Source organism: Corythoichthys intestinalis, chromosome 13, assembly GCF_030265065.1.
Source record: "Corythoichthys intestinalis isolate RoL2023-P3 chromosome 13, ASM3026506v1, whole genome shotgun sequence".
Taxonomy (NCBI): domain Eukaryota; kingdom Metazoa; phylum Chordata; class Actinopteri; order Syngnathiformes; family Syngnathidae; genus Corythoichthys; species Corythoichthys intestinalis.
In genome coordinates, this window is record NC_080407.1 from 26,676,625 (window position 1) to 26,737,825 (window position 61,201).

Consider the following 61,201-nt stretch of genomic DNA (forward strand, 5'->3'; position numbering starts at 1 on the left):
AACTATGTTTGAAAATAACTGTGATTTAATGCTAAGCCGGAAAAAAAGTCTGAGCGGACCAATCACAGTCCATTAGTGTCACTTCACCACATGTTGACGTGACGCCCAGTCAAGAATCTGTGGAGGTCCACGACAGGCTACGGCGGAGGGTCGTAAATTGAGTTTGCCTTGACAGCGTAGGTCTGCCGCAGAAGCATAACTCGGCCTTAAGTGGGAGAACTTGCAAATAGCAGGGTGTTCAAATACTTTTTTTCTTCACTCTAAGACGGTTTTCCAAGGAAGTGAATATCTATCACTGCTGGTAGTAATAGTGAACAGCCCTTGACTAACAGCAGAAAGTCCAATGTAATTAAGAAACCAACTGCTCCATGTTTGACAAATAAAACCTGGCTTGCACACTAAAGACAATCTCTGTGCACGTCTTACCTTTGTTGTTTTGCGGCCAAAAGTTTCATCCCAGCTCTACAATAATGCTGCTACTTAGCTGCTGCTAGCTAATTAGTCTGAAATGCATTGTGAAGGTCCTGGTGGCTTGTAGGCTTAAGTGTGCACTCTTTTTACCATTATCTGAGGGGTGACTTCCTTCTGCAGTATCAGTTGTTTCTCACTTTACGCGTAGCTGAGTACAGCTTACACAAATATGATCATCATCAGTGGATAGTCATAATAATACACTAATAAGTCACTCCACCACCTTTATTGACCTGTGGGAGTCAGAGCAGAGCGATAGACCGATTTGCCACCCTTAAAAACAGACGACGTTCTTTGATGCTGCCACCTACCAAGTAAATTGCAATTGTAGCCATTTTCTCCCTGCTGTTCTATTGGATTTGAATGGACAATAATGATAATAATGAATAAATTATGAGTTAGCCGTTTGTGAGGTTTTGTGCTTGTATGCTATGTTCACTTAGATTCTTTGTCTCTCTTGGGGGCTAAGCCCCCCCCCCCCGTTCTTAAACCTAGTGACGCCTCTGCTGTATCATATCGTGACCCTGCCATATCGAGGCGAAGGATATCGTGAGTTGTATTGTCCCATCCCTAGTAAATTTTTTGCAAATGTGGTAACATTGAAATTGAAATGGTAAATAACTATTTCACTGACTTAGCCCTGTACCCACTCAAGTACTAGATGATAGTTAGGAGTTTGTTATGACATGCGCCCAGTGCAGTTGAAGAAGCAGAGTATACACAGAGAGTCCATTGGCCTATACTACGAACGGAGTTCAACCTCCCCAGAAGTAATCCTGCTTTCCAGCGGGTAACCGGAGTTGACAAAACCTGGTATCTAGTATGTGGTCAATCGGTGCTACGAGGCTGATTAGGAGGTTGATTAGTCGAACCTGTGTCAACCCAGTCAGAGTTACTGCGTGTTCACATAAAAGGGGGCGGAAACCAGAGTCAAACACTACTTGTGACGATGGCACGGGCACCTTACTTTACGGAGGAGGAATGCACGATAACCATGCGGCGTTATGAGGAATTAAAGGGCAACTGAAGAGCTTTTCGGATTTCGCTCTTGAGTGTTTTACTTAGCTGAATTGTATTAAATGCATCATTGGCTTTCTCAAAAAGTCACATAAAAAAAATAAATAAATAATTGACCGCGTAGTTTTTGAGTTATGGCCATAGCAACACCATAGCAACGAGGGATGCGCCGCCCTGCCGACCGCTACCTGATGACGTAACTTCCAGGAAGCCTTGCCACCACTCTGAACACGGAAATATAGCACCACGCTATCCTCGCCATATACTCCAAACATTTTACTCGCGGGATTCGTCATGCCATCTCGATGTGTAGCGATGAATTGGTCACAGGAAGACTCGAGAATCTATGAGTGGTTCAAAAAAAAAACATATTTTCTGCAAAGGTTTGGACCGTTTTTGTGAGCATGCATACAGGTCCCCAATCGGCTCATTGTTTTCATCATTTCAGCCACGACAGCTTTGAAAACCTACAACAATGCAACCTTAGTTTTACAAAGACGTAAGTAGAGTCCATTAATGGCTTTTATAATTCTAAAATTTGATGCACTTCTGTTGATAAATGAGGGGGACTCCTACTGCCTGTTTGTTGAAGCACGACATTTTTTGTTGTTGTTGCTGTTGCCCTGTCATAAGTAGATAAATTTGCTTACAGGTCTACTGATGTGATTTTATTACTATATCAATAGGTATTATGTAAATTCTTATGTCCCCAGCACCAAATAGGTCCTTGGCTGCTTTGACTGGGGCATTATTATTTGATCACCAAGAAATTATTATTAAATTAAAATTAGGATTCATCCAATATTTTCATGCTGCTGTGATCCCCCCCCTAGGAAGCCAAACATAAAAAATTAAGCGGCGGAAACCCTCAACACGATGAAAACAGCGTTGCAAGTCAGTCGCCACCCAGTTTCCCAAGATCAAGAGAGGGGGTCGAGTCATATGATGACCCAAGTGATGCGGTGGCCAGCAATGACGACTGAAGAGATCCTATGAGGCCTGCCAGATGCTGAATTTCTTCCGTCTGCGACATCAGATGACGATGACTTAGGAGAAATAAATGTAGCAAATTTTGATGACATGAAATCATAAACTAGTCATATATACAGTACACATTTTTTAAAAGAAAAATCTAGTTACCTTCATATTTTAATGATAATGCTTCATCTTTGTATAGAGAACACTTAATGCTACAGAAAAGAGTACAAATTTCCCACTGCCATTATCATTTTTCAATGTTGCGCTAGTCCCTTGCTATCCTAACTTTGTGTTGCTGACTAAATTTATGTTATTTGATGCGTGCCATTGTGTGCTTGGTATAACTTAGCTTATATGTTGTGTCACAATCTGACAGCGAAAGCTAATGCTGATTCAACATAAATCTGGTATCATTTATTATTGTGGCCTATTGAATTTTTTCAGAATGTAATATAATTACAATATATTATATACCAGTAGAATACATTAAACAGTCAACAAAATGTGTCAATGTTGTTTACAATTTATGATTTTAGTTTTTTAATGTAATTCATGCCCCTGTCAGTGCTTCAGCCTCCTCAAGTTTGGCTCTCACGTCTGGGATCTCCTGAAGACACAGGCATACTCTTGGAAGGGTAATTACTTGACGGTTTGCAGCAACACCTGGAAAATAGGGCTGTCAAAATTATCGCGTTAACGCGTGGTAATTAATTTTTTAAATTAATCACGTTAAAATATTTGACGCAATTAACGCACATGTCCCGCTCAGAAAGTATTCTGCCTTTTGGTAAGTTTTACAGCAAGGCTTTTTTTGCTGTCCAACAGCGAACTCTTGTGGTCGCTTTGCGACATGGTTTATTATTTTCTTGCCAGTTCATTATGGCTGCACGACGTCTCGGGCTGATAATGTTGTGCTTATATGATCCTTGGACAAGATTTGTCCGTAAGTATGGTTGTTGTAAAGAATGTACATATTCTGTTAGTAAGCGAAATGTTATATTTTTTGTATGAGACGCTTTTTGTTTATGTTTAGTGAACCTGTATGGCGTGCTAAGCTAACGTTGTTGCTAATGCAATGCTTGTGTACTTTTATTTTGTAGTTTTACGACGGTCTAAAGAGGACAATGGTTTGAGGCCATTTTATTAATAAATCAGATGAAAAAGGAAGAAGTCTGATTAGTAAGGCGTCGTTCACTAGCTGTCTAGCTTTGGAAAAAGTAGACGCTTCGGAGTGAGGACAGCATAGACAGATTTAAATGATTAATTAATTTTTAAGCTGTAATTAACTCGATTAAAAATTGTAATCGTTTGACAGCCCTACTGGAAAATAAAATCGTTTTGTCATTTATTTTGAAAAAGCAATAACATATCATTCATTTAGCCCCATATGGGCTAGCTTTACCATATTTAGATCGGTAGGAGCGGTCCCATTACCTAAAATCCAGTTTTAGCTATGTGGAGGGCATGGAAAAATATACAACCATGTAATCGCATTCTCTGATAAATTATGCTGCATGTAATGAAGCTACTCTCGAAGTTACCCTGCTAAGGCAAAAAAACGGCTTCGTAGTACAGGCCACATTTCTCTTATCCACTAGTTTATTTTGGAGCGAAGGAACAAACAAAATGAGCACATTACTTTCCTGCACAGTGCACTAAGCCACAGTCAAAAACTGCTTTTCCCTCCTAACTACCAACACCTATGTCATAATTAGCTGTCATCTGAAGCCTAGTAGGGCTGACTCAAGGTCAGTGGAAAGACAAGATTGACAGCCTCTAGTGGCAAGGAGTAAAATTAAAAATAATAACAAAAATTGGGGAAATGGCTCATACAACTATATCACATATCAGGATAAAATATGAAAAGTACAAATGTAGTGGACTTAATAAAAACAAGATATTAATTATGAATAAAAAATAAACAAGAGCGGTTAGGTACACTAAAGTTAGATGCAGACAGATTTTTATCAGTGGGGGCTGGTACAGGGATGCTGGAAGCTGAGGATCGGTTTTAGTTTTTCCCATCCAAAACAGCCGTTTCGGTCCAAATGTGTATGTTTTTCTATACAAGGTGCGTACTATGGCAGCACACACACATTCCGGATTGTTTACGTACAAGGCTACTACAAAAACAGTGTTCTATTTCACCTACTGTGTGTGCGTGTTCAGTGGCCTGGACTACGAACAGTGTTCAACCTCCCCAGAAGTAATCCTGTTTACCAGTCGGTAACCTGAGTTGACAAAACCTGGTTAGCTAGTTTGTGGTCAATCGGTGCTACGACGCTGATTATAAGGTTGATTAGTTGAACCTGTGTCAACTAGGGGTGTGGATCTCCATTACTGTGGCGATTAGATATGCATCTCGATACCCTGCATACTGGACTGTCTCAGGAAATTAGAATACACAATATTCTAATTTTTTGAGACAGTCCTGTGTATATATACAGGACTGTCTCAGGAAATTAGAATACAGAATATTCTAATTTCCTGACTGTCTCAGGAAATCTCAAAATCTATCTCAAAAAATTAGAATATTGTGTATTCTAATTTCCTGAGACAGTCCAGTATATATGCATATATCTGCATATCGATATAATTTGCAGATGGCGAAAAAACAAACTCCTAGTTTTTTATGATATCTACAAAGATAGTCTTCGCAAATACAACCAGGAACTGAAAAATGCTAGACAATCATATTTTTCAGAGATCATTAGTAGAAACACCAACAATACTCGCACACTATTTTCTGTTGTTGACAAACTGACAAACCCACAAGCATCAATACCTCAGGAATTGGCATCTGAGGTGTCCTGTAATAATTTCGCAGCATTCTTTACACACAAAGTACTAAAGATTAGACAGACTGTGTGCAACTCCGGATTAACAAATGTTCCACTAAACGCCTCCCAAAATGTCCCCCACGTCAATCTTAGACAGTTTAGCCTCTTGGACTATGCCACTTTAACAGAAATTGTGTCGAAATTAAAGCCCACAACATGCTGCCTTGACATCCTTCCTTCAAACTTTTTCAAAACTGTTTTTCATTGCATAGCCCCAGACATACTTCAGATTATAAATACTTCCCTCCAAACAGGAGAGTTTCCTCAGACTTTAAAAACTGCAGTAATAAAACCTCTCCTAAAAAAAACTAATCTGGATGCCTCAACCATTAGTAATTACAGGCCAATATCAAATCTGACATTCCTGGGGAAAATTATCGAAAGGGTTGTGTTTGAACAGATCCAGACTTTTATGATGCAAAACAATCTTTTTAACTCATTTCAGTCTGGATTTCGGCCACAACACAGCACCGAGACCGTGCTTATCAAAGTCCTAAATGATATTCGTCGGAATACCAATGCAGGCAAATCATCTGTTCTGCTACTATTGGATCTCAGCGCCGCATTTGACACGGTTGATCACAACATACTACTCAGCAGATTGGAACAGTGGGTAGGGCTTACTGACACTATTCTTCAGTGGTTCACATCCTATTTACATGATAGGGATTTCTTTGTGTCAATTGGAAACTATCAGTCAGAACGAACCAAATTCACGTGTGGAGTCCCTCAAGGGTCAATTCTTGGACCACTCTTATTTAACTCTTATTTATATGCTTCCGTTAGCTCAGATAATGGAACAGTATGACATCTCCTATCACGCCTATGCAGATGACACACAACTGTACATTTCTGTGTCCCCACATGATTATAGTCCCTTAGTCTCCCTGAGTAAATGCATTCATCAAATCAATTAATGGATGTGCCAGAATTTTCTCCAGTTAAATGTGGAGAAGACAGAGGTGATCATTTTTGGGCCAAAAAAGGAAAGGTCAAAGATAAGCAGCCAACTTAGCACAATGTCACTTACAGCTACAAATCAAGTCAGAAACCTTGGCGTAATTATTGACTCAGACCTAAAATTTGATAGCCATCTAAAGTCCGTCACTAAATCCGGCTATTACCACCTAAAAAATATAACCAGAATTAAGGGGCTTCTGACTCAACAAGACATGGAAAAACTTATGCATGCATTCATTTTCAGCAGATTGGACTACTGCAACGGTATATATACAGGTCTTGATAAAAAATCAGTCAGGAAGCTGCAGCTAGTACAGAATGCTGCAGCCAGAGTCCTCACAAATACAAGGAAGCTGGACCACATTACACCGGTTTTGAAATCGCTACACTGGCTTCCAGTGAGTCAAAGGATAGACTATAAAATACTACTGCTCGTCTACAAAACACTTAATGGCCTTGGACTAAAATACATGCTTGACTTGTTAGACTCCTATGAAACATCTAGACCCCTAAGGTCGTCTGGAACGGGTCTTCTGCATGTTCCAAGAACAAGAACCAAGCAGGGTGAGGCAGCATTTCGTTATTATGCTCCTCACCTCTGGAACAAGTTACCCGAACGTCTGAAGTATGTTCAAACTGTTAGCTCCTTTAAATCAGGGCTAAAAACGCTTTTGTTTAGCACTGCATATCCATAACTGTCTATATATTTCAATCTACCTGCCTTCTATTCCTCTTGTGCTTATCTCCATTGCTGATTTCAATGATTATTAGTAGTAGTTGTTTTTGCTTTATTTTTATTTTTGTTTTATTTTTATTTATTTATTTTTATTCTGTGATTAAATGCGATCTTTTGTCTTGGTTTTTACGTTGTGTTGATTTAAATGTGATTTTTATAGTCTTCATGTGATGTAAAGCACTTTGAATTGCCTTGTGTTGAATTGTGCTATATAAATAAATTTGCCTTGCCTTTGCGATACACTGAATCCCTGCCCGATACGAAATTTACGATTAATCCATGTTTTCGATACGATGCGATATGATTCACCCTCCAGCCCAATTTGATATGATACAATACCACCTGTTCCCGATACGACGTGATGCACTTCGATAAAGTGCGATACACCTGTTTGTGATGCTTTCTGATAAATTAGTTCAATCAAATGCGATTCAGTGTGAAGCAAAAATGATATACCGTATTTTCTTATTTTCTTCTTCTTCTTATTATTATTCTACTAAGCAAGCAAACAAACAAAAATAAGAAGGCAATTAAGTATGTTACAAAAAGCTTTGGTTTATTAATATAAGAGTAAAACAAAACAAATAGAGATAGCTTAAAGATGCTGTATACGTGTAAACGTTACAGTAACATTAATCACTCTCAATGAGTGACTTAAAGTAACACTTTGAAATGTCTACATCCCTGTCTGCCAGACAAAACCTAATATGAAATACACACAACTGCTTGTGCAAAGAAAACCACAAACAACTTGGAAGTGGCATGAGTGTCTTAAGTGCAATGTCCATCCATATCTCAAATAGTAATATGAAAAACAATAAATAATGACCTTTCACAATTTAAATTTCACAATTTAACAACTCACAACTGCTTGTGAAAAGAAGAATACAAACAACTTAGCAGTGAGTGACATCTGCTGTAAATCTGCTCATCTTGCTTCATCTGCTGTAAACTGAGAACTCTCCTCTGAGTGTTTTGTTTACAATGTCCATATATGTCTGTCAGTGTCAGTCAAATAGTAATATGAAAATAAATAATAATACAAAAACAACACTCCTTATCAATAGACCCTACTAGACATGTGCCGGTTACCGGTTTCACGGTTTACCGTGGTGTGAAAACGTCGCGGTTTCAAAACCACTAAAATTTTCCGTCATACCTTAGTACGGTATTCGCTATTTTTCATGTGCCAAAATGCAGCCGAAGTGGCTTGGTGCGGCACCGCTCACCCCTTCCCGTTTGTTGCCGTGAGTGTCACTAAACAGCCAGCAAACCCAAAAACAAATCCTCCAAACACAAGGCGTACTTTTCTTCAATTTATTGAGCTCTCAAATCGTGGTGAAATATATAAATAAATACATTTAAAACGTTGTACAATTGTATTTTTCCACGTGTGATTAGGTTCAACAGGATAGCAGTAGCACCATTAAAAAGTTCGCCAAAAACAAAACACACATTTTCCTTTCAAATTCAATATACAAACTAACTAAAACTTACAAAGACGAATGTTAGCCTAGGCTAAACTGGGAGAGCAGCTTTTTTTATGTCTCACAGCCGCTGAGTGAGAGAAAAGCTTGAATGAAGGGGGGAAAGAAAAAGAATCGCGTCAAAGATCGCTAATTGAGAAAGGAGGTCTCACTCCTCACTTTTTTTTTTTTTTTTAGATGAAACCTTTCCTCAACAATATTTACATTTTAACTAATTTATAAAACTAACTCATACATTTTTAAATAACTTATTAACTTATGAATTCTTTGTTCTTTTTAACACAAAGGCATGGCATCATGTAGACTAGAGTTGACACAGTGGCTGAAAATGGCGAAACTTCACTTGAGCTTCCCCCCTCAAAAAAAAGTCATACAGTATATATTTTTAATTTTATTTAGAAGTGTTTTTACTTTTTATAGCAATTATTTTGTTCTTACTCTAATATTGAGCAACTTGAGCTGTGGCTGTGGGTATAGTCTAGGTTCTATTTATTTTAATTTTATATAATATTTGTTATTTTTTAATTTATTTATTTTCACATTATATTCATGTTCCAATTTGCAAATATGTTTTGAAAAAATCCTATTCAATGGATTTAATTTTTTTTTTTTTTAAACCCATACGTCTCAAAATTTTGGAGCTATAATTGCAATACCGTGATGCCGCGGTATTTTTGCTCACGGTTATCGTACCGTGAAAATCTCATACCGGCACATACCTAGACCCTACTCACGTGACGTCACAGCCACGCCCCCGCGCCACGTTGTCCGTATACTCGTCATGTTAATGCATTAGCGCTTCGTAAATTCCTCCTATTATGGCGTGTTTTTCTGCTCGTTAACATTAATAATCAAAATGGTGAAGTCGTGTTTGGCGGTCGGTTGCAAAAACAGAGAAGATAGACGGAGAGACTTGGAAGTTTTCCTGTATTCCGAGAGACCCGAAGAGGAGACCGAGATTGACTGCTGCAATTCGACGAGAAAACTGGGCTCCAAACGACTACCACAGATTATGTAGTAGTCATTTTATATCTGGTAAGATGCATTTAATATATATTTAGAGGGTTTTGGGCTGACAACCACAATTAAGATCATTGCTAGGCTAATCGCCGACAACATACACTCAGACGTTGTGAATGAAATACCTGAAAATATATAATTATAAGGGGATAATCAGACAGTTGTCATACAATTAATTTACAATTTCACTATTGAGGTCAAAAGCCAAAAAATAAATTCAACTAGGGACAATCTGGAGTAGTGCTATCGCACTTCATATTTATTACATATTATATATGTATGTAGTGAGAGTGCTATTGCTAAACCATATAAACATTAAAAGCCCTAGCTCCATTGACAAATGACATGAAATACATTAGACTTGACAGTGGATGTTAGCAAGAACAAAAGATTTTGAATTGAAAATTTCGTAACTCACCTTCCGAGCACAAGATTCCTCCCGAATTTTCGTGTACGAGGACCTGTTTCACCCAACCAGCAACGTAGCATTTATAAGCCTCCAAGCTCTTAAAGTTTTTCAAACTTTCGTGAGAATAGGCTGATTTTGTGTGGACAAGATAGTTGTAAATATCAGGGTCAGGCAGAGACGGCGAAGGCAGCCGGTCAAAAAACATCGATTTAGGCATCAAATACGGATCTGGCCAATGGATAAACTGAAGCTTTTCCACGTAACGCCGTTTATGCAACGCATCCAATGAGTTTACAGCGTCAGATAACACCGGGGCTTCCATGAATTGCTCTATAACTTGCTCGACTAATTGAAAACAATGAGAATAGGTCTAAAAAATAGGTACAATATGGCGGCCGGAAACAGCGACACGCCCATTTTGTGACGTAGGTAAGTAGGGTCTATATAGTGTGCTGTCACTGTCATGTATGATTGAGTGGCGCATGACGTCCAGCCATGAGCTGTAATTGCAACTCTGTCAGCATTGCGCAGCGACGCAGTTATTTCCGTTTTTACTTTTTTATACAGAGCAGGGACTATGGCTTCTGTGAAAGTCGACCTATCTGGTATTTTGTATCTGGGTTCTATACCTTCATGAGACATTGAAGCCTTCTCCTTCAACAACATTATAAGACTGGATGTCTTTGCAGATGAAAAATGCACAGGCCTCAGTTATCTCTTTAGCACGGGTAGAGCTCGTAGTAAAAGTAAAAGTAGTAGCTTTACTGTTCTTGCCATAATAATCAGTTATCTTCTCGTCCTTCTCGCCAGTCTTGTTTTTAGCCCCCGCTCTGTCATTTTCGCGACGTCGATACCATGCTGTCAATTCAAGTGAGTTCCCATGTTTGTTGTGCTGGCGTTGTAAGGTATAGAAGCGCGGCATTCTTTACACATGAGTCTTGTCAAGTCTGCAATCTTTCATGTAAAATCCATAGTACTGCCAAATGATGGATTTGAACTTTGAGGGTGCATTTAAAATCTGATCTGCTTCAGCGCCACTGCTGCTCCCCTTCGCCATGTTAACTTGTAGCACTAGCTGATGGTGCATTCAAGACACCTCGGAAAAAAGGAGAGAATGCAGTAAGACGTGGAAAATATCGATACAATGTTGAAGACTACCGATACATCACACAACGAACAAATGAATCTTGATTTTACGCCGTCTTTGCACAGATGTACACTGAATGAATCGATACACTCGCATCGCGCACCTTTTTATCTCGACCACAATCCATATCGATTATTTTCCACACCCCTAGTGTCAACCCAATCAGAGTTACTGCGCGTTCACATGAAAGGGGGCGGAAACCACAGTCAAACACTACTTGTGACAATGGCACGAGCACCTTACTTCACGGAGGAGGAATGCGCAATAACCATGCGGAGTTATGAGGAATTAAAATCCCCCCTCACTGTGAAATCCAACAATGCTTCAGCGAGTAGAGCGCGACTGGTCTGTTGGCAGAATTACAGATCAAGAGATTTGTGAATACGTCAATATGCCTGTTTACTTATGTCCATGAAAATAAATAAAGCCTGCTCTCAGGACAATAAGATTTGGTACGTTTACAGTTAGGAATAATTTATCGTATGTGCATCACCACATGAAGCAGGATGTTTGTATGTTTCAGGCATGCAAACTGGTTAGGGGTGAAAAAGGTGACAAAGTAACATGGACACATGGCATGCGCGGAAAAGTGCATTTCATAGTGCAACCAGAGACATCTCGAATTAAACACAGTACATAATAATTTAACATATACAAGTCTAAAGGCCAGTTTACATGACGACTCTGCGACACAAAGATGCAATGACTGAGTTGCGGACTCGCCTCGCGTGCATATGGTGCCGGCGAAGACGGAAGGCGAAAACGAAAAATTCTGAATCCTGCCTCAAAAGTGAAAGAATCCAATTACGGGGTGTTGAGGGGGGCTTTTTCGGCATGCATATAAACGCGCGAGACCGCGCTGTTAACAGCACTCGTACACGTTAGTGTTGTATCGGTCGCGAACGATTCGTTCTTTTTGAACGAATTGTTTGGGTGAACGAGACCGAACTAATCACCATCTGCACTGATTCGTTCTATGAAGGTGGTGCTTGTTCGCTGCGTGGGAGGGCGTTGAGCAAGCGGCAGCGTCTTCTGACATCGCACACGACCAATCAGACGCCAGCCTCATCGCGGGCAGGGGAGGGAGCGGAAACAGAATCAGGTCGTCTGTCACTCACGTCCATGTGTGGCCAATAAGCAGCCAGCGTGCAGGCAGGGGGGCAAGACTGAGTTTTGTCACTTCCCGTTCAGTGACTCGGTCCTCCGGTTCCTGACCTAGCTTGCTGCTAACTTGATTTTACAGTAATGACTGCGGTGAACGAATCAGAAAATGAAAGGAAATGACTTTGTCACATATTTGTTAACGTGGAGCCTATCAAATGCTGCTCAAACAGACAAAAACACCACACAAATCTAGCGTGGTTTAGAGTAGTACTTTTCTCAACAACTCGTGACTGCCTATGACGACATACTATCAAATTTACAGTAATTTAAAACACGGGTAGCTACGAGGCAAGCAAAAGCTGAGCTGCGGTCGCGTGACGGCAGTGAAGCGGGCAGAGAACTGTCACTATATGGAGGCTTCATGGCAGCGATATTTACCTCATATGTGCACAGAAAAAAAATATTTAGTATGATCACCATAATACTGATTTGCAATGAAACTGTATATACATGTCAATTTTTTTCCAAGTGTTTTATTTATTAATTTTTTTCGTGTCAGAGCGTGTCGGGTGTTGGTTGGTTTGACAAATTATGTCAATCCGTCCATCATGTGCTACTCATGCGCTCAAAAACAACGCACGCGGAGACGGGAGATGTCGCAATATGTCTACATTTTTCTTAACAGACTAATGAGAGTAGAAAGGCGACATCGTAAAGAGCAAACAATTATTTCTCGTCAGCATTTGACGATCTGAGATGCGGGGACGACAGGGGAGCTGACCGTATTATTTTATTCATTAATACCAGTGCAAAAATTCAATACGATCATCTTAATACTAAAAAACAAAAATACAACAGAGCGAGATGTAAATATGATGTGTTGGTCGTTCCATATTTAGAAATTAAACTTTCGATGTATTTTTATTTTCGTGACAGCAAGCATGCTGCGTTGGCTGGTAGCAGCAGCATTGTATATGTGATCAAGAACCTGCTAAAGAAAGTCCGTGCGACCCCGACCCCTACTCCCCTCACAAAAGGAAAATGTTTAACCGTGTCCTAAATCGAAATGCAAGCACGAGCCATGACTTTGAGCCCATAGAACTAGGACAGACGACGCGGAAGTTCTCCCTCGCTTTTGCAGCAGCAGGAGGGAGACGAGGCTGTCTGTGAAAGCAGAATGATACCGCCTGTCACTCATTTCTGAAACTACGACGAGCGGTGCCTGTGTGCAAGACAGGGAGGGGCCAAGCAATGTCACTTCCCGTTCAGTTATACTGCGAAGCGGTCTTTGGTGATTCGTTCGGCAACGTCACTTCCCGTTCAGTAACCGAACGATTCGTTTGGGCGGGGAGGGAGATGGGGGGGGCGAACGATTCGTTGAACGATTTGTTTGAACGAATCTTTTTACTGAACGAACCGGAATGGATTCGTTTACTCAAGTGAACGACAGATCCCGTCACTAGAAGGAGCTTGTTGGGGTCAAAGTGCATCATTATCTGTCGCCCGGTAAATCTGCACTGCCCCCTAGGGCTTGGCATGAATACTACATCGTTTTCATGCTGAATTGCGACATTGTTCAAATGGAGACGCAAATGCAAATGCAAATTTGAAATTGTTCGTATTCTCAGAGAGTCACCATGTAAACGGCCCCTAAATCTCTCATCCTGAAATCAGAACATATAAGACGCATTAAGTAGCAAATTATACAAAATCTAAATTATAAAATATACAGTATGTCCCATATGCTTTAAGCAGAGAACAGTTGTACAGCATAAAATATGAATTTACAGGTACAGTATAATTTCCATTCACTTAACTATTATGTGTTGGATAGATAGATAGATAGAAAAAAATTACAAAAAATTACAAGTCTTCAAAAGCATTAACTGTAGTGATCATAACTTTACTTACATTCAACCAAAGCCATTAGTCCCATGGTCCTTAACTTCGATTGATAGGGCATCAAGTACCTCTGTCGGCTGTTGTAAGAACGGGGACGTGTGCGAACAGCGCGGGAATGGGGGTACTTTTAACTGCGACCTGTAGCGGAGCTCTCCGGTTTGATGAACTCTCAATGGCTAAACAAATGAAACTACCTCCACAACAAGGAAAAACTCTTCCCTTTCTGTAATTATCGGAGAGTATAGAGGGGCCTCAAATAACTCGTTGTCAAAAAATAACTGGTGACCATTCAGAACTTTACAAAGCCCCGAACATGACTTGAATGGAAGGCACTAGTTCATCACTCTAGTTACCTCATTGCTCATGATTATTTATTTTTTTTCGTTAACAAGCGGCCTTAAACAACTCGTCACAACGCCAACTGCCGACAATTCAGATCCCAACTGCCGTTCGCTAACTTTACTAGCAAAGCCCTGTGTGAAAGGCGCTAGTTAGCCCTTCCGCAGTTAGAGCTACCTCAAGTAACTGCATTCTACGAGGCGGTGAAATATCGAGGACTATCTGAAGTCAGTTATCAAGAAATTAAGCGAATATTTGTGTTATAGACACCATTACAAGCGCAGGAATTGATCGAACGATACGATTGAATGATTTATGAAGACTCAAACTTTTAGCTTTAAGAAGTTAACAATTTTACCTTGCCGCAATATCCAACGGGTCCGGGCGAGAAGCTTTTATATTTGTGTGTCTGTTTATCAGTGGATTTGACATTTAATCTCTTCGAGTTGGCGGAAAAAAACGCAAGTTTTCTCAATGTTTAAAGGAAAACTTTGAAGTAAGGTTGGCCAACCATGTTTTTGAATAATATCAATGGCTAAACAATTATAATCATATTTTCATTATTTTTTTTAACGCAACCCTTCCAGATTCTTTGTTTAACCCATAGCAACGCCCTTGACAACGAAAATGCTTTTCTTCGGCAATCTTTTTTTGCGTCACACCTAGACATGCGAGGGAAGTCCACCATAGAACAGTATTGTTTGTTGCATTGCTTCTCGGTAAGATGCCACAGCGGTGTGTGGCGATGTTTTGTTCTCGCTCAAACGAAAAGTTGTATGAGTGGCCAAAGGATAGCAGGGCACGTAAATGGACATCTTTCGTTCGCACGAAGCGAATGAATTTCACGCCATCATCGAGTAGTGTTCTCTGCTGCAAACACTTCAAAGATGCCTGCTTCCTTAACCGATCTGCTTATGATCAAGGATTTGCCAAAAATTAAGAGTGATTTTTGGATAGATGACTGATGACTTTGTCAAAGCATAGCTGCCTACTGTTGTGGAATTGAACAGTATACAGTAAGCTAGCGACATTAGCCAAAAGTTAACTCGTGGAAATCCCCGATCATAGTTGTTGTTGCATTCGCTAGATTAAGCGTGTTCAAATTGTGCGTCATCTACGATCATGTCCGAAAGGGTTAATCCACTGCCAATCGGGAAACGGGGTGGATGTGCATATAAACGGGTCGGCGTCGCGGTAATTCACGGTCACGTTACTGTAAGAGACACACACCACCGGTTAGTTTGTGCACATTTATTTGTATTTGTATAATGTATTTCCACCTTCATGCTTCAAGCATTGCATTGCTTATGGACGGTTCAGCGTTCACGGTGATCGCATGATAGGCTTCTAGTTTGTGTTTTATGAGAGCCGCTGACAGGTGACAGCTGAAAAATAGCGTGTTGGTTTAGCGTAGCCATTGAGTCAATCTCGCAGCGAATCAGCGAGCGCGCAGGTCACGCAGTGAATCATGGGAAATCTCGGGACAACACTGAAGTGGTGCTTTGTAATCTGTTCACTTGCGTGAAAAAACTACATTTCCTCACGCCATTAGACGCCAATTCCTGCCGAGAGCTGTGCCGAGCTGTGTTCTAACTTTTCCATAAGAACTGCTCCATGTGTTAATAAAGAGACAAAGTTGTCAGCGCGTCGTGTGTTCGATACATTTGTAAACAAAAAGCTCATAAGAAGACACTATGCACAATCCGTTTAAGAGACGCTGGAGTGGGAGGCGAGGAGGAGATCGGCGAGAAGCAAAACTTCGCGGTCGAATGTGGCGGCTGTCCGCTATTTTGTTTTCTTATTGTTGCCACAATAAAGTGGAGAAAGCCATCGAAGACTCATCTCCTTTCCCCCCCCCCAACGTTTTTATATTATTATTTTATATGCACGAGAGCTGCCGTATCTGCCAAAATGAACATGAAGTCTGATTATTTATTTTTTGTGACTGCCTTTATTCCGAAAGGACGTTTGACAACTGCCGTCTGACATGCGCAGATTAATCAAAACAAAGCGTCACGTTGCAAAACATGGAGATCGATCATCAGATCAGCTGCTGTTTTAACTGTTCGAGTTGAAACAAAACTTCAGAATGATACGCCGTTCATTTAAAAAGTTCTGTGGGTGCGCTGTGCGTGTGCTTGGAAGCCATGTTGCAAGTGACGTTACTTACGTCACCAAGTGACGTCACCACGTCAGTACGGAGCATGCGCAGAAAGAACGCAACCAGACACCATTCCGCTTCCCTGTTTACATGATATAATTTTACTTCTAATCGGTTTGGGAAAAGGAATATTCCACCCCTGTGAATCGGAATGAAATTCCATTCGGTTTGGGCCTGTTCATTCCGAATGAGGTGTTTATATGGAACACATTTATTCGGTTTGAACAAATATTCCGATTGTAATTGGAATATTTGGCTCCATGTAAACGTGGCAAGTGTTTGCATTCTGATTAGCGTCTGGCTAATACATGTTAGATCCAACATAAAATTCCAAGGTCCTCTTCTTCCTCCAACTCTTCAAAAACTTGGATCTCCTCCCTTGCGCTCGGTCTATTGCTTATATCGCTGTTTGAATCATTGTTTGAAGGGCTTTGTATGGCGGCCGTATGTATGGAGCTGCCAACGCTGTTCCCGGTGTGATGTATCACTTCCGGGTTCGTCCCCTTTCAGGCTCGAACTTCGGAAACGCGATTATTTTGTCAAATATACAACATATAAATTATTTTTTCATGCTTTATTTGGTGGACAATGTTTAATTACTTTACTTGTGACCCTATTTGGCATGTGAAGAAATTAGTTCACACTACAGCTTTAAATAGTCTACATATTTTTATGATTATTATAAATGCAATACACAACGAAATAGCGCTGGAAAAGTTTAAATTTCTTGAATGAGAGCAAAGCTCCATATTTGTTTACATTCAGCGAAGCAGACACCCGTTTCTGTATAGACCCTACTCACCAACGTCACAGAATGACGTGTCGCTGTATCCGGCCGCCATATTGTCCGTCAGTGTTTATCCGTATTCTCAATGGTTTCAATTTGTCGTGCAATTTATAGTGCAATTCATGGAAGCCCCGATGCTTTCTGACGCGGTAAACTCATTGGATGCGTTGCATAAAAGGCGTTATGTGGAAAAGCTTCAGTCTATCCATTCGCCAGATCCATATTTGATGCCTAAATCGATATTTTTCGACCCGCTGTCTTTGCCCTCTCTGCCTGACATCTGCTACCCTGATATCTACAACTTGCGAATGTTTTATTTCATTAGATATTTTTAACAAAAATAATATACCAACATTTTTTTTCTCCCCAACACAATTTTCCCCTTCATACTCAGTTGTGAAATCTCTAAATCATGCGTAGCTAAATTTTTAAAAATTACATATACATTATTCCCCCCCCCACAATAAACTAATTTGTGAGCGAGTATTTTATTTTATTTTTTTTCGCAATAATGAACAATACAGTGGTAACTCGACAATCTTTTTGACACCCGACGTAAAATTTGACTCGCTCTTTGTTTCTACATCCAACGAAATGCCCTAAATACGATGATGTATGACAGCACCGCAGGTTGTTTTCCCGCAGGAAGGACACACGGCAGAATTTCTTGTGCGAGAAATGAACATGGGTTCCAATAATGTCAGTGCAGGTGGTGAAAAAAGGAAAAAGGTGGTGCTTACCATTGAAATGAAGATGGCTGTGATAGAAAAATATGAGCATGGGGTGCGCATCCGTGATATGGCTCAACAATACGGCCATAGACTATGATCTCGGCGGTCCTCCGATGTACGCCAGTCTTTATAAATTCTGGTGACAATTATTATAGTGGTCACATCGCCAAAGAAATCGCCAGCTTTGTCAGGTTTCTAAATTCCAATAAATCCACACAACACAACATGCCTAGTGTCCCCGCAGCAAGTAAACCGACTGAAATTAAAAAGGCTCTTTGTCAAGTCGGCTATGCAATGCGTTCATGTCAATCACGCAAAGACATTCACCACATTAAAACCCAATTTGTTACACTGTTACAGGTATTATTATTACATCTTTTATTCCAATTTGTATTCATAATTTGTTTTTATCTGCATAATTGCTGTTTGGAATAGTACAAGCAGTAATTATGAGGGATTTAGTGTAGGTTTTCCGGCTGTGGAGCGAATTAATGGAATTATAATGTATTCTTATGGGAAAATCCTGCTCGACACACAAGACCATTTCAACTTACAAAAAAGGTCCTGGAATCAATTAACGTCGTATCTAGAGGTACCACTGTATATTCTAATTTTCCATGTTTATTTAATGACATTACTGTAATTTTGACTTTTTGGATATGGGGTGTTCTGACTCAAGTATTAATTGTGAAAAGTGTAATTTCAAAGAAGGAGAGTATTATATAAATGTTTGACTTGAGAGTTCAAATACGTAGTTGAGGTTTTGGCAATATGGTGGATTCACATCATACAACGATTGGACAAAGCAAGGCACCAAAAGTGCCAATCCTTAACAGGATTTAAGGAAGCTCTATAGAATACAATCCTCCTTTGTGCAAAATCTGATGACGCCAGCATGGATGACAGGCAAAACAGTCACTGGCCACTGCTTCTCACACCAACACACACGTGTCTCTTCATCCCCTCCTTTCGAGCGAATCTCTGACCACAAACTGAGCAGGAAAAAGGTTTTTCGCCAGTGTGGGTTCTTTCGTACTTTAAGTATCACTTCTGAGTGAATTCTTGACCACAAACTGAGCAGGAAAAAGGTTTTTCGTTAGTGGGGGTTCTTGTGTGTATTTTTAAGTTCCTCTTGTGTCTGAATCTCTGACGACAAACAGAGCAGGAAAAAGGTTTTTCACCTGTATGGGTACTTTCGTGATTTTTTAAGTGTTGCTTCTGAACGAACCTTTGATCACAAACTGAGCAGGAAAAAGGTTTTTCGCCAGTGTGGGTTCTTGTGTGTCGTTTTAAGTTGCTCTTGTGATTGAATTTTTTACCACAAACTGAGCAGGAAAAAGGTTTTTCGCCAGTGTGGGTTCTTGTGTGTTTTTTTAAGTTGCTCTTGTGTCTGAATCTCTGACCACAAACAGAGCACGGAAAAGGTTTTTCACCAGTATGGGTTCTTTCGTGACTTTTTAAGTGTTGCTTCTGAGCAAACCTTTGATCACAAACTGAGCAGGAAAAAGGTTTTTCACCAATGTGGGTTCCTTCGTGCTTTTTTAAGTTTTGCTTCTGAGTGAATTCTTGACCACAATCTGAGCAGGAAAAAGGTTTTTCGCCAGTGTGGGTTCTTGTGTGTACTTTTAAGTCGCTCTTGTGTCTGAATCTCTGACCACAAACAGTGCAAGGAAAAGGTTTTTCACCAGTATGGGTTCTTTCGTGGCTTTTTAAGTGTTGCTTCTGAGCGAACCTTTGATCACAAACTGAGCAGGAAAAAGGTTTTTCACCAGTGTGGGTTCCTTCGTGCTTTTTTAAGTTTTGCTTGTGAGTGAATTCTTGACCACAAACTGAGCAGGAAAAAAGTTTTTCGCCAGTGTGGGTTCTTGTGTGTATTTTTAATTCGCCCTTGTGTCTGAATCTCTCACCACAAACAGAGCAGGAAGAAGGTTTTTCGCCAGTGTGGGTTCTTGTGTGTCGTTTTAAGGTGAGCTTCTGACAGAATCTTTGACCACAAACTGAGCAGGAAAAAGGTTTTTCACCAGTGTGGCTCCTCATTTCCATACAACAAGTTTTCTCATTAGCAAAGGTTTTCTCACACTGAGAGCATTTGCAGAGTTCTTCGTCACCGTGAGATTTCTTATGACCATCATCATTGTAAGGCGAGTGTGACGTGGCGCCATTTCTGTCTGACCGAGCGATGAAAATGTCTGCTTGCAATCCTTCTGTTGTAGTGCTGTTGCTGCCGCTTGGAGGCTCCAGCGCCCCTGTTCCCGCCGCTCTCAGACCATCTTTACTCTTCATGGACTCACCAGTCGACCTGGCGACACCTTCCTCCTCTTTAACGTAAAGCTCCTCCTCCTCCTCCTGTTTGATTTGAAGTTCACCTTCTCTCCCCTTCTGTTGACAGGGCTCTGGCTCCTCCTCCTCTTTTATTTGGGGGAGCTCAACATCCTCTTTAACGCCATGAGATTCTGGCTCCTGCTGCTCAGCACCAAGATATTTTCTGAAACCTGCAAGACAAGAAAACCATTGAAATATTTATGGACCCCCTCTGCGTCATTGGCCAGTCTTTCCTTTGTGCAAAACTTGGCGAAGACGAGTACAGTGATCCCTCGCAACTTCGCGGATCACGTTTCACGGATTTAGTGCGTCACGCATTTTTAAAAAGTATTCATTAATAAAAATAGTGTGAAAAAAATTTGTTGTTTGATTTTGAGGCAAAAGAGGCATTGCTGCGCATTGAGATGCGACTGAAAATTCGGGGCCGAAAACTATCAGCCAACAATAGCAAAAAAATTCAGTTGAAATGTTTTGAAGACCAAAAGTTTACCATCGAATCGTGTGAAGAACTTCGTCCCTCTTGTGATGACATCATTAACACATGGCGAGAAGCAACGTGCTTGCAAAAAGTCCTTGCTCAAAGCCAACATGTCTGCGGTTTGGAAGTATTTTGAAGCATTAAAGAAAGTCTAGAAAATCTGTTCCGCTGAAGTATCTCGAGAAGGTACAACGCACAAAAAAATTTCCACCTCAGGTTTAACCAGCCACCTGTCCAAGAAACATGCAGAAAAATACAACAGGTTTAAGAAACATCTCGCAGAAATAATAAAAATGTCGCTCCCAGCATACCGAATCTTTCAGTGGTGGAGGCTTTGAAAGGGTGAAAACTCAGCATAGCACCAAGGCGAAGGACATTCATTGGAAAATAATGAAATCAAATATATATATATTTTTTTTAATTATTGTATAAATTTGCATTATTCAGTCTTTCGGACAAGTATTTCCAACATTTGCTTTTTAGATTTGGCCAAGAATTTAGCTTTCACGACACCCTTAGTTGCAGTAAGGCAAACATGACTGAGGGACTTTGTACATATAGTACCCACGCACCTTCATAAAAGGCATGTGATTGGTTCCAGCTGCGAGATTGACACATCAGAGCACCGATGAGCACAATTGCAGCCTTTCCAATTTTGATCTACCGAAGAGGTACATAAGAGCGACTTCATCCTCTGAGCTGATTGGCTGTGTACAATCACAGCCTTTCCTTATATAGTCGATTCTTTCTTTTTACAGGTTCTTCATTTCTTTTAACAAAGAGGAAATGACGATACACAATTCAGGAAAAAGAAATAATCACATAACATATACACATTTATTAAGGGAAAAGTCATTTAAAACCGGCCGGCCGCAAGACATCTCTCCCAAAGCACAACGAGGTGCTTCCCAGAAAGAAGAAGAAGAAGAAAAAAAAAAGTCTCTCGACCTTCAACTTCAAACAGTTTATAGACACCGCCTACACAAACAGTGAAAAAAACAGGCAAATCAAGGAGCACTATCTCGCTCCCCTATTCTTTTAGAGAAGCCTACTCCTTGTCCCGGACTTCAGAAAATAGACAATTTGGGATAACAAATGATTATGAGTGACAATGTGAAATGAACATATATTTGTGTGAATAAATGGAAATATATTAGAGCCAGGCATGCAAACTGGTTAGGGGTGAAAAAGGTGACAAAGTAACATGGACACACGGCATGCGCGGAAAAGTGCATATCATAGTGCAACCAGAGACGTCTCGAATTAAACACAGTACATAATAATTTAACATATACAAGTCTAAATCTCTCATCCTGAAATCAGAACATATAAGACACATTAAGTAGCAAATTATACAAAATCTAAATGATAAAATATACAGTATGTCCCATTTGCATTAAGCAGAGAACAGCTGTACAGCATAAAATATGAATTTACAGGTACAGTATAAATTCCATTCACTTAACTAATGTGGGGTTCCATTCACTTAACTATTGTGATTGGATGGATGGACGGACGGACGGAAAAAAATTACAAGTCTTCAAAAGCATTAACTGTAGTGATCATAACTTTATTTACATTCAACCAAAGCAATTAGTCCTATGGTCCTCCGATTGATAGGGCATCATACTGGATAAACAGAAGTACACCTGTAGGCCGTTTTATGAACGGGGGTGTGTACGAACAGCGCGGGAATGGGGGTAGTTTCAAATGCGACCTGTCGCGGAGCTCTTCGGTTTGATAAACTCTCGATGGCTAAACAAATGAAAGGACCTCCACAACAAGGCAAAACTCTTCCCTTTCTGTAATTATCGGAGAGTATAGAGGGGCCTTAAATAAACTCGTTGTCCAAAATAACTGGTGAACTTTACTAACAAAGCCCTGAACATGACTTGTATGGAAGGCACTGGTTCATCACTCTAGTTACCTCATTGCTCATGATTTATTTATTTATTTTTTTTATCGTTAACAAGCACTTTACAAAGGGGCCTTAAATAACTCGTCACAACGCCCACGGGCGACAATTCAGATCCCAACTGAATTTCGCTAACTAATAGCAAAGCCCTGTGTGAAAGGCGCTAATAAGCCCCTCCGCAGTTAGCGCTACCTCAAGTAACTGCGTTCTACGAGGCGGTGAAATATCGAGGACTATCTGAAGTCAGTTATCAAGAAATTAAGCGAATACTTGTGTTATAGACACCATTACAAGCGCAGGAATTGATCGAACGACACGATTGAATGATTTATGAAGACTATTATAGGCCATCACTCAAACTTTTAGCTTTAAGAAGTTAACCATTTTTGACATTAATCCCTTACCTTGCCGCAATTTCCAACGGGTCCGGGCGAGAAGCTGGGATGGAGAGGGGTTCGGCCTCCTCATTGCTGATTGGTGACAACTGTGCTCTCTCACGCATGTCAGTTATTTGTTGTAAAGAGAAAAGAGTGGCGGTGATAGGTCTAGGTCATAGGACTAGAGTGTAGTTTTGAGGGAGGACTACGGTTTTGAAGTTAACTGTGTCACTCGCTAGTTGACATGTCCCCCCCCCATTTTTTTCTCCTCGGATCTACAGTGGGGAGAACAAGTATTTGATACACTTCCAATGGGTTTTCCCACTGGCAGTGTATCAAATACTTGTTCTCCCCACTGTACGTGATTCAGAAAGAATGACCCATTTTGATTTCAAAACGGTGAAATTTTGCCGAAAGGTGGCAAGTTTGCATGCCTGTAGAGCTCTCCCGACTAGTCAACGTCATCGATGACGTAAACGCGTCGACGAGCACACGTTCCCGTCGATGGTTAATAAAGGGTTAAAAAAATATATGCGTGGAAAGTTACGAGTGGCGGACACTCAGTACGCAAACCGCAAAAAACCCAAAAAAGCCCACCAGAGTGAGAGTGGCCAAAGCATGGGCTTATTTCAACGAAACAAAGGAGGGTCTCCGCAGTGTCAAGCTTGCATACCACGGCAGCATATCGGCCGTGAATGAACACCTGAAGCACCATCACCCTGTTGTAATTTTGGAAGACGACAGGAAACAACAAGCCTGCATATCGCAAGTCCATATAACTAACTAACTGTAGCGTGCAAGGACAGGAGTCTGGGGTGGAACATTAAACCACGGAGCCAATCCGAGCCATTTTAATGACATCGAAAACCACACAAACGAACGACTTACACTCGTATGTAACTCGTGGGAGGAAGCCTCATGCATCCGGCTTTTTCCTAACTGAACCATTTCCCCCTGGTAACTATCTAACTTGATAGCATTAGTTCCGTGGGTGAATTCTGCAAAACTCGCTCCATAATTAATTTTTTATTGAATTTGCCTTTATGTGCATTGTCCTGCCGGGGGTGAAATATTTTATTTCATATTTTAATATGTATATGTATTTTTTTAAGAATTGTTTTGAATCATGTTGGAAACGTGAAGTCAGTGTTCTGAATCTGTTTACATTGGGTTAGGTTAGTTTCCTTTGCACTAGTTAATGCTATCAGCATTTGACCTCATTGTTTATTTGTGATTTTATTGTTATCTGTGTTTATTTGTACTTTAATAAATGATTTAAGTGTTCCAAAATGTTTTAGTGAATTAATAAGCGGCAACAAAAAGTTAATTGCTAGGTTAAAAAAAAAAAATATATAAATATATATATATATATTAGAATAGTCGGTTGTTTGGGACAGGCCTAGATTTAAGCAGGGAAAGCGACACAAAGCCCAAAAAGTACACCAGAGTAACCAAAGCTTGGACCTATTTCAACAAAACAAAGAAGGGTACACTGTACACCAAGCTTGTATACCACGGCAGAACGGATGAACACCTGAAGTGCTGTCACCCAGGTATAATTTTGGAAGACGACAGGAGACAACAAGCTGGCGGATCATAAGTCCATATAATGAGTAAAGTTGCCTTTATGTGGGTCGTACGACAGAGTATTAGCGGCTAATGTAGCTGAATAAGCAGCTACGTACTTTACGTAGCGCTTTGCCGCCTCCGTTAAAATCAACAATATTGAAAGGATTTCCTTATTTTACAATCAGTTTTACAAATAAGGAAATCATTATTTTGCTTCATTTACATCAAATTATAATACTTAGAATAATTTATACCAATACCTCGTAGTACCTCCCAGTGAAGGTACATGTATGTAAAGTGACTAGTGGCTCACAGCTACATCACCCCTACGTAATCATGACTTTTTTTTCTACGTATCAATATTACGACTTTAATCTCGTTCTTTAAAAAAAAAATAATAATAATAATAATTTTGCCCTAATACTCCGTTGTAGCGTCATATAAACATGCATCATTAAATTTTTTTCACGTACTTCAGTGATACGTGACATTTATTTATCTACTCTGCTAAAATATATATGTAGATTGACAAAGAATTGAACAAATGAGAGTGGATTTATCTTGTGAGCCCATTGGCTGCACACATTGCAGCCTCACCTAGCTTCTTCAGTCTTCAGCCTCCAGCCCACCTTATCTCCAGTTTCACGGGGGAATTTCAACAAGAGGACCTCCCGGGTCATTTTCAGCACGGCTTTTCACCTTTTTTACCCACTTTGAGAGCAGCCAAAGCCTGCTAGAAACCTCCAAAACTGCCAGAGGAGTTTTAACCTTTTTTTCCAAAAGTCTGTGCGATCAAGGTATGGGAAAACTGACAAAACGTGTCCAAGGCTGTGTAGAGCATAGAGAAGTTCCAAAAAAATCGATTATTACATGCATCGCAATTCGACACGTGACGATTCGATTACGATTCATAAAGGTTCAAAAACGATTTTCACTCATAACTTTATGACAGCCGCTCGTTGCCAAACGAAATTAAAGACACGTCTGCCGCCCAGACACCGTTAACGGACGCATGCACAACGTTATGATGGATGCTCCCAGTTAGTGGGAGAGAGATTTAAGCCTTTTTAAAAGACTGGAAAATAAATTTGTGTATGAGACAGGCAGGTGCGCAAGTTATTTTTTAGAGCGAGAGGGGAAGAGAGATAATTCGTTGCTCCTTGTCTTTCCTACTGTCCATCAGTAGTTTTAAGGCATTTCAATTGAAAAATGTCCTGAGTGTGTTGCTAAGACCTGTGTGCGTCTATAATAGGTGAGTACACGAACCGTCTTGTACTGTTAAGCCTTTATTGTTGTTTTTTAGATGTTTATAGTTAGCGCCGAGTGCTAAGCTAATTAGCTAATTCGCGAACGTGTATTTCATTTGCGGAACGTGTAAAACCATGATTAAGGACAGCGGTAACACTACAAACATGCAAAATACTACAGAAATCAGTTGTTGCTGAAGAGAGAGGGAGAGAATTAAGTGCGCGCGCTGTAATGAGTGTGTGTGGCAGTGTCAAGAGCAGTTGTGATTTCCACCCGTAACACTGTGAAAACAAAGTATATTGGTTAAAAGAAGTCTTATTTCTAAAGACACTTTGTTTCCAGAAAATGTGGAATTCATTCCACCAGTGTAAATTTTATTGTATTGTTGAGAGAAATAAGTACTCTCTTTAAAATGGTTGATGTTTTTGCACTTTCTTGTAGAAAAAAAAATAAAAAAGTAGCTTAGGGGCAGCTTTTTGTTGTATGGGCATGTTTCCATCTTTCCTGTTGAATATAATAATGGACATGAATTTGTTTGGCTACCTTATTAATCAGTACTGTACGATGCATCGATAATAGTGATAGCCGCGATAATCGCGATCATCGTCAATACCGCGATCATCGTTCAAAAATCGAATCGTAGCACCTTGAATCGTAATTGAATCGAATTGTTGGGTGCCTTAGATGGCACACCCCTAGTAGAGCAACTGCTCAAAATTATATTTTTTGGTTTAAATTCTTTTGGTTTGAATATGACAATATATCGCAAACCCCCTAATTGTCATAATGTCATTTTTTCCCCAAAATCGTTCAAGCATAGTGCCAAGTTCTCCCCACCAATTACGCAAGTACTGTAAATAAATCCAACTTTTGTGTTTTTACTTTTTATCTACTTTTTGCGGGGAGTTCTCGTCCCCATCAACTGCAAAACACAAGGGATTACTTTATTCTTAAATTCATCAACTTCTTGAGAGCATCACATCCTACACTGCAGCATCATATGCCGGACATATTCCTGGCAGAGGTAGATGAAGCTTATAACGATTTACTCCCAGCACAACAACATCAGATGGCTGAAGGAAAGGAGCCGCAAGACTTTCTGTCACAGAGCAAAAAAGCTAAAGAGTCCCTTGCATTTTTTGCAAAATGCTGGGAAAATGGAAACTGGCATATTTAACAGCGGTAACATCTCATCTCAATGGCCTTAACCTGACACTACAGGGGAAGAACAGCACAATGTGTGGGCTAATGACAGAATTATGTGCCTTCCAGAGTTAAGATGGAGCTTTACAACAGTGAGTATATGTGAGGCGAGTTCTTGTTATGAATATTTTCAAACATCACATAGGATATTACATACAGTATATGTATAAATTACCATACAAGTTATCAACAGAAAAACAGGCTTGTTTCCTCCTTCTGCTGTGAATTTAATGTTTAAGTGTAAGTTTATCATTAGTAGACGTCCAATTTGTTTGAATTTGGGAGGGTGGCAGCGAATGAACATTCCACTTCTTAGAAAACGACTGAAAATTGACAGCAAATGACCCCCCCCATTTTAAATGGATTGGACATTTAATAGTGATCATTTCATTCCAAATCACAGAGGAACGAAATGAAAATACATCGTTTTTCTGTTTAGTAGTTATATCATAGAATGATTTCCGAACGGATGTATCTACATCTGTTGTATCACCATATTGTGAGATCTTCGTTATCATGAGTCTTGTACCGCAAATCGTATAGTGAGGTACCCAGAGGTTCCCACTCCTGTTTGGCATCCATTGTGGCCTGGAAGTAGTACCTTCTCGTGTTTTTTTTTTCTTTCATTTTTTAACCCCCAATGTCCCTTTTTTTCATGAATGGACAAAAGAAGGCTCGAGCACGAACGATCATCAAGACTGCAAGCTACATGTTGAAGATACAGTACAAGAACAATTCGAGCAGATGAGCCGATTACAGTCAGCTAGACTGCTCATAGGAGGTGGCAGCTGTTTTGACCAACAAAAAAAAAAAAAAAAAATGAGTGGGGCTAGCTAGCACTGCGCTGCACTCACCGCTTGCCGGCTTACCCCAATCAAACAGAGCAATAGATTTAGTATAAGTAGACTAAAGGCCGAGTTATACTTCCGCGTCAGACCTACGCCGTCAAGGAAGAATCGAGTTACGACCCTACGCCGTAGCCTGACGCGCACCTCTCAATTTTTCTAACCTTCGCGTCACGTAGACGCGTTGACGTAGCGAAAACGGACTGTGATTGGTCCGCTCAGACTGTTGTTTCCGGGCGAAAACACCGCCATTGTAGAATAGAATCAAACATTATTTTCTACACGCAAAAATGCACCAAGCCAACGGGAGCATCATCGAAGAGCAAGTCTCTCAAGAAATTATTATTGTGACTGCCAAATGGCAAGGTCGGCGATCGAAAAAATAAATAAATGGAAGAACCACCGAGACGTGGGTGGTCGGAATCGAGTGGCCACACGAAGCGGTGACACAGTCGGCCAAAAACTGCCAACTTTTTATCACTTTATGTCGTATTTTTGGTTGGTGCACTTCATCATTTACTGTGTACATATGTTTCAAGTATATGAAGAATAAAGCACAGATTTGGTGTCAAAAGAGTTGTTTTGATCTTTAATTTTCAATAACAGACAGTTCACACACACAATACATCATCACTGATTGAGAGTGCCTCGGTGCTTTTTATGATAACCTTAAAATCAAGCCTCCCAACGCAGTTTGGGAAGTTCCCTAGACGCCAGAAATCTGCTATGGCTTCCCACTGGCTGGTTGTAAACAAATCAGGCTGGAGGGCTTTGCAGACCTTGAACGCAGTGCTCGACGCCAGTTTGAAGCTAGCCGCCACAGCTAGCTCTCTCCACCCGAGTCTAAAACTCTCTGTGCGGCATCAAAAGTCGGCCAGACCGCCTCGAAACCGTCTTCTGCGTCGCCTGCCCGTCAACATTTGTATGTTCAATATTTATTCAGTGTTGATGAGCAGAATATTTACTTTCAAGAGTTCCATCTTGCATTGTTTATTTTTTCTCCGACTAGCGGAAGTAGTCAACAATCATGCCCCAAAACCGTACAAACATAACGCCACATCCCTCTAGTGGCTTGGCGGTGAATTACAGAGCAACGCGTTCCCTCACCGCAGAACTATCGAATGTCGAATGACGCCGTAGTCGCTACGCCGTCACCGCAACGCAGGAGTATAACTCAGGCTTAAGGTGTATCACACATGGGTTAATAGGGGTGGGAACCTTTGTGTAGCTCACGATACGATATGCGATACAAGGCTCAAGGTAAATATGAGCTCATGGGTCATTGGGTCATTTCTCGTAGATTTACAGGTCACTTCCTGTTGATTTTGGGGCATTTACGGGTCTCTATCAGTTGATTTTGGGTAACTGAATAGGAAGTGACTTGAGAATGTAACGAAATGAAAAGAAAGTGACACAAAATCAACAAGAAGTAACATGTAAATGTCCTTTAATGAACAGGAAGTGACCTATAAATGCCCCAAAACGACAAATTCTCCGGTTTCAGTGCCACTGACAGTGCTAGACGTCCAACCCAGTCAAAATGAATTGGCTGTCCAGCGCCGCCAATGACCGCATTTGAGCTAACTAAACACCATTTTAATGGAAGATTGTGGGAGCAACCTGGCTCCTTTTTTTTTTCTTTAAACAGTGACACCTTTTTTCAAACAATATATCAATTCTTGGTGAGAGCAAATCAATATTCTTTTGGCCTAAAAAGTATCACTATGCATCGTCTTTTTCGAAATGTTCCACTGGATTCAGTGTGGTCGGAGTGACCAGATGTTTGCCATCAGTGTGTTTGACACAGCGTTACGCTCGTTTGCGCTCCTCAGTGTGTATGCTCTATACTTGTTATTGCGCGTAATATATCTACATCATGTAATTACTTCAAACAAAGCAGATTTGTTTACATAGAAATAAATCTTTCAATCTGCAAACAATATCGATGCCATGGAGCAAACTTTACATCGGTTCACAAGTCCATTGCGCAGCTACTAAGTAGAGCAGGGCGGTAAACCAAAAATTTACCGGCACCGAAATTCTTCACGATGACCAACGTAATTTTGACCATGACGGTAAATTCGGTAATTTAATAAAACAAGTAAATATAGTCTTTTCATCCCGCTTTGACTGTGTTGTTCGGCAATGTTCATTCCCCTTTAAGAAAGCAGAAAGTGTGCATACGTATGGAGTCACGTGGTTATCAGGAAACCAAACAAACAAGAGCCCTGTGGCTAACGCTAGCGGCTAACGCTACAAGCAAACGTGATGGAGTGTGGCTTAAGGGAGGTTCGCCAAACTTTCACCCGACATTTAGTAGACTCTTGGCGGCATCCAGACGGGCTTTCACCCGCTGTCCTCCCTTGTTCTCACAATTTCCAAAGAGGATGCTTTCAATGCTTTCTACTAGTAGCCAAGCCACAGGCTAATGCTAGTGGCTAATGCTAGTGGCTAACGCTAGCGGCTAATGCTACAAATAAACGGGATGGAGTCGGATAGCGGCTCTAACCTTGGCGAAACAGCTTAATTTAATGAGTGGATTGGGCACGGATTGCATCTAGCAATTAGTATGTCACGTTATTGTGTATCTCTGTCTATGTGTGATTTCTGATGGCTGTTGTGATAGTAAAGCATTCAGCATAAAGTACAATCCAACACTGAAAATTTTAATATGACTGTTTAATGGCCCCAGCTATTTTTCTGCATGTGCTTAATTCTGTGTCATTAGATCAATGCAGCTTTAATGTGTGTGTGTCTGTGTGGGGGTTCATGTGTGCTTGCATGTATTAAAAAATGCACTGGGGAAAAAAAACTGAGACCTTGAAGCAAACACTTGTGTTAAGTAAATATGTCACAGCAGCCATTAACAATAAGTTGTCTTTTTGAAGTGCACTGTTCAAGCTGTAAGTCATTTGTATTACAATGACGTTTGCACAGGCATATTGATTTTGACAATGTACAGTGTTCAAGCCATACAAGCTGTTATAAATGTTCATATTTGAATTCTTATTGTTTACAATAAATTTCTATGTACTTAATGTTTAGACTGCATGTACGATTGTTAAACATATTAAATTGAAAGCTGGTAAATAAATCAACAAGAAACGGTTAATCTGTATTTCATGCATTGATTCAGATTTTCAAATTATATAACAGTCCGCTTGGGCGAATTTATCGTCATTTATCGTTATCGAGGTAAATCTGCTCAATTTACCGCGATACGTGCTTAAGGCCATATCGCCCAGCCCTACTACTAAGTAAGCAAAAGCCACTATATTAGACTGAAAGACATTTCCATACTAATGAGAAGGTAGCATATGTGATTTTTGCCTCATCTAAAGAAAGAAGAAATGCTTGGGATCACCTTGAATGTGAACCAACTCTTCCTCCTCCTTGATGTATGGTGACTCTTCCTCATCATCCTTGATGCATGCAGACTTCTGGTGCTCAAGACAATGGGCTTGGCTGACATAGAGATCTGCAAGAAAACAAACACACTTATTCCTTCATTTGCAAACTTGTGTCCCCAAACTTGTTTTATGGTGGAGAAAATTCCTACTTGCCCATTTTTCCCATTCATTCATGTTTTGTTTTCATGCAATCCAATACAAATGGATTCAAAGTGCTTGACATCACATTAAAATCCGGAAGCTTCAACAAAAACAATCTCATAAAATACATGAAAAAGGAATAAAAGCATAAAAGAGGCCAAGCCATATATTGCGTAGGGCAGCTAATGAATGGCTTTTACGTTCTGAAATGAATGCCTAAAACATTGCAAAATGTCAGACTTGACACAGATTCCATTTTGAATGTACTCTGTAATCCACAGAAAGTGAAAATAAATCCAAACAGGGTTCTCAAATCTAACCCACTGACGGCATGACCCAAACAGCATTTGTTCATAGATAAGCCGCAGCTGCCCTCACAGTATTATGGGATATTTACACCAAAAGATATTAACCCAGTGTTTCCCCTAGGATTTTTTGAAGCTGCGGTAGTGGGCTGCATCGGAGTCGAACTGCCTCACCATGTCGTGCCACGGCAAAATTGCGTCATATCATGACTTTTTTTTTTTTTCTTCACATTTTGTTTCCCACAAAGAACCATAACAAAGATCTAGTTGAAATATTTCATGAGCCAGGCTAATGTCGTAGCTCTCAGCTACGGTTCATGTATGTAAAATGCGTAGCTGATTAAAGTTACATTACCCTACGTAATAATACGACTTTTTTCTCGTAGCAATAGTATTACTTACATTTCGTAGTCCTTTTTCTTTCTATTTGGCCCAAATATGTACTACATTAACGCAACAATAATAGTAGTTCTGTTAATAGACAAATGGTGTAGGTTTGTATAGGAACGTTAGGGACATAACACTAGGAACTTTTCAGGATGCTCAAATTGTCCCTACCAAATTTTAAGCAACCTTTTTGCATTTTATAATGAGTTCAGTTATAGAGGTCATTTAGATTTAGAGCTGCCCCGACTAGTCAACATTGTCGACGTCATCGATGACGTAAATCCGTCGACGAGCACAACATCCCGTCGACGGTTAATGAAGGGTTAAAAAATATATGCGTGGAAAGTTCAGAATGTCGGACGCTTGATATGCAAGCGGGAAATCGGCACAAAGCCAAAAAAGCGCACCAGAGAGTCCAAAACATTTACTTATTTTTAAAGAAACAAAGGAGGGTACACTGTTGTGTCCTGTCTTTTCAATGCCAAGTTTGGCTGCACGTCGGCCGTGAACGATAACGACAGGAGATTTTAAGTCCATCTAACTAACTAATGACATGTTTTATTGAAGTTGCTAAGCCTGTCGCGATATGCAATGATTCCATTTATCGTATGGTAAATAAAAATGAGGGTGGTCATTTTCATGGCCGCGTTTTATCGCTGCGCGCGCGTGTGTACGTTTGTGCGTGCGTGCTGATGGCATATGAGACTCCAATTCTTTTCTGTCATCAACACGCTGTAGAATTAAAGTTCAGACACATCTATATTAAACACTATATACGTTAGCATAGTTACATTGAGGTGAATGGGAAAAAAGACGACCTACTTTAGCCGGCTATAAAAAAAGACAGCCTTGTCCAAAACTTGCAGTTAAAAGGTGACACTTCAAACATGAAAAATCACTGGTTAACAGCATTTGCAAAAGGACAAAAAATCTATTACTGACACAACATGCAATGACAAAAAGCGCATTTTTTGTGGAATGTAAAGCATAAGTTTGCGGTTTAGCGAGCGTACTTCCGGTGAACATTTCAAAATAAAAGCATGTCATGTTCGTCATATAAATAACGATTTCTGGAGTTAATCCCACAAACTTCAGATTCTACACTAAGAATACCTTTAAAATGACACCCTTTATGAAAAGTCTGATTGGCAATGAATAATTATTATAATACTATCATATATAGTACTACAGTATACTATAATATTAATGCTAGGTATTTAAGAATTGTTTTGAATCATGTTGGAAAGGTGAAGTCAGTGTTCTAAATCTGTTTACATTCCATTCTTTTGCACAAGCTAGGTATTTTTTTTCAGAATTGTTTTGAATCATGTTGGAAAGGTGAAGTCAGTGTTCTGAATCTGTTTATATTCCATTCTTTTGCACAAGTATATTCCATCAGCATTTGAACTCATTGTTTGTGATTTGTTATTGTTATTTATCTGTTTATTTGTACTTTAATAAAGAATTTAAGTGTTCCAAAATGTTTTTGTGAACTGATAAGCGTCAACAAAAATTTCATTGCTAAATTAGTAAAAAAAAAAAAAAAAAAATTTTAATTAAAAGATTAGTCGACTAATCGTAAAAATAGTCAGCTGATTAATCGGGAGAAAATTAGTCGTTTGGGACAGCCCTATTTAGATTGTCTTCACATATTTTGTAAGGAAAGAATTGACCCTACCATTATTAAGTGAATTACTTTCCTTATGTTCGGACTTTTTTCCCCCTCAAACGCACGTTTGATTGGTAGTTGACTAAATTCCCTTGTTTTCAATCTACTAGAAATAAGTGAAATTATCTGCCAGTGCTTTAAGTGAATTTTACTCAGATTTTTACTCAGACTATTTTCAGATAGTTTTTTTTTTCTTTACACAATTATTTTAAGCAAAAAAATTTTTTTTTTTCGTCAAGAATGTTATTAATTCATCAAGTGATATTGTTCAAAACATTATTTGAAAGCATTTTTCCCCTAGATTTTGGTGAAAAAATGACCAACCTTTAGATGTATGGGCTTAATAAGAACAAATGGTAATACTTACCTAAAGTAAATTGAATAATCTGACCCATTAATCTGTTAACCAGTCTTTAACACTCAAAACAAGATGGAGAAAATTATTCGGATTTCAGAAAAATCATCGTATTAAAACATTCTAAATTTGCAGTGTGAAAGTTGGTACGTCAATACAAGTTTATTTTTGTATTGATCATTTTGCCTATCAATTAATTAGGTTCAAATTGGTGTGGTGAGAAATGTAGCTCTGACCCCCGTTCACCCAGTCTGTTGGGTCTTATTACGGTAATGTCCGTCCCCAGCAAAAAGTGTACATGGAGGTGATGCTTTTATATCGTCCCTCCCAATATTGAGACCAAACCTACGCCTTTGTAATGGATCCATTTCAAGAAGCTTGCTGATTGCTGTGTAGAGATTTACTAGATTTGGCGAGAAGGTGAATTTTTTGTTGTTGTTGTTCATGAACTAACTTTCCACACAAACGCACATTGAGGTACCAATTAGCTCAGCAAGGAGAAGTATGGGAGTCATTTTTCGAGTGTCCCAGAGCTCGCGAAACTTGGATAAAAAGAGCGCATTTATCAAGGTTTCGTCAGCCATGATTGCGTATATCCGTCCGCCGAAACAGCCTGGTACCAGATATAATAAGTACGCCTGCCCCTCTGCTATTGAACGCGTTGTTGATATTAGCGTGGCAGCATTCTCCCCGCCTCTCGGCGCAATTTCATTCAAACTTGCCGTTCCGTCCAAGACGGCCGCCCACTGCTTACTTTCGCCGAAAAGTCCGATCCAAAATACTGTAATGCCCCGGACGGGGGGGGGGGAAGAAGGAGAGGAGTCTGTATTGGCTTACCAACTTTATTGTGGCAACAAGAATAAAGAAAAAAACAAAAACAAAATAACAGCGGGCTTCCGTGACACGAGACCGCTATCTCACTTCCCTCTACGTCACAGCTCCTCCTCCCATCGTCTCTTAAGGGGGCCTCGCAGAGCTACGGACATTACAATACACAATGAATAGGTTACCGCTGAACCCTTCACACTAGGCTGCCGCTAGTTCAAAACGGCCTTAAATTTATATGTATTTATTTGTACTTTTTTAACATCTCTTTTGCACGGCGTGGCGGCTTTTATTTTGGTGCGGCGGTGCACCACAGTAATTAATATGTAGGGGGAAACCCTGTTAACCGGTCACACTTTATTTGAGAGCGGCATCATAAGACCAAATAAAGCACCCTGAAGCTTAGAACCAATTGGCTGCAAAGCTTCATTGATTCAAGAAGCTTTATTTGGCCATCACTGCTCCCTTGGGGGAGACAGTCAACCTCTGCTGTCCACACTGTTGTCGTCCAACATGCCTCCAAGCATGCATTGCAGCACTAGAGATGCAAATAAGAATAAAAATTCATGTTCTGTGCTAATTGTTTCTTCAGTTACTGTTCTAGTTGTTTCATTAATTGTTATGTTTCATTCATTCATTTTCCATGCCGCTTTTCCTCACTAGGGTCACGGAGGTACTGGAGCCTATCCCAGCTAACTATGGGCAGTAGGCAGGGTGCACCCCAAACTGGTTGCCAGCCAATCGCAGGGCACAATGAGACATTACACACAACCAATCACGCACACACTCATACTTACGGACAATTTAGAGTGTTCAATCAGCCTACCATGCATGTTTTTCGGACGAGGGAGGAAACCGGAGTTCCCGGAGAAAACCCACGCAGGCACGGGAGAACATGCAAACTGCACACAGAATTTTCGGCCGGAGCCCGAAATTGAACCCTTGATCTCAGAACTGTGAGGTGGACGTGCTAACCACTCAGCCACCGTGCTGCCTAATTGTTATGTTATAGAATTTGGTAACACTTTATTTGACAGTGGAGCCATAAGAATGTCACAATACCATCATAAGTATACCATGACACTGCCATGAAAATTAATAGTTATGACAGACATTTTGTGTCATCAGGCAAATTATCTCACTTTTGAATGGATGCAAAAGATCCGAACTGGAAATAAATGGAGTTAGTGACATAACTTGCCACTTAATAACATCTGTCATAAGCATTCATTAATGCCCATGATAATGTCATGTCTTAATTATGATGGTCTTATGGCAGTATGACGCCGCTGTCAAAGTGTTACCTATTAACCCAAATAAGTCAACAAATAAGCCGCAATGGACTAAGCCGCAGGACTCTTAATCAGGGAAAAAAGTAGTTTTAAAGTTTTAGTAGTTTTAGCCTGACATGTTTCTGCGAATACTTCTGCCTTCATCAGCGACTCACTGGTGTTGGTGATGAATAAATCTGTTGCAGGGTTCTTGCACCATTTTAAAAGTCAAACTGAATGCTTTTTAATACCTTCAAAATATAATTTAAGACCAAATCATGTTGCAACAATTTGTGAAGAAGTCATTTTATTTCACTCTTAACAGAGTTGGTGGCGTTTTTCTCCTCGCATGTGCGACTCGATGGCTTTGTATGGAGGACCCAAAGTGCAAAAAAAAATAAATAAATAAATGTGTTATTTAAATCAGGGGTCCCCAACCTTTTTTGCACCACGGACCGGTGTTATTTGGGTCTTTTTTTTCACGGACCGGTGTTCTGACAAATTTTGCAACCCATCAAAAATTGCAACGATGCAGTTCTGCGCATGCGCGTAACGTTAAACATAGCCGCAAAATGTGCAAATGCAGCGATTCCAAAGTAAACACTACAAACTTTCTTGAAAGAAAGAAACATTAACTTACGTTTGACCATGGAAGGACTTGTAGAAAAGTTCTCCTCGGATTCATCCTGCCATGTAAGCTTCACACAACAGCTGTACACCGCGCTCACCATTAGCGACTTCGCCTTGTCGTTAAACATTAATTAAGAAGCCCGCTTCACAAAGATACGATGTTGGAAATTGCAGCAAGGTTTTCAACGCTCTTGTCGCGATGTCAGGATATTCCAGGATGACTTTAATCCAGAACCTCGGTAGAGTTGTTGTCTCAAATGTACGTTTAATAAGGTCGCCGTCATTTGCGATCTCTCTGTTTATTCACAAACGGGTCACGTATCCACTCCTTCGCAGTTCGTGGGTCTTCGAGGTTGTAGGCTCGTCAGGTGCCCTTTTCGCCGTAAAAATATCCTTTTCGCCGTAAAAATATTTCCAAAGACGTCTGTTTTCCTGTTATCTTCGCTCGTGTAGGGGCTAATTATTTCCGGGAACAAATGTGCTGCGCTGCGGCCTAGTAATACAAGCGCACATAGGACAAGCGCACATAGATATATTATATACACAAACAAGATGTACTGCTAGCAGTCCAATCAATGGACTTCTATGACAACACTGTAATCTATCCCGTAGTATTATATCTAGAGTAGACAGATATTGGTGTGTTAAGCAGGGGCACAGGGTTAATTCAGCCAGAATGCGGTCGTTATTAAATTATTTTTTTCTTTGCGGCCCGGTCGCAAATGCGCCACGGACAGGTACCGGTCCGCGGCCCGGCAGATGGGGACCCCTGATTTAAATGCTTCGATTTCAATATTTATTCATTGATTTAAATATGTATTAATTTCAACTTTAATGTATTTACAGTGGTACCTCTACATACGATCACTTCGACACACGATCTTTTCGACATCCGACGTAAAATTTGAGCCGCCATTTGTTTCTACATCCGACGAGTTGCTCGAAATACGACGACATGACAGCACTGCAAACGAACGCACGGTGGATTTTCTTGTGTGAGAAATCAACAGTTTTCAAAAAAAGTTGATACAGTTGGAGAAACAAGGAAAAAAGTGATGCTTACCTTTGAAATGAAGATGCAAGTTATAGAAAAATATGAGCTTGGGGTGCGCGTCCCTGAACTGGCTCAACAATACAGCTCCATGGTCCTCTTCCGACCACCGTTCGCCACTATTTATAAGTTAAGGTGACAGTTATTATTGTGGTAACATTGCCAAGGAAATCGCCAGCTTCGTCACGTTTTTATCATCTATTTAAGAACTTATCCAACACAAAACGCCCATTGTCTTAAGCAGTTGACTGCTCTCAAGAAAACGAAAGTATTATCTCTACCGCACCGACCTATCTCACTGAGACGTCAGCTTCGCGGTGCGTTCAGGGACAGTAAAAAGTGTCCGCCATATTAGAATCCGATTCGTTACATTATTTACAGGAATAATTATTAATTATTCTTATTATTATTATATTATTCTGAATTATTTATCACTTATTTGTTTTTCTATGTTTAATTGCCATTTGTAACAGTGCCAGCAGTATTTATTAAGAATTTAGTGTATGTTTTTAGGCTTTGGAACGAATTAATGGAATTATAATGTATTCCTATGGGAAAATCCTGCTCGACATACGACCATTTCGACTTACAAACAAGGTCCTGGAACGAATTAAATTCGTATGTAGAGGTACCACTGTATTTCAATTTTTTATTTATTTCCATTTCTATATCTACAGTGTATCACAAAAGTGAGTATACTCGCATTTCTGCAGATATTTAAGAATATTTTTTCATGGGACAGCACTGACAAAATGACACTTTGACACAATGAAAAGTAGTCTGTGTGCAGCTTATATAATAGAGTTCATTTATTTTCCCCTCAAAATAACTCAAAATGTAGCCATTAGTATCTAAACCCCTGGCAACAAAAGGAAGTACACCACATGCAAACTACGCACATTCCTAAATGTCCAAATTGAGTACTGCTTGTCATTTTCCCTCCAAAATATCATGTGACTCGTTACAGGAGTGCTGTCACCATTGCTGCAGAGATTGAAGAGGTGGGGGGCCAGCCTGTTCGTGATCAGACCATGCATCAAATTGGTGTGCATGGCTGTCACCCCAGGAGGAAGCCTCTTCTGAAGACGGTACACAAGAAAGCCTGCAAACAGTTTGCTGAAGACATGTCAACAAAGCACATGGATTACTGGAACCATGTCCTATGGTCTGATGAGACGGGCGGGGTTATGGATGGCCTTGAATGTGAGGAGGAGAACTTTGAACTGAATTCGAAAATGGACCGGGACATGATATTTTGGAGGGAAAATGACAAGCAGTACTCAATTTGGACATTTAGGGATGTACGTAGTTTCTAAGGGATGTACTCACCTTTGTTGCCAGGGGTTTAGATATGAATGGCTATATTTTGGAAAAATAAATTAACTATTATATAAGCTGCACACAGACTACTTTTCATTGTGCCAAAGTGTCATTTTGTCAGTGCTGTCCCATGACAAGATATTACTTAAATATCTGCAGAAATGTGACGAGTGTACTCACTTTTGTGATACACTGTAGCAGTTTTGAATTGGGAAACGGGAGATGATTCATTTCTCTTTTTTTTTTTTGTTAACACACACAAAAACAAAAAAAATGGAACTGGGCTTGTTTTCCAAAGTTAGAAGGAAAAACGAACGGCCAATGGACCCAAGACACCTGTACCTGTTGCCCGGTGTAATGTCACCCGCTAAGTGTCAGTAAGTGATTGCTCCGTTGATGGGCTCTTTTGACCTTTCTATGCGCTCAATACAGCCACCTATTGGGTGGAGTTTTTTTGAGACACGTGAAAATTCTCGGTTTGTTGTTTGTGGGAAAATCTTGGTCAAACATCGAGTGACATTTTTCTAAAAAATAAATGCGCGTGTTCACTGTTAAAAAACAGCAACAATTCACAAGCAAAATCAAATACTTAAAAAAGTTATGATAATTGCACGCACATCATTAGAAAACACGTGAAATTTGCGGACGTATTTGTGGATTTGAAAAACGCGGAAAATGTGGACGTATTTGTGGACCTGAAAAACATGTGAAAATCACTAATGTATTTGTGAGAATCGGGATGTATTTGAGAATTTGAAAAACGTGTGAATCGCGAATGCACGTGTGTGAAAATTTGACCGTTTCTTGTTAGGTTTGTCTCAAAAATAAATGCACGCGGCTGCTAATCTAACAAATACAATTCGAATTTTTGCAAACAATAATTCATGATGAGTGCACACACAACATAAAAAAAACACATCTGAATTTCAAGGACATGTTCTGGGATTAAAAAAACATGTGAAACTCACAGATATATTTATGGATCTCAAAAATACATGTGAAAATCTTGGATATATTTGTGCATCTACAAAAGATCGCAAATATATTTGTGAGAACATTTTTGAGACAAATCTCTTCCCATAGTTCGTTGCCGACGTCACTGGTTGTAATTTCAGATGGGTATTTTGGAAAGATAAAAATTGTCACCGTACGAGGGTCCGTTAACAGAAGGAGAATTATTGTTGTAGTGATATATTTCGACAGAGTATTAGGGCCAAATAAATTGAAAAAAAAAAAAAGTACTACGAGGTTAAAGTTGTACTATTGCTACCAGAAAAAAAGTGGTATTATGAAAGGGTAATGTAGCTGAAAGCTGCTACGTACTTTGCATCCATGTGCCTTAGCTGTGAGCTACGATGAAATATTAATAGAAATCCGTCTTAATAATAATTTCATGTAGATGAGGCAAAATATTAAGGATTTCCTTATTTGTAACACCGATTCTAAAACACAAAATGCTTTCGACTTTTATTCTCGTACTATTAATTCGACATTTATTCTCCAAGTTTGACTTTTTTCCTCATACTATTACGATGAGAATAAAAATCGCATTATTACGTAGGGCTAATCTAGCTGAATAGGCAGCTTTACTGAACCCCACATTGCTGCGTCACCAGTAGGTGGATGGCGATGTAGTATAAAGCGCTTTGAGAGCCTTGAAAGGTGGAAAAGCGCTTTACAAGTATAACTCCATTTACCACAAAAGACAAGTCTGGAGCCGGAAGAGGACTCCTGTCACTGGTGAGTAAAGGCCGAGTTATACTTCCGCGTCAGACCTACGCCGTCAAGGAAAAAACCGAGTTACGACCCTAAGCCGTAGCCTGACGCGCGCCTCTCGAATTTTCTAACCTTCGCGTCACGTAGACGTGTTTGACGTGGCGAAAACAGACTGTGATTGGTCCGCTCAGACTATTGTCTCCGGTTTAGCGCGAAATCACCGCCATTGTAGAATAGAATCAAATATTATTTTCTACACGCAAAAATGGACCAAGCCGACGGGAGTATCATCGAAGAGCAAGTCTCGTCAAGACATTATTGTGATTGCCAAATGGCAAGGTCGGCGATTGAAAAAAAAAAAAAAAAAATGGAAAAACCACCGAGACGTGTGTGTTCGGAAACGAGTGGCCACAAGAAGCGGTGACCCAGTCGGCCAAAAACTGCCAACTTTTTATCACTTTATGTCGTATTTTTAGTTGGTGCACTTCATCATTTATTGTGTACATATGTTTGCTGTGAGTCTGTGACTTATTTACGTGTCACACTTGAAGTATATGAAGAATAAAGCACAGATGTGGTGTCAAAAGAGTTGTTTTGATCTTTAATTTTTAATAACAGACAGTTCACACACGATACATAATCACTGATTGAGAGTGCCTCGGTGCTTTTTATGATAACGTTAAAATCAAGGCTCCCAACGCAGTTTGGGAAGTTCCATAGATGCCAGAAATCTGCTATGGCTTCCCACCGGCTGGTTGTAGGACACGGCAAACAAATCGGGCTGGAGGGCTTTGCAGACCTTGAACGCAGTGCTCGACGCCAGTTTGAAGCTAGCCGCCACAGCTAGCTCTCTCCACCCGAGTCTAAACCTCTCTGTGCGGCATCAAAAGTCGGCCAGACCGCCTCGAAACAGTCTTCTGCATCGCCTGCCCCTCAACATTTGTATGTTCAATATTTATCCAGTGTTGATGAGCAGAATATTTACTTTAAAGAGTTCCATCTTGCATTGTTTATTTTTTCTCCGACTAGCGGAAGTCAACGAGCATGCCCCAAAACCGTACAAACATAACGCCACATCCCTCTAGTGGCTTGGCGGTGAATTACAGAGCAACGCATCCCCTCACCGCAGAACTATCGAATGTCGAATGACACCGTAGTAGCTGCGCCGTCACCGCAACGCGGGAGTATAACTCAGGCTTTAGCGCGTGTGTGTGGGGAGAATCGGTGGGGGTCGCAGCACCTCAGATGAGTGACACAACCAAACACTGCTACGATGCGTGCTACCTACACATACGATAAGAAAATGTCACACATTGTGAACTTATGACGGAGACAATGGCGAATTTTCCTCTCGTTCTTGACTCATCAAACGAAAACGAATTCATCTCGTTATGTTTTAGTCTCCCACAACACGTTTTTAGCACGTCATTGTCACGAAAAAAATGTTCCGTCGACAAAATGTTTTTGTTAACGTCATCGATGACCAAAACACTGAACCAGTACTACCAATGCAAAAAGTAAGTGTGGATGGAGCATTGGCAATATTTATCGAAATGTGGAATTTTTTTCTGATATCGTTCAGGCCTGTCCCGAACAGAGCTATTCAAGTTATCTGGTAAACATTCTGCTAGTTTTAATATCGCAGTATATTGCAACCTCCCCAAAAATCTCAATGATAGTTTTTTATAATATTGTTCAGGCCTAATATACATCACTTGAAACAAAGCAAATCATTTACATAGAAAGAAATCTTTTGCAAACAATAGTCAAGTCGATTCTGTGGCGCAAACTTTGCGTCGGCTAACGATCCCTTTCACGGCTACAAGTGAGCAAAGCCACTATATTAAACGGGATTAAAAACACTATTAGACAAAGATATTTCCGTACTTATGTGAAGGTACCATATTTAATTTCCGCCTCATATAAGATAGAAAAAAAAACACTTGGGATGACCTTTAAGGTATATGAACTCTCTCTCCTCCTCCTTGATGCATGGTGACTCTTTCTCCTCTACCTTGATACATGTAGACTCATGGTGGTCAAGAAGATGCGCTTGGCTAACATCTGAAAGACAAAGACCACAGGCAAATCTTATTTCTTCAACTGCAAACTTGTGTCCCCAAAGTTGTTTTCTGTTGGAGAAGATTTCTCCTTGCCCATTTTTTGTATTCATGTTTTGTTGTCTGCAAATCTAACACAAAAGTAATTCAAGTGCTTGACATCACATTAAAATCAAGAAGACAAACAAAAGCAGTCTCATAAAATACATTAAAAAGGAATAAAAGCTTTAATAAAATAAAGGCTTTTATATTCCAAAATGAAAACCTAAAACATTGCAAAATGTCAGACTTCACACCATTTCCGTTTTGAATGTTATCCACAGAGAGCGAAAAATAAATCCGAACAGGGTTCTCGACTAACCAATCAAGGAATAAAGCTGTTGCAGGGTTCTTGCACCATTTTAAAAGTCAAATTGAATGTTTCTTAAGACCTTAAAAAATATTATTTTGGACCAAGACATGTCGCAACAACTTCTGATGGACAATTTTAAAATTAGGCCAAAATGGGGGCCTCAGAGTGGAACTTTAAGTCACCTGAGTGTTTTCTGCCATATACTGTATACAGTGCCTTGCAAAAGTATTCGGCCCCCTTGAATCTTGCAACCTTTCGCCACATTTCAGGCTTCAAACATAAAGATATGAAATTTAATTTTTTTGTCAAGAATCAACAACAAGTGGGACACAATCGTGAAGTGGAACAACATTTATTGGATAATTTAAACTTTTTTAACAAATAAAAAACTGAAAAGTGGGGCGTGCAATATTATTCGGCCCCTTTACTTTCAGTGCAGCAAACTCACTCCAGAAGTTCAGTGAGGATCTCTGAATGATCCAATGTTGTCCTAAATGACCGATGATGATAAAAAGAATCCACCTGTGTGTAATCAAGTCTCCGTATAAATGCACCTGCTCTGTGATAGTCTCAGGGTTCTGTTTAAAGTGCAGAGAGCATTATGAAAACCAAGGAACACACCAGGCAGGTCCGAGATACTGTTGTGGAGAAGTTTAAAGCTGGATTTGGATACAAAAAGATTTCCCAAGCTTTAAACATCTCAAGGAGCACTGTGCAAGCCATCATATTGTAATGGAAGGAGCATCAGACCACTGCAAATCTACCAAGACCCGGCCGTCCTTCCAAACTTTCTTCTCAAACAAGGAGAAAACTGATCAGAGATGCAGCCAAGAGGCCCATGATCACTCTGGATGAACTGCAGAGATCTACAGCTGAGGTGGGAGAGTCTGTCCATAGGACAATCAGTCGTACACTGCACAAATCTGGCCTTTATGGAAGAGTGGCAAGAAGAAAGCCATTTCTCAAAGATATCCATAAAAAGTCTCGTTTAAAGTTTGCCACAAGCCACCTGGGAGACACACCAAACATGTGGAAGAAGGTGCTCTGGTCAGATGAAACCAAAATTGAACTTTTTGGCCACAATGCAAAACGATATGTTTGGCGTAAAAGCAACACAGCTCATCACCCTGAACACACCATCCCCACTGTCAAACCTGGTGGTGGCAGCATCATGGTTTGGGCCTGCTTTTCTTCAGCAAGGACAGGGAAGATGGTTAAAATTGACGGGAAGATGGATGCAGCCAAATACAGGAACATTCTGGAAGAAAAAGAGATTTATCTTCCAACAGGACAATGATCCAAAACATAAAGCCAAATCTACAATGGAATGGTTCAAAAATAAACGTATCCAGGTGTTAGAATGGCCAAGTCAAAGTCCAGACCTGAATCCAATCGAGAATCTGTGGAAAGAGCTGAAGACTGCTGTTCACAAACACTCTCCATCCAACCTCACTGAGCTCGAGCTGTTTTGCAAGGAAGAATGGGCAAGAATGTCAGTCTCTCGATGTGCAAAACTGATAGAAACATACCCCAAGCGACTTGCAGCTGTAATTGGAGCAAAAGGTGGCGCTACAAAGTATTAATGCAAGGGGGCCGAATAATATTGCACGCCCCACTTTTCAGTTTTTTATTTGTTAAAAAAGTTTAAATTATCCAATAAATTTTGTTCCACTTCATGACTGTGTCCCACTTGTTGTTGATTCTTGACAAAAAATTAAAATTTTATATCTTTATGTTTGAAGACTGAAATGTGGCGAAAGGTTGCAAGGTTCAAGGGGGCCGAATACTTTTGCAAGGCACTGTATATTTACACTATTTTGCACTGCTAGTCTAATGTATATAACCTGTTTAGATCATAGTATGTGCAAAGGCCAAAAACGCCAATGACCATACCTGCTGTTTGCGTTGAATTGACAAATATAAAACTATTCAGTCTTATTTTTTTCTTTTGAATGTTTATCCTAACAAGTTGAAAAAATATTATTAAGCTTTACAACGGTGCGTCGAGCCTGTTTGGTTGTCAATGGGACATCAACATTACAAATTTTGACAAGAGATTTTTTTTTTCTTTTTGCGTCCAAAATGTTGGTTATAATTGGTCAGTGAATAAATCAACAGATTGGAGGTAATGAAGGTAATGCTGTCCTGTGGGGTGGGGCAACCAGGCCATTGAGAACATTTTTTACTTTGAAATATAAAGACAACATCAATGGCATGCAAATTCAGACAAAATAATGCTCAGGTGTTAAAGGGGTAAATACAGTATATTAAAGCGATAAGCAGGGGCGCCGTATAGGGGGAAAAGTGAGACTGATTCTAAGGGCCCATGCCCTGATGGGGGCCCACAAAGAAAATTAGAACATTAGTTAATCGTTTGCAAATTTAAATATTTATCATTATAATTTTAATAGTAATAAAACAAAGGCCACCCCCCCAAAACCCCTGCATTTTCATGAAATGGTTTGGTCCGCCCTTCCATCAATCAGAACTCGAAGCGCGCAGAGCGCGGTAGTGCAGAAATGTTTTCAAAACAAAAATCGGGTTTTCAAAAGAGGAAAGAAAAGAAAGCAAAACAGGAGATGGGTAGAAAAGGCCAACAGGATGTGACCGGCGTCAATGAGCGACATCCACCTCTTCAAAAACATGAATTCCAAATAATGACGGCAATTTTTGGTATCCTACAGATGTTGAAAATTGGCGGGGAAATTTTCTCTTTTAAAATCAGCTTGACTCCAGTTTGTCAAGATTGGTTTGTCATCAATTGAATTTAGTTTGTTGACAAGGGACTTTGCCTCAGAGCTGTAGCCTATGGTGGAGATTGCGAGTTTCCAGATGGAAGCCAAGTCTACTCCATAATGAAACACTGTAATTGTTTTGCTAGCTAGTTTTTGCTCCACTTTTAGCTTACATTTAATCAGTAGAGTAGGCAAATCCTTAGCTATTTCTTCATACGAACACAGTTATATACTCTAATGTATACTGTAGTCAAGAGCGTAGATTTGGTCTCAACATTGGTAGGGATGATGTTACAGCATAACCTGCATGTACACTTTTTGCTCAGGATGGGACATTAATAATACCAAACAGATTGGGTGAACGGGGGTCAGGGCTACATTTCTCAACAATATGAACCTCCTTAATTGATATACCGTAATTTCTGGACTATTGGGCTCCCCTGATTACAAGCCTCACCCAGTACATTTTTAAAGGAAAAACCATTTTGTACATACATAAGCCTCTCCTGCCTATAAGCCGCGTGCGACCACTTAGTAACATGAGCTATTGACAAAGAAATACAGTATTCAAAATTTTAAAATCACACCTTAACTTTTCATTCCAAACAGCGCCAGCAAGCACGGCAGTTATATAGCAGCGGCACAGATGTTACATAGCATCAGCATGGCTGTACACCACTACCGTAATTAGGCTGGTTATTAAAAACATAAAAGTCTTTGTTAGCGATCTTCATCATCCTCCTGTGCACTCAAACCATGGAAGTCTTCAACCTCAGTGTCGGATATGAAGACGCTCAGATACACTTCGCCACGCACCTACTCAGTCTCTCCTTCGCTGTCGGCTTCAATGTCTCCCATAATGAGGCAAATTCACTCCTAAGCCAGTGCCGTCCTCCTCGTCACGCAGCAGACTGGCCCCTCGAAACCCATTGGTGATGGCGGACTTCTTTCACATCGCTTCATGCTGCCAGGCTCCCCGGGCATACCTGTGCAATAGCTTCTCTTCGCATGAGGTGAGTCTTGGCAAACGATCTCTCACCGCGAGTCATCAAAACTTCCCATACAACTCAGATGGCTAATTTGATTTTTTCTAGCGTTTTCAATGATGCAGATCTGCCAATTCTACTCATGGACAATGACGAGGGTCCGCCAACAACTATTCATGCACAACGTACCAAGTTAAACCACCGGTAATAGTGCAAACTAGCTTCCTCGACACTTATACTCCACGTGTCTCACTCCCGCATTCCATGCTCAAGCGCCCCGGGCGGCCATCAGAAAAATGCACAAACTGGCCGCATCAATGCACACGCCACAGGATCCAAAATGAGGGGGAAAAAAAGTGCGGCTTGTAGTCCGGAAATTACGGTACTAAATCAGGGGTGCTCATGACGTTGATCACGATCGACCAGTCAATCACAAAGCTAGTAGTGTAGATCGCGGCACCCCCCCACATACTTTTTTTTAAATGTACATAATCATGATTGTTGTGTGGATGTTGTGTTGTGTGCGCTACGTACGAGGTTATGCAGCACCTCTCTCTCTCTAAGCAGCTTCTTGCTGACGCCTTTCTCGTTCCATAGTTGCCAGTAGACATGTGCCGGTTACCGGTTTCACGGTTTACCGTGGTGTGAAAACGTCGCGGTTTCAAAACCACTAAAATTTTCCGTCATACCTTAGTACGGTATTCGCTATTTTTCATGTGCCAAAATGCAGCCCAAGTGGCTTGGTGCGGCAGCGCTCACCCTTCCCGTTTGTTGCCGTGAGTGTCAGTGACGCTATTCTGCTAAACAGCCAGCAAACCCAAAAACAAACCCTCGAAAAACAAGGCGTACTTTTCTTCAATTTATTGAGCTCTCAAGTCGGGGTGAAATATACAAATGAATACATTTAAAACGTTATACAATTGTATTTTTCCACATGTGAGTAGGTTCAACAGGATAGCAGTAGCACCATGAAAAAGGTCGCCAAAAACAAAACATACATTTTCCTTTCAAATTCAATATACAAACTAACTAAAACTTACAAAGACGAATGTTAGCCTAGGCTAAGCTGGGAGAGCAGCTTCGTCGACGTTTTATGTCTCACAGCCGCTGAGTGAGAAACAAGCTTGAATGAAGGGGGGGGGGGGGGGGGGGGGATCGCGTCAAAGATCGCTAATTGCCAAAGGAGGTCTCACTCCTCACTTTTTGTTTTAGATGAAACCTTGAAACCTCAACAATATTTACATTTTAACTAACTTATAAAACTTGTACATTTTTAACTAAGTTATTAACTTAGGAATTCTTTGTTCTTTGTAACACAAAGGCATAACATCATGTAGAAGAGAGTTGACACAGTGGCTGAAAATGGCGAAACTTCAGCTTCTCCCCCTCAAAAAAAAGTTATACAGAATATATTTTTAATTTTATTTAGAAGTGTTTTTACTTTTTTATAGCAATTATTTTGTTCTTGCTCTATTATTGAGCAACTTGAGCTCTGGCTGTGGGTATAGTCTAGGTTCTATTTATTTTAATTTTATATAAAATATTTGTTATTTTTTGTTAATTAATTTATTTTCACATTATATTCATGTTCCAATTTGCAAATATGTTCTGGAAAAAAAAACCTGTTCAATGGAAAAAAGTTTTTTTTTTTTTTTTAAACCCCTTACATCTCAAAATTTTGGAGCTATAATTGCAATACCGTGATACCGTGAAACCGCGGTATTTTTGCTCACGGTTATCGTACCGTCAAAATCTCATACCGGCACATGCCTAGTTGCCAGCAGAGGTTACTACATTTCTCACAGTTTATTTAATGTTAACAGTAGAAAACACAAAGAGAAGGACGCTTCTCTCGAAGCAGCTTTCTACTTGAGTTTTGCAGGTTAGCAAGTTCACACAGTTTGATGTTATGCTAACACTGATGCAGGTTGGACCTACAGTAGCAAAATTTATGGTGTGTTCCCCACTTCCAAAACAATGATGTCTTTTTTAAATTTCTAACAGTGGCTGCTGCTGGCTAAAAAAACTTCTCATATCTCTAATATCTAATGTGGGTGTGTGTGAGGGTTAAATCATTAGCCAATCAAATGTGCGTTTAGGAGGGAAAAAATGGACTGGCACATTCAGCAAGTCAAAAGATGTACATGTAAATCTAAACATAATAAAAACAATTCACTTAATAATGGTGGGGTCAATTACAACAATTAAAACATATGGGAAGACAATATAAATAACCTATATAACTGAAGTCATTACATAACGCAAAAAAGGTTGCTTAAAAGTTGGTGGGGACAATTTAAGTATCCTGAAAAGTTGGGAGTGTTTTGTCCCAACTGTCCCTATGCAAACCTATGCCATTGACTGTAGTATAGTTAGGTTCAAACAAAACATTTATTCTAAGTCATTCATTATGGTATTTGCTTTGAGAATATTTCTAATAAAAATATATTTAGATTGTAAAAGATGGCCTTCAGTACATTTCTTATAGATGATATCAGTCTATAGGGAATGGGACGTACTACGTCATTGTTTGGACGCGCCTCCATGCTGGTAATATGATTCACTTCCGGTCCGGCAGACTCAACGGGGATTGTAATGTGTGGTAGTGCTAAGATAATTCCTTCGGTGTATTAGAAAGAAATTATGGGTGTGTATTGTTGTGTTACCGGGTGCAACACTTTTTCCTACGACTAAAAAAAGGGCGAGGAAAACTGCACTCACTTTTCACCGTTTTCCTGCATGGAGGACCAAATATCAGATCACGAAGGCACGACGGATGGCTGGGGCGCAGCGGTTCGTCGGAAAAGCATTTCTCTTGATCATATTTCTGCTGGAATGAGAGTGTGTTCCCGTCATCTCTACTCTTGTAAGTTGAACGATTTATCCGTTTTGGTTTCAATACGTTTTTTTTTTTACCATTGTGTTAATCTGCCTCGGTAGCAATGCTAACCTACTCCTCCTCCTCACCTACCTGTTATGTTCCTAGGAAAACCTGCATATGAAATGCTGACAACACATCCCGATTGGTCACCATATCTCTTCTTGGGTTATTCTGAGGTCAAGCGCACCACATCGGAGCGTGATGAGAGGTTGGAAAGGCGAAGAGTGCACGCTGAAACTTCAGTTTGCTCTGCTCTTACAAACACGAGCCCAAGTGTTGTTGTGAAAAGTCAATAAAATATGAATACCAAAACATGACGAACAACTTCTTGACAAACTGTAACTGCTTGTTTACTTCAGGTCTTCATAATAAACAGGTGTAATAATTACAAAGTCAGGTGACTTAATTTTGTTATTCTATTTGGAATATGCATTGACAATTTTTGGACAGTGTTGTAGACAAGAACTGGGACTGATAAATTGCAATAGATTTATTTCAAGTAATGCAATTTCTCCAATACGATATTTGAATTGACAGTTTAATATCTTTAAATTAGTGCAAACAAGGCCCACCCTCTGACGGTGGCAGCAAATATTATATAATAAATGATAAGTAATACACAAATACAAGATCACAATAAACGTGTCTTTGTCAAAGCAGTTTAAAACACTATTTACTGGCCTTGGGTAAATTGCCAGACAGGATAAATATGTGCTTTAAAGTTCTTGCATTTCCATTTTAAGTATTGCAAGTACTAGTCTCCAACACAGTATTTGAACTGACAGTTTAAAACAATGTTAGTACAAAATGGCCCACACTCTGGCAGGGGGCAGCAAATATTATAATACATAATATAATACATTATAAAAAGCTATATACTATATAAATACAAGATCACAACAAAACCTGTATTTTTCAAAGCAGTTAAAAAACATCCAGTGGCCTTAGGTAAATAAAGGTGTATAAATATGTACTTTACAGTTCTTGCATTTCTTTTTTAGGTATTGCAACTTTTCCAACACTATTTGAATTGACAGTCTAAAGTCTACATTAGAGCAAATAAGAATATTATAAATCAAAAATAATAATAGAATATATAAATTCAACATTACAATGAAACGTGTCTTTGTCAAAGTGGTTAAAAAAAAAACAAAAAAACACGTCACTGGCCATAGTTAAATAGCCAGTCAGAATAAATATGTGCATTAAAGTTCTTGCATTTTCACAAGTTAAAAGCCCGCAGTTCATCGACAAGAAGGGCAGACCCAGATGGCGTCTGCTGCAGGGGCTTGTTTGAGTCCGACACAGGACAAATGGAACCACTCCACTGAACAAATTTTCTTTGTCAAATGATCCAAGAAGAGAGATGGTGACCAATCAGGATGTGTTGTCAGCAGGTTTACCTAGGAACACAACAAGTAGGTGAGTCGTAGTAGGCGAGCATTGCTACCGAGGCAAATTTACACAACGGTGTAAAAAAAACAAAACGTATTGAAACCAAAAGTGGATAAATCGTTCAACTTACAAGAGTAGAGATGACAGGAACACACTCTCATTCCAGCAGAAATATGATAAGAAATGCTTTTCCGACGAACCGCTGCAATCCAGCCATCTGTCGTACCTTCGTGATCTGATATTTGGTCCTCCATGCAGGAAAACGGTGAAAAGTGAGTCAATTTTTCCTAACCCCTTTTTTTGTCGTAGGAGACGCTGTTGCACCCGGTAACGCAACAATAAGCACCCATATTTTCTTTCTAAAACACCGAAAGAGTTAGCTTAGCACGACCACACGTTACAATCCGCATTGAGTCTGCCGAACCGGAAGTGAATCATATTACCAGCATGGAGGCGCGTCCAAACAATGACGTAGTACTCCCATTCCCTATTCATTATGGCTCTATACGCTGTATGTTTACATAAATATATTTTCATCTTAAATTAATGCAGAAAATGCACAAATTATTGTGTAAAGATTCACAAGAATGCAGGAAATTACGTAGTTGATACTCTAAATACGTGTGTGTCCCCCGGCACATTTGGTGGGGCCCAAAGTTATATCTTTTCAAGGGGCCCCAAATCCCTGTAAGCGCCCCTGGCGATAAGGCATCTTTGAGTGAACTATGAGTAAAATTTAAAATTCTCGAGGCCGGGCAGTGTCTTCTTTTTTGGAAACAAGAATACGGTTAACCCCCCTCCTCTCCCAAATTGGGGTCTCAAAAAGTGGAAATTCAAGCCACCGAGAGTTTTCCGCTACATCCGAATTTCTCCCTACCGGATATTCAATAAAGGATTATCTTAATTTTCAATTAATTTCAACGGGGACGTCTGCTCATTTTTCAATTCAAATTTAACACAACGGGGGCTAAAACAAATAGTATTTTCCGAATCGGTGAACAAACCTGCTAGTCTGCGAGGAAGAGCTTTTACTTGTGTTTTGCAAGCAGTCGAGAGCTGATGACTTCGCTGATCTTTTGCGCTACAAAGTTCCGCCTCGAACACTGCGGCTGGCGTCCTTCTTGCGCGCATTTTGCTCACTTTCGAAGGCTCCAACTTGAAGTTGAAGCGTCGAACCACGTTGTTCTGTGCTCGCAAGCTAAGCTAAGCTAAGATAACTAGGCTACGAAGCTCCAACGCGCACAAAGGCCACATGAAGATGAACGAGTCAAGTAGTTCTAGACCTTCTGCGTTGCAAACTTAGAGGGCAAACAAAAAGCAGCGTGTTGAGCACGTTTTTTGTCGCACGGGCAACTGAGCGTGTGGCAACAAGATGATTTTCTTCTTCGTCTTGTTTTGTGTTGGTAGTTTGCCTCTTGTATCATGGGGCATTATCGCCATCTACTGGGTTGACTGTTTGGCAAGAGATCAGGCAGTTACAGACTCCATTTCAGCTATTCTGACAAATAAACACGCACACCCAGAGGGAACAAAATAATAATAATAATAATCTCTATATATTTTTCATTAGCCCAGCTTCATTGAGAACCTCAATGAATTGTCTTTGAATTTTGGGTGTTTTTAACTTTAGAATGTTTTCCAGTCTAAATACCTCTGTCGCCTGTTCCAGAACGGTTTTCAATTGTTTTCTGTCCTCCCTATATTTAACAGACACCATTAACACATGTTCAAATGTCACTCTTACCCCGCAGTGTTCACACTTCCCGTCTTTGTGTTTTCTTCTTATGTATCGTATCATTTAGTCCCGTATGGCCTACTCTTAGTCGAATTATTACAGCCTCCACACTCCGGTTCCTCCCTAACCTCTTTTCCTCCCCCACCTGTTTCTGCATTGAGAACAAAATAAAGATAGACAAATTTTGAAACTCAAACGTCCAGCCCTCATACGTCCAGAAAAAATAACACACACCCACGTTTGAATAAAAAAAAAAAAAAAAAAAAGATTTTTTAAAAAAAGCATGCACAGCTAACCGCATAAATTCGTTTTTCAGTACATTCATAACAACGCCAGACCTTAGGGTGGCAGCAGTTTCCAAAATCCCATCCAATCAGAGTAAGCGTCCTTCTTGCGACGTCACTTCCTCAAAATGGAAAAGAATAATTATTTCTAAACTTTGTTTCAGAATATTACGACTGAGTGTTAGGGTCAAATAAAGACCAAAAAATAGAACTACGAGATTAAAGTCGAACTATTGCTACAAGAAAAATATTATCACGTAGGGGTAATGTAGCAATAAGCTGCTACGCACTTTCCATATATGTACCTTAGCTGGGAGCTACGATGAAGCATTCCAATATATATATATATTAGGGCTGTCAAAATGTTCGCGTTAACGGGCGGTAATTAATTTTTTAAATCAATCACGTTAAAATATTTGACGCAATTAACGCACATGTCCCGCTCAGACAGTATTCTGCCTTGTGGTAAGTTTTACAGCAAGGCTTTTTGTGCTGTCTAACAGCGAACTCTTGTGGTCGCTTTGCGACATGATTTATTGTTTTTTTGCCAGTTCAATATGGCTGCACGACGTCTCAGGCTGACGCCTACGTTGTAATGTTGTGCTTATATGATCCTTGGACAAGATATGTCCGTAAGTATGGTTGTTGTAAAGAATGTAAATATTATGTTAGTAAGCGAAATGTTATATTTTTTGTATGAGACGCTTTTTGTTTATGTTTAGTGAACCTGTATAGCGTGCTAAGCTAACGTTGTTGCTAATGCAATGCTTGTGTACTTTTTTTTTGTAGTTTTACGACGGTCTAAAGAGGACAATGGTTTGAGGCCATTTTATTAATAAATCAGATGAAAAAGGAAGAAGTCTGATTATTAAGGCGTCGTTCACTATGGAGGACCAAAGCTGCCAAAATTAAAAGCCAAAATTAAAAATAAAAATAAATCAATCAATAAAAGGAAAAATAAAAACGAATATAAATACAAAAATAAGAAATAGGGTACAAAATTTAAATACAAATACAAAAATAAATATGGAAATAAATAGCTAATTAAATAAAAGTAGAAATAAACATGAATATATATACAAAAATAAGAAATTACATTAAAAATGTAAGAATAAATACAAAAATAAATGTGAAAAAAAATACAAAAATAAATATATTGATTGAAATAAATGTCAATCAATAAATAAAAGCGCTTTGCCTTATATTTACTTATTTCATCGTCAGCACGAACGTGCAAGTGGAAATACTATTCAAATGAGGGGGCAGTCCTACATGTGTTGGAACTATTCACCCATTGGTCGATCGACCAAGGATGAGGACAGGGTCCGTATTAAATTGGTAATATGGTGTTTTTTTTTTTTTTTTTTTTTTTTTTTTTTTTTTTTTAACTTTTTACTTAAGTCCAGTTGAGGTATGTCGAATCTATATCATTTTTAATTAGCTAATACCTCGCACTGGGTCTCAGGAAGGGGAGGCAAGGCGGGACACGGATAAATTTGCTAACAATATTAGACTCACAAGGAATAGTTTAGCGTTAGTGCAAATTAGTGAAGCGAAATTTACACATTCAAGTTCGTGTTTACGCTCTTAAGGGCTCAGGTAGACTGCACCGGCTGGTGTCTCGTCTAATGCTTCCGTAGCTATTTTTTTTTTAAAATACCATTTTGCCTTGTGTTGTCATCGATTTTCTTCTAGATACTTCCGAGGAAGGTTGGGGTGTCGTTCCTCAACAATAACAGACATCTCTCGTCCTCACTCATCTACGTGCGTTTTTACCCTAAAGCTCCCCGAAGACAATTTTACATTTCACGGGATGCTGATGGTGAGCAGCTGGCCAGTTTTAGGGGAGAAAGTTACTGACCTTAAGTGGCTCATGTTGGTGTCCAGCGGATAGGTTTTTTGGGTTTTTTTTGCATTGATGAACGAGTTAGTTGTGCTGGAAATCCTTTTTTGTAGATCAATTGCCTGTTTATTATTTGTATTGTATTACACTGGTCATCAATAAAATGTTACTTAGCAGAAAAACAATCATTGCCTTTATTATTTCTGCACATTGGTGAGGTACTGTCACATCACCCACAACCAACATGCTATGCTGTCATTTCAAACAAGTCCAAATATCTGATGCAGGATGTATAGTCTCGCTGTAGACATTCAATAACTTAGAAAATTCTGACATGTTCTGACTTGTTGCAGCTGCACTTCAGGGACTAACACCTACATGGGGGTGATGACCATGTGGACCATCACATAAAACTCCAAATATGTAATGTAAAGTTGAACCAACTAGTCCTGAAATATACCTAAACATGCACACATCCTTTATGGCAAATTTATTGATTAGCTTAACCTGTATGTGCCTAGACTGTGAAATTATTTATATAATTTTATTAAAGGGTATGACAACACCTGGGGAAATGCTAATATTCCATCCATCAACGCATGCCTTTTGAATTCATATCATGCCACTTTGTGTAATTACACACATCGCAACACCAAGAAAATGATAGAAATTATGTCGATTGTCAAGCTAAAAGGACCCGCCCCCAAGATGCCGGAAATCTAGCACATTGTGTGCGTGACGTCACTTTCGGGAAACAGCCGGCTCAGTGCTTAGTACTGAATGGCGGCGATGATGGCGGTTAATTTTGTTTCCATTTGCAGCGACGAATCCGACGAAATGAACATTCTTCTAATGGTGACGAGGAGAGTTATGAACCTTTCTTTGGTGTTTTGGGTTATCAATTTGAGCCCAAACGAAAGCCAATGCAGCCTAATGAAAGGATCATTGAGGGGAGCAATCACACTGATGAAACTCCGACAACAGTTCGTGTGGGAAACACCAAATGGTATGTTTTGCATTTCTTTTTGTGAAGCTGATACACCGTGACCGCAAAATAAAGTAATGTATAGAATAATTATCATTTAATATGCTATCATCGTTTTCGCTCTGCCAACCGACACAAATATGAATGGGATTAGAGCAGGGGTCCCCAACCTTTTTTGCACCGCGGACCGGTGTGATTTGGGTCTTTTTGTCAAGGACCGGTGTCCCACTTTTACATTCAGTTGGACTCTCAATGTTATCCAATGGTGCTAAAAAACTATTTACATCACAAACATACATGTGCAACACGGAAGAAATGGCGTGAAATAACGCTTAACGACACGGCAAAGTCGTTAAGTGAGAGGGCTATGTGCAGTTGTTGTGTGTGCCATACATGGCAAACATAAGTTAAATTCCTTTCTTTAAAGAAACTTTGTAGAGTGTACTTAGGAATCGCTGCATTCGCGGTCCTTTTTAACGTTACGCGCATGACAACTTTGTCAGAACACCGGCAATGTGCAGCAGAAAAATACAGCAAATATAAAATAGCATTTGTTTTTAGCCCCGTCGTGTTAAGTGCAGGGAAAAAATACAACTCACCCGCTGAATCAGTGGGAGGGCTGAGTTTGTTTCGTTGAGACAAGATGGTCCCGAGATGGGAGAGTGAGAGAAGCTAGCATCACAAATACACGGTGTTGGAAATCGTAGCACAGTTTTCAGCTCGCTCCTAGCGATGTCGGGATATTCCGAAATGACTTTAATCCAGAACTTCGGTAGAGTTGTTGTCTCAAATGTACGTTTAAGTCGCCGTGATTTGCAATCTCTACAAGCTGATATTCCTGTTCCACAGACATGCTCGAATCACTTGATTTATTCACATACGGGTCACAAATTCACTCCTTCGCAGTTCGTGGGTCTTGAGTGATTGGGAAGTAGCATAAATTTTGTTTTCTTTGAGGTTGTAGGCACATCTTCTGGCTCGTCAGGTTCCCGTTTCCCTGTGAAATTGCAAAATTAGCCCTCTTAGCACTGACGAACTTTACTCATTGTCTGCGTAGTCCAGCTCTTTTTCTCGCGTTCGGGAACTCATGGGTACTACATTGCGACAAATGGCTATATGTAAACCACATTGCATGACAGGTTTGAACCATTTTAGCGATTTTTTGATAAAACACGAACACAACTCTCTCGTCGATAAACAACGATGGCACGTGCTTCGACCTTTGGTTTCCTTGTTATGACGTCTCCGCCCCATTCGGATGTTTCCGGAACACTTTCGGAAATGTTCGTCATTTTCGATCTATTTTTGATAATTGCTCATTAATGTGATTGATTTTTTTGTTAACTTTATCAATATTTGGTTATCTTGGCACATAACGGTTCTATTGATGTCTCACACCCCCTTTGCGTTTTCATAAGGGGGAAAAATGGTTTAGGACAACGGACAAGACTGCAAAATGGAAAGGGTGACACTCAGTGGTTACTTTTAGGTCGTTTTACACATAACCTTAAGGTGGAAGTTCTGAATTTTTGACATTAGACTTAACCCGTTCAGTCGTGCATTTTTTTCTGTTGGGCAAAAAAAAAAAAAAAAAAAAAAAAAAAAAAAAAAAAATCGAAGCTCATTTTTACTCAAGTACCAGAACAAAGTAATTTTTTGGTCGGGGGATATTTCATGCTTTTATTGGTTATTTTTAATGTTATGTGTGAGAAACATGCACTTTACATGATCCTTTTTGAAGTTGCACTTATTATTTTCAAAGAGCCAACAACCAAAGAGGGCATGCCATACCTCATGATTTGATTTCGAGGGGTGAAATTTCATCCAATCATCTCCCAGAAGTCAACTAAAACTATACCAACATTTCTGCAATAACAGAAGATGTGTTGCAAGGCCCCCAAAAAAATTTTATTTTCTTTTTATTTTGAGACATTAAACTTGAGGTTTTTTTTGTTTTGCAAGCCATAAACATCAACATTTAACTCATTGGCTGCCATTGACAGCGCTTGACACCCAATCCATTTTGACTGGGAGAGGCTGGCAGCGAAAGCACTCCCAATCAAAATTGATTCCTAGCGCGTAATAAAAAATAAAAACATGAAATATTTAAACTTAATTTAAAATTGTTTATATTATATATGGGTTTACCTTTCCAAAATAGGTGAAAAAAATACGGTCTTAATTTATTTTTGTACCTCCTTCCTAGTTCCCCAACATAGAGCCTTAATTCATGAGTTTATGGTTGCCATAGATATGCCTTTGACTGTTGGGGGCCTGCACAGAATATCTTCTACGCCAAACAGTTTGTAGTTGTAGTGTGCGGACAATTCCCGGTGGATCCAGACGTCGCATGGATTCTTGCACACGAAGTCTTCCGTGAAATTTAAAAAGTTGCATTGCATAAAAGCTGAAAAAGTAATTTCTAGAGTTTAAACAGGACTTGAATTAACAAAATGGTTTAACCCTCATGGTAAAATCATGATTCGGCTTGTTTGTTATTTTTATAAACAAATATTTCCTCTTGACACTTCATTTGAATGAGTGAAAACTATAGTCCAAGTCAAATTAGTTAATGACATTCACTTACTTTGAACCTTTGTCCTTACATCATTTTGAACCCAGAATTTTGAGGAGATCCTGGGATCTCTAATCATCCAGCATCCAACGTTGCGATGTCAGTGGAATTATTCAGGTCAGAAACTCTAAAAACAACGTTACATGGTGAGCAGGAATATCGTTTGCTATCATGAGAACTTAGTTGTAACTTCTGCTAAGCTACACTGGAGCAGTTATAAATAGCTTTGATACCCGTGGTAGTCAGATATATAGAGAGTGCAGCATGCCATAGGAATAACCAAGTTTTCATTTTTTAAAAATGCCACTAACATACAAACTCACCTTATACCATGCTCTGACATTCAACGGTGGATATTCTCTCACTTCACACCATGTAGGTCGGCTAAATCGCTAACTGTAAAGTCACGTCTTTGGTGGCAGGCATGGCTAGTAGATTTCAGAATGTCGATCAACCAATAAGCGAATAGTTCAACCCATTGCACCCGTAGGAACGCCTCCTCATTTGAATAGTATTTCCACTTGCACGGTCGTGCTGACAGTGAAATAAGTAAATATAAGGCAAAGCGCTTTTATTTATTGATTGACATTTATTTCAGTCAATATATTTATTTTTGTATTTATTCCCACATTTATTTTTTGTATTTATTCTTACATTTTTAATGTAATTTCTTATTTTTGTATATATATATTCATATTTATTTTTACTTTTATTTATTTATTTCCATATATTTTTTTGTATGTATTTTTAGTTTTTGTATCCTATTTTTTATTTTGTATTTATAGTCGTTTATATTTTGCGTTTTATTGATTTATTTTTAATTACTTTTATTTTTCATTTTGGCAGCTTTGGTCCTCCATAAATTTACTGCATAATGGTCAAAACCGCCAACTTCTTAAACCTCCCGAACGGTATTTTATGCCACCGGAGTTTGTCCGGCTCTTTTGTCATTTCCCTGTCGGACTCTGAGCCGGAGGAAAGAGCGTCAACAAAACAGGAAGCATGAGAGCTAGGTAACATGCTAACCCGAGCGGCTCTCCTAAGTCCCTTCCTTGCCTTTCAAACACAAAAAACCACACAAAATCACCCCGACTCATATCACACACCGCGGAGTGATTGCCTTCACTGATCCCCAGCCTCCGGCGGCGAGCAACTTTCAGTGGACTATAACAGCTCATCAATCCCCTGCTGCAGCCCCGGCAAGCAGTTCCGCGGGAGTGCTTGTCGCCGAGGACACAGTAGTGTTGTATCGGTCGCGAACGATTCGTTCTTTTTGAACGAATTGTTTGGGTGAACGAGACCGAACTAATCACCATCTGCACTGATTCGTTCTATGAAGTTGGTGGCGCTTGTTCGCTGCGTGGGAGGGCGTTGAGCAAGCGGCAGCGTCTTCTGACATCGCACACGACCAATCAGACGCCAGCCTCATCGCGGGCAGGGGAGGGAGCGGAAACAGAATCATGGCGTATGTCACTCATTTCCACGTGTGGCCAATAAGCAGCCAGCGTGCAGGCAGGGGGGAAAGACTGAGTTTTGTCACTTCCCGTTCAGTGATTCGGTCCTCCGGTTCCTGACCTAGCTTGCTGCTAACTTGACTTTCCAGTAATGACTATGCGGTGAACGAGTCATAAAATGAAAGGAAACGACTTTGTCACATATTTGTTAACGTGGAGCCTATCAAATGCTGCTCAAAAAGACAAAAACACCACACAAATCTAGCGAGCATGGTTTAGTGTTCTACTTTTCTCAACAGACTCGGGACTGTGCCTATGACGATATACTATCAAATTTACAGTAATTTAAAACACGCGTAGCTACGAGGCAAGCAAAACCTGAGCTGCAGTCACGTGACGGCAGTGAAGCGGGCAGAGAACTGTCACTATATGGAGGCTTCATGGCAGCGATATGTACCTCATATGTGCACAGAAAAAAAAAAAAAATAGTATGATCACCATAATATTGATTTGCAATGAAACTGTATATACATGTCAATTTTTTCCGAGTGTTTTTTTTTTTTTCGTGTCAGAGGGTGTCGGTTGGTTTGACAAATTATGTCAATCCGTCCATCATGTGCTACTCAAGCGCCCCCAAAACAAAGCGCGCGGACACGGGAGATGTCGCAATATGTCTACATTTTTCTTAACAGACTAATGAGAGTAGAAAGGCGAAATCATAAAGCAAACAATTATTTCTCGTCAGCATTTGACGATCTGAGATGCGGGGACGACAGGGGAGCTGACCGGA

General features: G+C 39.9%; 1 protein-coding gene across 6 annotated transcripts; it reads right to left on the reverse strand.

The window, feature by feature from the left end:
• Positions 1-7,689: 7,689 nt before the first annotated feature.
• On the reverse strand, positions 7,690-59,422 carry LOC130928535 (zinc finger protein OZF-like). 6 transcript variants are annotated; one of them, XM_057855219.1, is made up of 5 exons: positions 59,281-59,422; positions 58,970-59,084; positions 43,080-43,190; positions 31,411-31,524; positions 7,690-20,581 (listed from the first exon to the last, which is right to left on the reverse strand). In XM_057855219.1, exons 2-5 carry the CDS (start codon positions 59,034-59,036, stop codon positions 19,134-19,136), a joined length of 1,740 nt encoding a protein of 579 aa, XP_057711202.1. In that variant the 5' UTR covers positions 59,037-59,084; positions 59,281-59,422; the 3' UTR covers positions 7,690-19,133. The 6 variants fall into 6 exon arrangements, with proteins under 6 accessions (XP_057711202.1, XP_057711205.1, XP_057711203.1 ...); XM_057855222.1 differs by lacking the exon at positions 59,281-59,422 and adding an exon at positions 49,981-50,089 and having other exon boundaries at positions 58,970-58,976; XM_057855220.1 differs by lacking the exons at positions 58,970-59,084; positions 59,281-59,422 and adding an exon at positions 52,540-52,910 and having other exon boundaries at positions 7,690-19,162; positions 19,271-20,581.
• Positions 59,423-61,201: the final 1,779 nt, after the last annotated feature.

Excerpts from the sequence above, each read along its gene's own strand:
- LOC130928535 (XM_057855218.1), bottom strand. The coding sequence starts at position 52,666 with ATGCGCGCAAGAAGGACGCCAGCCGCAGTGTTCGAGGCGGAACTTTGT. Across the intron at positions 31,525-43,079 it reads AGAGTTCATATACCTTAAAG|ATCTCTATGTCAGCCAAGCC; the intron begins GTCATCCCAAGT and ends GTTTTCTTGCAG. Across the intron at positions 20,582-31,410 it reads AGAGTTGGTTCACATTCAAG|GTTTCAGAAAATATCTTGGT; the intron begins GTGATCCCAAGC and ends CTTGTCTTGCAG.